Source organism: Crotalus tigris, unplaced genomic scaffold (genome assembly GCF_016545835.1).
Source record: "Crotalus tigris isolate CLP2741 ecotype Arizona unplaced genomic scaffold, ASM1654583v1 scf7180000024438.1716836, whole genome shotgun sequence".
In the NCBI taxonomy this organism is placed as follows: domain Eukaryota; kingdom Metazoa; phylum Chordata; class Lepidosauria; order Squamata; family Viperidae; genus Crotalus; species Crotalus tigris.
The window spans coordinates 998,192-1,070,280 of record NW_024100607.1 but is presented as its reverse complement, the minus strand read 5'-3'; the positions used below and the strand labels follow the sequence as shown (position 1 = coordinate 1,070,280).

Here is a 72,089-nt window from a genome sequence, read left to right as displayed (position 1 = left end):
AAAAGGTCAACCTGTATTATAATAGCAACTCTGATATTCTGATTTCCATACTTATGTAGACAAAATCTTACTATTCACATAAAAAAAAAAGAGGTCCAATACTCATTTCCTGGCAAAGCTCAGTGAGTGAACATAATCAGTTATTGCAATATGCCAACTTATAGTTGAAGCTGAATAAAAATCAAATACTAAGATTGGAAAAGGAAAACTGACTGCTTATACAAGTCATCCTCAATTTATGAAAGGCCACAATGGAATCCCCAAAATCTACTTGCAATCCACTTCTGAAGTTCCAATGGCTGACTCTGTCTCCCGCAGTCATGTGATTGCATTTTGGGCATTTGATAATCAGCCCACATTTATGGCCTTTTGCCACATCCCATGGTCAAATTACTATGTTTTTGCCAGTTTCTGGCAAAAAAAAAAATGGCCCATAGCAAACAAGGGGCTCGCTTAACAATTGTGGCATTTGCTCAGCAATCACTTCAAAAAAGGTAGTGAAATCTGATCAGTCACATGATGACCTGCATTACAACTGTCACAACGTACAATACTAATTGCCAGGTTCAATTATGGTCATAAGATCAAAGACTACCTGTAGTACTGAACCAGTACAAAACTCTACATTGTAACACTCTCTTGCATTTCCAGTTGCTCTGTGTCCATTCATATCTTCTCATATGAAAGCTGGGAACATTTTATGATCTTGATGTTTAGATCTTGAATCTGCATGTATCTGCAAGCAGTCATAAAAAAGATTCTGGATTTTTTCTGCAGAAAGAGCAATTTATTTTCACATCCAATTAGACAATTTGATAGACAATTCTCTGAAAATTTCTTAATAAACTCTTGCATGGGTGGAGAGTCAATGAATATTAGCCATTAGAGGAGCAAGACACAGAGATATGTTTTGACAAAACAAACAATGTGTGACACTCTCCATTCATTAGAGGATGGACAGGATTATAGCATTTTTCAAATCTGAAGTTGACAAGTCTAATATAAAGCATGTCATTCTCCCTTATCTCCTGTCCATAATCTTGAGTCTGCATGACCAGCATGTAAGAATGAAACAGAGGGCTCTTTCAGTTGTGTGCAAACAAGTGCAAAAGCTTCTCATGGGAGAATCAACCGAAGGCCTGCTTGCATTTTAACTAGGTGTATGATTTACGGTATATGTTTGCATGTCAGTTTCCCTGAGTATGCTTGTCATAGAAAGCTGGGACAGAAAAGCTAAATAAAATTAATGAAGCCTCCCTGCCATAGGAAAGTGATTCTTCATCATTTCTATCTTTCAGCTTTAACCTAAAACATAGAAACTCAACAGTTACGTCCAGCCACTAAATGTAATCCTGTAGTAAATGTATTCCCTTTTAAAGGGCCATCAATTTTCATGTAATTAATGCTGAACTAATACTGCTGCCTCTTTAGGAATTGTATATAAGACAACCCTACATTTATTCTTGGAGCTTGGAAATTGGGCTCACTGAAGAATTGGACAGAAAGAGAGAGGGAGAGAGAGAGTGGGGGCAGAGAGAGAGAGGGAGGGAGGGAGAGAGATTTGAGGAGAATGTTTGCACAAAGCAAAAATATTTGCTCTAACACAGTTGGTTTACTGACTGTGCATTAATGGGAATTGCATCAGAGTAAACAGCCGAGAATGTAGCATTTCTTACTCTGCTGTAAAAAGGAAGATAGACTGGCAGTTTTAATATCATGGTCAACATTACATTAGACAGCATCTACACACAGAGACACAAATATATTTTCCCTTTGTCAAAACAAACAAAGTATATGCAGATTGGATAGCAGTAGAATACTTGTGCAGGCGATAAACTCGCAGCACTTTAACAGGCAGTAAGGCATTCAGTTATATGACTCTACCAAAATTAGATATTACACAGTGTGATCTTGGGAGAACATCTGCTTTTGCAGGAGTCTGATGCACAATTGATCTGCATCCAGATTGCATCTACATGGACATTAATTGTGTGTGTTTACTGTGTCTTTGAGCAGATTTCTGTAAAAATTGAAAAGTCTGAGGATGATTTGAAATGATAATTTTACAAGCATGGCAGAAATTGTATTGTGCTTAATAGCACATACAAGTTTATAAATGTAATAATATGATAGAACAGCTGCCTTAATTGTTATCATCTAGATAAATTTTACATGGTTAACTCCAACCATGCTTCTTTTCATCCTACTTTGTTCTTCTTAATAGTTGGGTTTGTTCAGCTAGTTTCCAGGTTATTGCTCTTTTGTCTTGTAATCAACTGAAATCATCTTGTTCTTCTGTCCATGTTTCCTCAAATCATTTAACATACTTGACTATACAAAATTTTGTGTACATTTTGTGTGTGTTTGGGCATAGAGGAATTGGAGTATGAAAAAATGTAATGGCAAATTACTATCCAAGTTCACTTTGTTTTTTCCCCAAAGTTATTGGCATTATAAATATAATTATTTTAAATTGTAATTCCTTTTTTATTCTAAGATGTTATTTAGTTATAATGCATAAAAAAGACAAATTACTTAAGGTACTTTGCTGTACCTGTGAACGATTTAAAGCAAAAACACAAATGTTGCAAATATTCAAGGAATTGAAATCACAAACAATGACTTCTGTGGGAAAAGTAAAAAAAAAGTCATGACAGTCATTGTGGCAACATTACTGAAGCCTGCCCCTTTGTACATGTGCACAATATCAGTGCACATATAAAAGAGGCAGGCCTTTGATTGTCCTAACACAACTTCCATTTTGACACCCATGAGAACACTGGTGATCATAAGACTTTTTCACCTGTTGGGAGACAATGGTGTGGCAGTGATTAAATTGTCAGATTGGAACCAAGGAGACCAAGACACTACCTAATTCAGATATGAAACTTACTGGGCCAGTTGCTTTTTCTCAGGACTTTGATTGTGATGCTAAAATGAGGAATATACACTTCCTTGAGCTGCCTGGAAGATAGAATATGAATATAAACATAAATAAATAATACACTAAAACTCTCATGTCTACAACCTCTAACTGGGCAAAACTGTGCATCATAGGGAACAAAGGACCTTAAATAGGCTAATTACAGAATACTTTCAAAATCCAGGACCAATGATTTCAGTTTGGGATTGTAATTTGGGAAATTACACTGGTGAAGTGGGCACAGCAGCACCTGAATTTTCTGTGTCACATGAGAAAAGCACATCTTCCTTCTCCTATTCTTACCACATTCTACAGGGGGATGATCAAGAGCATCCTATCATACAGCATCACAGTATGGTTTGTAAGCATCACTGCTTCAGATAGGAAGGCGGTGCAGAGAGTGGTAAGGATCATTGGCAGTTCCCTCCCCACCCCCATCCAGGACATAGCACAGAAGCATTGCTTGAGCAGGGTCCGCAAGATTGTCTGGGACACTACACATCCTCTTCATATCCTCTTCACCACGAGGAGGCTTCGTGATATCCATAGCAGAATATCCAGATTCAGCCATAGTTTCATTCCATATAGCTTCCTTCTTCCATTATATTTTCAAGATGGACAGTATTTAATATTTATTTGTTATGTATATGTAGGGGTATGGGTCATACATATGTTGTATATAGTATGTTTAGGTGTGTGTCATGTATGTGTTTCACTCTGAGAACAGGCAACTAAATTTCATTTTTGATGTGTGCCGTTGTGCTCACAGTAAAAAAAAAATGACAATAAAGACTATCTTATCTTATCTTAACTTATCTTATCTTACCTTACCTCACCTTACCTTACCTTACCTTATCTTATGAAATTTATTATCATTTCTATGCTGCCAGGCTGCTGCTGAACTCCACAGATGTTCAAGTTGCCAATGTTGAGAAACACTGATATAGACAAACTAGTGGCTTTCCAATTTGACAACCTATAATGATGTGAGATTATAACTCCCAGGTAATTATTATTAAGAATAGTAATCAAATTACCCTGGAGGGCATCCAGTTAGGAAAACCAGAACAAACCAATTCTTTAAAGCATAATCATCAGCTAAGAAAAGCTTGCCAGACCCCAATATTATAAAATGCTGACTACAGAATAAGTAAGTGAGTACAGCATTTAATTTATTTATTTTAGATGTCACCAGATCCAGAACAACTCTAAGAGGCTTACAATATAAGAAATAAAATACAATGAAGGAAAGAAGATAAGGAACAAGATAAAAATAGAGAACAAAATGGCAAATTCGGTCAGCAGCCCAGAAAACGTATACAGACATACCCTACTACATGCTTCAGTTAAACTAGACCAGAACTTGGAAGAATTAAGGATTCAATAGCAGAAATAGATCTTATTTGAGTTTCCTAGGACTTGCTATCTTGTAACTCTATATAAAATTGCATAATCAATAATTGGCATTGGGCAATGAGGAGAAACTTAATTAGTGAAGCTAGATATGTGTTATGTTAGGTTAATTTGGATGCATAGGTGTCTGTCTGTTTCACTATAATATGGAATGAAAACAACTTGGATGCATAGGTGTCTGTGTCTGTTTCACTATAATATGGAATGAAAACAACATTGAATTAAAGAATGTTAGATAGGCCAGACATTCTTATTTAATGAAGGGAATTTCATATTTTTTATGTAAATTAAAAATCTGGAGCTGCTGCGAGAAGCCCCAAAGTAGGAAAAGAGCAAATAATTTCTATACATACAATAAGGTGAAAGGTTCAATTTCCTGATAACTTCAGTGAAGGAACCTTATTACGCATTTTGCAGCAGTGCCAATATGGCAATGTGGTCTAGAAACCGGGAGACTGAATTCCAGTCCTATCTTAGTCATGAAAGCCAGTTGGGTGACATTTGTCACTGTCCCTCAGCTCAGCCCATCTCACAGAGTTATTGTTGTGGGAAAACTAGGTAGAGGAAGGAGTATTAGGTATATGTGTTGTCTTAAGAGCTGTGGTGGTGCAGTGGTTAGAATGCAGTATTGCAGGCTAATTCTGCTGATTGCCAGGGGTTCAATCCTCATCGGCTCAAGATTGACTCTGCCTTCCATCCTTCCAAGGTTGGTAAAGTGGGGACCCAGATTGTTGGGGGCAATATGCTGACTCTGTAAACTTCTTAGAGATGGCTGTAAAACACTGTGAAATGATATATAAGTCTAAATGCTATTGCTAAATACAAATTTGCCAATAATATAAGCTTCATATTCTGTATATTTATTCATTCCTTAAATATATACTGTAATTCTATGCATGCCTATCCAATCAGCCTTATTTCCAGAATTGCCTATTTATGTTTGGAGCCAGAAAGGACTTCACCACAATTAAACAACTTTCAATTTCATTAACTCATGCAGACGAAACACTTTTTCCATGATTGTAGATGGAGTTTACAATCTTGATACTACATCCAAAGTGATGTATGGTTCCACATGTTTAAGTACAGTAAATTGGGCAGGAGAAGTTTTTGAGAGTTTCCAGACCGGCTGGATGTCGCCCGGGTTAACAAGGTCCGCATTAGATATTGGAGTTCCTGGATATCTGGTGAAAAATGGGTTACAGGACTCAGGACTGTTGGCTGAGCAACCAGGGCCAGCAGCTGCAGAACTACTGGAAGAAAAGGTGTCTACCCATCGCAGATACACAATGATTGAAAACAAAGAAATAATGATCTGTTACTACAGATCAAGTCCAACAAGAAGAGGATATCTAAAACGAATGCACCAGTTCTGGAAAGAACAACATCTAGAATCAGAAATAACAGAACAGAGATATAGCAGATCAACGCTGATTTTATAATACAAAATAAAGTATTCACAGAAACAGAATTGGATGAACTGCAAAGGTTTACCCAGGGCAAAGAAATCAAAGCCTTACCAGAAGTAATTCAGAATGTAGAGGCAAACCAGGGGGAGTTGGTAGTGAGGGAATCCAGCAGAGATATACAACTGTTCCCATTTGGAAACCAGGCACCTCTTCCTCAGGAAGAACAAAACCCTCTAAATAAAGAAATAAAAGAATTGAAGCAAAGAATAACTGAGCATCTAGAACAGCACAAAAACAACAGAATAAGGCTGCCTGCATTGAAGCTTGTTCCAAAGAAACAGCTAGCACAAGCATTAAAAGATGCAAATACTGCAATATCAAGTATAAGCACCAATTCACTGCAAGAAACAAACCAACTAATGTACAGCACAGCTGCATTTATAACTGAATACCTGGGATGCAAAATCAACAAAGAAGAAAAACAAACAAACAGTGCACCACAAAAATGGAAGGTTAGACTAGAAAATAAAATCAGCAAGTTAAGATCACATGCAAGCAAGCTAGAACAGATGAAAGAAAAGAAGCTGAAGAACAAGAAGACCAAAGAATACCTAATCAAGAAATACCACTTAGAAACAAGGAAGATCAAGGAAGCACTGGAAATAATAAAGCAACAAATAACAGCTATAGCCAGGAAAATCAGTAGATATGAAGCTCGAATTGCAAACTATAGGCAGAACCTCCAATTTCAATCCAATCAGAAACGTTTCTACCAATCCATCAATGGAGAAACTGCAATGAATCAGTCAGTACCTGACAAGGAAGAAACAGTGCAGTTCTGGAAGCAGATATGGGATAACTCAAAGAAATACAACAAGGATGCGGCTTGGTTAAAAGAGGTGGATGCAAATAAAACAGAAGTTGAAATGAAAGAACTAGTAATAACAACAAAAATGGTAGAAAAAAGAGCAAGGAAAATCAAAAATTGGTCAGCACCAGGTGAAGATGAACTGCATGGGTTTTGGTTGAAACATCTAACTATTATACACCCACTCATTGCCAAGCAGTTCAACAATATACTACAAGGAGGAGAAATTGAAAAGTGGCTAACAACTGGGAAAACCTACCTAATAATGAAAAATCCAGCAAAAGGGGCAACACCAGGCAACTACAGGCCAATTACCTGCTTACCAACAACTTTCAAATTACTAACTGGTGTGGTAGCTGATGCAGTACAACAGCATCTAGTTGAAAACAATCTCTTTCCACCTGAGCAGAAAGGAAACTGCCCCAATAACAGAGGAACAAAAGATCAACTCCTAATATACAAAATGATCTTGGAAAACTGCAAGAAAAGAACTCCAACCTGAATGTGGCATGGATTGACTACAAAAAGGCATTTGACTCTCTGCCACATGACTGGATAATCAAGTGCCTAGAAATAACAGGAGTCAGTAGAAACATCAGAAAATTTGTGCAAAAAATCAATGGCACAATGGAAGACACAGTTGCAGATCAATGGTGAGAGACTGGGAGAGGTTAATATCAAGAGAGGAATATTTCAAGGAGATTCATTGTCACCATTACTATTTGTTATTGCACTGTTTCCTCTGTCAACAATACTGAATAACTCAGGACATGGCTATCAAACATCAAAAACATCTACCAGACTATCCCATCTCCTTTACATGGATGATCTGAAGCTGTATGGAAAAACATCATCTGAAATAGAATCGCTGCTCAACACTGTCCGTATATATAGCCAAGATATTGTTATGGAGTTTGGCTTGGACAAATGTGCCACACTTACTATCAACAAGGAAAAGTAGTGAAAACTGAAGGATCAAGATGCCCCACGAAAATAACATTAAGAGTCTGGATGAGGAAGATTACTACAAATACTTGGGTATCCTTCAAGCTGACAACATCAAGCACACTAAAGTCGAGAAAAAGATTAGAGGTGAATACATTAAGAGAGTGAAGAAGATCTTAAAGTCCAAATGGAGGAAATACCATAAAGGCAATCAACACCTGGGCAATCCCAGTTATTAGGTACACAGCTGGAATAGTGGACTGGACTCAAGCAGAACTAAAAGCAATGGATAGGAAGACCAGAAAAATAATGACAATGAATCATGCCCTTCATCCATGCAGTGACATTGATAGACTTTATCTACCAAGGCAAATAGGTGGTCATGGAATGCTACAAGTACATCAGATGGTTGAAGAAGAAAAAATGGCTTTGGAAGAATATCTGAAGAACAATGATGAAGACGCCCTGAAATTAGTATATCAGGAAGGCTTACTGACTACTGGAGAGACCAAACTGGCCTACAAGAAAGACCAAATGAAGAACAGAATAGAGGCATGGCCAATACATTACACTACATGGCCAATACATTAAAAAAATAGCTGGGAAAGCAGATATTAACAAGACCTGACAATAGCTAAGAGCAGGAAAATTGAAGAAAGAGACCGAGGGACTAATTCTGGCTGCACAAGACCAAGCCTTAAGGACAAATGGATATAAAGTCAAAATTGAGAAGACAGCAACAGACAGTAAGTGCCGCCTATGCAAAGAAGCTGAAGAAACAGTGGACCACCTGGTAAGCTGTTGCAAGAAGATTGCACAGACTGATTACAAGCAGCGGCATGACAAAGTAGCAACAATGGTGCATTGGAAGATCTGCAAAAAAATATCATTTGCCTGTAAGCAAAAACTGGTGGGATCATAAAATAGAGAAAGTCATAGAAAATGATAAAATTAAACTGCTCTGGGACTTCAGAATTCAAACAGACAAGCACCTGCAACATAACACCCCAGACTTAACAATTGTCGATAAGAAAGACAAAAAAGTCTGGATAGTGGACGTGGCAGTGCCTGGAGATAGCAGAATAGAAGAGAAAGAACTGGAGAAGATAACAAAATACAAAGACCTACAAATAGAAATAGAAAGACTGTGGCAAAAGCAAGCAAGGGTAGTACCAATAGTGATAGGCTCCTTGGGTGCAATCCCAAAACAACTGGAGCACCACTTGAACACCATTGGCATTGACAAATTCGCTATTAGTCAATTGCAAAAGGCAGCCTTATTAGGAACTGCTTCCATCCTGCGACGATATCTGTAATACCATCAAACATCCACATCTGCATATCCCAGGTCATGGGTAAGGACTCGATAGGTAGACAAAATGCCAAATCCAGTCTGAACATCTGGCTGACTGTGCGATGATCGATAATAATAATAATAATAAAAAGTTGGAAGGGACCTTGGAGGTCATCAAGTCCAACCCACTGCTCAGGCAGGTTACCCTATACCATTTCGGACAAATGGCTGTCCAGTCTCTTCTTAAAACTTCCAGTGTTGGAGCATTCACCGCTTCTGGAGGCAGGTTGTTCTGCTGGTTTAATTGTTCTAACTGTCAGGAAGTTCCTCCTTAGTTCTAGATTGCTTCTCTCCTTGATTAGTTTCCATCTGTTGCTTCTTGTCCTGCCTTCAGGTGTTTTGGAAAATAGCTTGACTCCTTCTTCTCTGTGGCTGCCCCTGAGATATTGGAACACTGATATCATGTCCCCCGTCATCCTTCTCTTCATTAAACTAGACATACCCAATTCCATCAACCTTTCCTTATATGTTTTAACCTCCAGTCCCCTAATCATCTTTGTTGCTATTCTCTGTACTCTTTCTAGAGTCTCAACATCTTTTTTACATCGTGGTGACCAAAACTGGATGCAGTATTCCAAGTGTGGCCTTACCAAGGCATTGTAGAGTGGTATTAATACTTCACATGATCTTGAGTCTATCCCTCCATTAATGCAGCCTAGCACTGTGTTGTTGTTTTTTGGCAGCTGCAGCACACTGCTGGCTCATATTTAAATGATTGTCCACTAGGACTCAGAGATCCCTCTCACAGTTACTACTATTGAGCAAGGTACCCCCTATACTATACCTATACATTTGGTTTTTCTTGCCTAAATGTAGAACCTTACTTTTTTCACCACTGAATTTCATTTTGTTAGATAGTGCCCAGGGTTCAAGTCTGTCCAGATCCTCCTGTATCCTAAGCCTGTCTTCTGGAGTGTTGGCTATTCCTGCCAGCTTGATGTCGTCTGCAAATTTGATGAGTTCCCCATCTATCCCCTCTTCCAAATCATTGATGAAGATGTTGAAGAGCACTGGGCCCAGAACAGAGCCCAGGGCACCCCACTACACACTTCCCTCCATGTAGATGTGGTTCCATTGAGGACCACATGCTGAGTAGGGCCGGTCAGCCAGCTATGGATCCATCTGGTGGTGATGCTGTCTACCCCGCATTTTTCTATCTTATCAAGTAGTAGGTTGTGATCTACTTTGTCAAATGCCTTACTGAAGTCCAAGTAAATTATATCCACAGCATTCCTCTGGTCCACTAATTTTGTCACTTGGTCAAAGAATGCAATAAGTTTGTCTAGCATGATCTGTTTTTGACAAACGTGTGTTGGCTTTTAGTAATGACTTGGTTTGCCTGTAGGTATTCGCTGATTCGTTGTTTGATTATCTTTTCCAGAATCTTCCCAGGTATTTAGGTCAGGCTGATAGGTCTGTAATTTCCTGGATCCATTTTTTTCCCCTTTTTGAAGATAGGAACTACATCGGCTCTTTTCCAGTCCTCTGGTAGTTCCAGGATCTTTGAAAAATATAGTTCAGTGGTTCTGAGATCACATCTGCCAGTTCCTTGAGAACCTTGGTCCTGGTGATTTGAACTCATCTAGGTTGGACAGGTGCTCACTTACCATTTTCTTGCCTATCTTAACTTGTGTTTCTATTCTGTTTTTTATTGCACTATTTTTTCCCTTTGTGTAAAGACAGATGCGAAAAATGAGTTAAATAGTTCTGCTTTCTCCTTATTGCTAGTCACCTTCTTACCACTTTCACTCACTAATGGACCAATTGTTTCCTTCACTTTTTTCTTGTTTTTTACATGTTGAAAGAAGCTTTTTTGTTATTTTTGACTTTGGTCGCAAGCCTTAGTTCATTTTGAGCCTTAGCTTTCCTCACTTCATCTTTGCAGGCTCGGGCTATTTGCTGAGATTCTGACTTAGTTATGTGTCCCTCTTTCCCCTTTCTATACTTGTCCTTTTTATCTTTCAATTTATCAGAAAATTCTTTGTGCAGCCATGCTGGTTTCTTTTGAAAGCTGTTATTTTTCCTCTTTGTTGGTATTGTGCTAGACTGGGCTTTTATTATCTCACTTTTCAAAATTTCCCAAGCATCTTGAGTTGTTTTCCCCTGGAAGATTCTCATCCATGAAATCCTTCCCAAACCCTCTCTAAGTTTATTGAAATTAGCTCTCTTGAAGTCCAAGACTCTAGTTTGACTGTGTTCTAGTGCTTGTGCTTCCATAATGTTGAATTCCAATATTGCATGATCACTTCCTCCCAAGGTTCCTATGGCCTCTACACCTTCTATCATTTCATCTCTGTTAGTGAGAATTAGATCCAAAATGGCTAATCCCCTAGTTCACTTCTTTACTTTTTGGGAGACAAAGTTGTCTGCTAGATTTGTCAGGAATCTGTTTGATTTTCCACTTGGTGCAGAGTTTGTCTCCTAGTTGATGTCAGAATAGTTAAAGTACCCCATTACTATTGTGATGTGCTTCCTACATACCTTAGTTAGCTGACTAGCAAAAAGTTCATCTATTTCCTCTGTTTGGTTGGGTGGCTTATAGTATACACCTATGGCAATGTCATTTCCCCCCCCCCCCTTTTATATTGACCCAAATGCATTCAAGACAGTTTTCATCATTTCTGTAGAGATGTAGTTATTTCTTATATAGATAGCAACTCCACCTCCTCTTTTATTTGGTCTGTTTCTTTTAAATAATTTAAATCCCTCTAGCTGTGTGTTCCATTTGTGGGTTTCATCCCACCATGTTTCCGTAATGGCAACAATATCGTATCATTAACGTGAATTTCTAGTTCACCCTGTTTGCTGTTCATACTCTGTGCATTGGTGTAGACATTTGAGTCCTTTATGACCGGCCCTGTGTTTACTTTCTATATAACCTGTGTGGTGCCTGAGTTCCCCTATTGTCTTACCACCTGTTTGGTTAATGCACTTTGTGTGACACTCGCTATTAGAAGCTTGATTTTGCTTGACAGCAAGATTGATGTTCTTGTCCACACACACATCTATGTTACATTCACTGATAGCCCTATAATTTTTAGATTTCCAGGGACAGGGATGTTCTGTATCAATTAGCTCACTGTCCCCGCTGTTTAGTTTAAATATTCCTACAGAAAATCTGTGAATTTATAGCTGAGTAACTCAGTCCCTTTCTTTGATGGATGCAAACCATCTCTTTGTACATTTTTTTCATTGGACCAGCTGCTGACATTATGACTAATATATCCAAAGCCTTCCCCTTTACTCCACTCCTTTAGCCACATATTGAATTGTGCTATACGCTGGCCTTTTCCATTTTGCTCCTTATGCACTGGTAGAACCTCTGAAAAAGTAAGCCTTCAGCCTATTCTGCTAAGTTCCTGCCCAGGCTCTGGAAATCATTCTGCACAGAGAGTACATCTTTTTGCGACAGATCGTTAGTGCCAAGATGTACAATAGCCTCCACATCACAGTCCTTGCTAGCATTCTGGATTATTTTACAAATACGCTTCTTGTCCCTACTGGCAGTAGCACCTGGAAGACACCTAACCTCTTTCGAAACCTCTGTGTCCTTTCCTAAACTTACATCCCTTATAATTGAATCACCTACCAGAAGGTGGCTTCTCTTTTTGGGTGCCTTTCTGTTCTTGCATGACTGATGTGTAATACCTGATTCGCACTTCTCCCTGTCAAAAACAAGTTCTTCGTCTTAGACCAAGATCCCCTGCTTATTTGAGTTATTATCACAAATACTTTTACCTGTCTCCTTAATGTCCCTATTAAGGTCAGCAAGAGCACTGTATCTGTTGTGCAGGGACACACTGAAAGCTTTGTGTTTGTGGTTCACAGCTCTCACCCTGCCAGATCCCATGGTTGTCCACACTGCCCTTCTCCTGCAGGATCTTTGTGGTAGAGGGGGCTGATAGCGCCGAGGCTCAATGGAGTAGAAGGACTGAACTGGACATCTAGTTTCTGCCTGAAGAGCAGAGATTACAGACCCTAAATTAATATTCTCTCCTTGTAGAGTAGTGATTTGTTTACAGATAGGACTTAAAGAAGTCCACTGGCTAATTCACAATAATTAACAATTTTTCACATAAAGAATCCCAGCCTGACAACATTTCCTGTGATGGCCAGCAACGTACATGGTAGATTTTAGGAAATGTTACTGGGCTGTTTCTGAATGAAGAACCTCCTAAACTCCACTTTGTCCAAGGAGAAGACCGAACTTCTCTAGAGAAGCCAAAGCCTTGAGAAATGTTTTATAAAATCTTTGTTCACCCTTAAAATATATTCCCACATTACCCTCAGAACACTGAGCAGCCTACATGCAACTTTTTAAAGAGTTAAAGCAAGAAACTTGCTTTATCTGGACATAAATTTATGAATGGGAAAGCACAATATCCAAACTGTGAGCAAGCTTTCTGTTTTCATTCCCACTCAAAGATTTTATATATTTATTTTTTTTATTTGTCTGTTTTGGAGAAGTATCTGGAGACTTCAGAATCTAGGCATTCATTTCATGTTTTTTTTCTATTAGCTTAATAAAATTTCCCTTGGGTACCATAAGAAGATGACAACCAGGGAATATTTGATTGATTTTTAATTTTAAAAAAAGGGTTTATCCTCTGTTGATCTGGGAAATCACTGCTCAGTTTGAGATTCTAAAGAAAATTCTTATTACATCTATGAGCTAAGGAACATTATTGGCTGCATGTGATCAGTTACTCTTTATCACCCTTGGGTGAAATTATCTTGCTCTGTGCACTTGATGTCATCCTGCATGTAGTTCTGAATGGAAGAGAATTTATTATATTTATACATTGATGAAACAGAGCCTTTCTACTGTTTACTGAAGAATTTGATAATGAAATTTAAAGTTCTATGGTGCAGTTTTCAGACTGCAGTGCTTTCTCTTTCTTCTTTCTCTTGAGTTTGATATTTTAAGATTTAAAAGTTTTTAATTTTTTGCTCCTACATGTGCCTGTTTTTTTTTCTTTTTAGTATAAAATACCATTTAAAGGCTAAGTTCAAGGAGTCCAAGAAAAGTACGAACTTGGAAGTCCATAACTAAATGTGCTTAGCACATTGCTAGACATAAGGTGATAATCTAGCACAAGAATTTATTCCCAAGCTATTTAAGATTTTGAAGGTTGCTATTAGCATTTTAAATTGTAGACACAAAACTACAGCCACTGTTTCAGGTACATACAGGAACAATACTCTTCCCTTACCAATTATTTATCTGCATTCTGCTCCAGTTGAAATTTCCAAAGGATCTTTATTGGAAGCAACATATAGGCTATATTACATTTAGATATTAATAGAGCATCTGTAGCACTATAAAAATGCAAGGATAGTTAAGCTTTATTTTTAGAAGTCTTGTATCTTCTATATATTTAAGTTTTGGAATATCATAAAATAGCAATAGCACTTAGACTTACATATCGCTTCACAGTGCTTTACAGCCCTCTCTAAGCAGTTTACAGAGTCAGCATATTGCCCCCAACAATCTGGGTCCTCATTTTACCAACCTTGGAAGATGGAAAGCTGAGTCAACTTTAAGCCAGTGAGAATCAAACTGCCAAACTGCTGCCAGTCAACACTCAGCAGAATTAGCCTGGAATATTGCATTCTAACTACTGCACCACCACTGCTCTTAGATGGCACAAATATCTTGGGATGCAATCAGGATATCATCTAGATTAAATATTCAAACATTAACAAAATCTGCACCAACAAGTGCTTAAAACCCCACAAATAGAAACTTGCTGAACTCATTCTTACTGTCATATTAGTGTGTATGTATTTATGGAAGCTTGCAACTTCCCCTTGACATATACCATTTGTAACAATCACACTTGGAAAAATGGGATGCTAACCAAGAATTTTTATTCCTGAACTCACATTAAGAATAAAAAATACCAAGGAGTTGATGAAAAGATAATATGGTCAACCAATGACAGTCTATTTTAACTTTCCCTATCTCATAGCCTTGCAGCTTTTAGTACTACAATTCCCAGCCAGCATAGGCAGCTGTCATTAAAGTTAACAAAAGTAGAAAAATGGAATTGTTGGAAATGATTCCAGTCAGGAATACTATATAATACTATATAAGGAAAGCCACATCAAAATAAATTAGCCTCTTGTGGCTATCTCTTCAACTATTCTCAAGAGGCCACGTTAGATCCCATACTGTAGCATAACAATAATTTAGAAAGCATTTGGTCTTGTCCATGTTTTATAAATTATATTTGCTCTCTACTTGCACAAATTCTTCTGAAAAATGTGCCTTTAGCTGTATGTTTGACTAAAGGATGCATTCTTTTTTATAAAAAAAAAAAGTGGTCACAGTTGACTAGAATTTACTGTCTGTATATTTGTATTAGTCACATTTTTAATGCATCAAATAGGCTGATTCCAATTAAGTTAATTGCACTTTGGTCCCTCTGAAAGCAATATGCAAAGTTAGTAATGACTTGAGGTTTCTTTATTTCAGTAGGAATAAAGTGCAACTTAATGAGCAGAGTAATTATAATTGCCATCAGGGGGGTGATGAGGCAGTTCTTCCAGCCAGGGCAAAAGGTACAGGAAAATCCTTCCTTTTTTTTTCTTAATGGAATGAGGATATCACTGCAGATGATTTGGGACCTTGATCCACCTAATGCCAATAACCAGAACAGCGTCCCTACCTGTAAAATGTCCCTTTTGGAGTCCTCTTTTTGAAAGAAAAATATTATGTCAAACTAATCCATGCAGTAAAGATATTTATAACACACAACAATACCAATAATTTAACATACTATTAGCATTGATAATTGCAATAGTGAAGAGGAAAAGATGTGGAAAATTGTATTTTAAAGAGAACTATATTGTTCAAACCTTTTCCTTGCCCCTTAGTAAAAACCAAGAAAACCCTATCCAAACAATGACAAAAAGTCATTGATAATCTATTTCAGAAAATTAGGATCTATTTTTAGTGCTAAATATTTCTTTTCAATAGAAGAAAATATATGTATCTCAGAGTTGAACTATGGAGTCTTGGTGCTCCCTAAGGTTGGTTGTTTTCTTGCAGATGTTTCATTACCCAAGGTAACATCAGTGTGATGCAGCATGGGGTTTGTTCTCTGTTTTTGTATAGTAGCTTGCTCTCCCAGTTTTGGTGGGCTATGGTTTTCTCCTTGGAAGTTCCTGGATTAGGGTACTGTTTTCCTCTTCTTTGACTGGAGTTGATCCCTGCTTATCTGATGATGATTGCTGGAGAAGATATGTTCTGATTATTTTGTTTTCTTCTCACCTTTTCTCTTTTGAACAGTGTGTAAATATGATTTATTTTTATGTGTTTATTAATAGCTGAAACTATGGTTGAGTCTGTCCATATTTTGTAAAATTAATTTTTCTTGTGATAGCTTGTTAGTGTTCCTAGATGTGCTCTACTAGGCTTCTACCTGTCTATCCTACTTAGAGACTATTACACTGTTTGTTGTGGATGGCTCCTGATTTTTTTCTTCTTCTTGCCTCATTTATTTTACTAAAGATGTTTTGGAAGGCTTTAGTTGGTATGCATGCTAAACAATGTTGTATAATTGTAAGCATTGGCTGTTTCTGAGATGCTTTTGATGCACCTGTTATCCTTTTCATAGCTTTTCATATATTTGATGTAATAGGTTGAATAGTCAGGCACTTTTTGCATGGCTATCCACTTTTTGGGAGATGTGGTACAATATAGGAAGTCTGTTTCCTTGTGTCTTTGCAGTTTTCTTGGCAAAATTTCAGAATTAGTTTGCCATTGCCTAATTCTTCCTAGAGCTGAGAGAGAATGGCTCAAAGTCACCCAACTGGCTCTGTGCCTAAGACAAGATTAAAACAAGTTTCTACCTTGATACCTTAATCACAACACCAAACTGGCTCTCTGACTCTCTTCTTCTACCTAAAATAATGGCTAGTTTGGAGGTCACTGTTAATTCCTGCAAAACGTTTCACCACCATGGAATTGCAGAAACAGCAATCCCATCAGGAATAAAGAACAAATGTCTAAATTAAATACATTGTCAAGAAGTCATCTGGGATCAATAGAATATAATTTTTAATTTTGCAAGTTAAAAAATTTTGTCCCTCAGAACTGAATTGATCCAAACTATTGATAGTATGAGAGACCCTGCTTTTTTCAGAAATGGAGTCCTCATATTTTCAGCTGCTAGCAGAATTCTGCAGAGATATTTCCATTTGATTGCTGGAGATGTAATTTCAGAAGGAGCTCTTGTTAGACGATGTGCTCTAGAACACAAGTAAGGTGCTGCAAGAATACTGGGTACTTAAGTAGCAGAATGTCCCATTCAAAGCTAAATAGTAGTTTAATATAGTTGTTTTGGATTCTGAGTATGCATTTAGCCTGCTATTGATGAATACTAATAGAAATTTATTGTATTAAAAACAAAAACTTCAAATATATTGAGAATATTGTAGAGGGGAGCTATGTTCATTAGGAGTGTAGTAGCACATTTTCCAACAAATTTTATTAAAAGGCATAAGCTTTCATTTTGCCTTTTGCCAAAGCTGGTGTTCTATAAAATTTGTTACAGTGGTCCTCATTTAACAAACATTTATAATTAACAACCAATTGTTTCATATAGCTATAAAGAAAGACAACCTCTGATGTACTCTGCATGTCCCATCACTGCTGACTGAAACACCACTAGGAATGAGCAGAATTACTACAAAATAGAGTCTGCAATTCCCAGTCTCTGTAGGCAGTCCAGTAAGATACCATGAGCTAAGGCAGCGGTTCTCAACCTGTGGGTCATGACCCTTTTGGGGGTCGCACGAGCCTTTCACAGGGGTCACCTAAGACCATCGGAAAACACATATTTCCGATGGTCTTAGGCAGGGTTTGTCAACCGCCTTCTCTCCCTCCCTCCCCTCCGCTCCACCTCACTTGTTTGTGGAAAATATGGTGCTTGGCAGCAGTCTGCACGAACTCTACCAAATGTGCCCTGCAGGGGCACATGAAGAGCGCAAGCACAGAGCAAGGCCCTGCCCTCCCCAGAGACTCATTGTGCAGCAACCGGATTGAGTTCTTCTAGTGCACGCAGGTCAGCGAAGGGGAGGCCGTCGCAGCACCCAACTCCTGCGCCCGTCAGCTGGTGACCCCCAAACTTGCACTTGTCAGCCGGGAGGTCTGGCAACGGCCACCGGTCTCCTTTGCCTCTCCTCCTCCTCCTCTCCTAAGCTTCAAAGCACGATCGGCTTCCCAAGGGCGCCACAATCCTCACGAAAGCGAGGGGGAGAAGCAAAGGGGGCGAGAAAGCTCGCAGCAGGCTCAAAGGAGCACCTGTCAGCATTGGTGATGAGAAATTCCCCACAAACCCAGGGAAGGGGTGGAGAAAAGGAGCCCCCTTTGGGAGGAAACCGCCACCTTCTTCTCCTTGGCTTTGCGCTCTTCTGTTCCTCAGCAGCCGGGCTGCCAAGCCTCTGCTGGCTGGAACTTCCTGTCCTTCCCTCCCTCTTGGTCTCTTCCTCCTTCCCTCCCTCTCCCATTGGCCCTTCTTTCCTTCCTTCCTTTCCTTTGCCTCCCTCTTTGTCCCTCCTTGTCTCCCTCTTTCCCCTTGTCCCTTCCGTCCTTCTTTCCTTCCCTCTTGTCCAGACCCTACAGCTGATCCGCGCTTCTGCAGAGCAGCCAAAAAGCAGATCAGCTGTAGCAGCTCTCCTTGGCTCCTGCCCAGCAAATTTGCTCGAGCTTTGCTATAAAATATTCCACTTGCTAATTTAGCAGAAGCGCAAATCAGCTGTAGCCTGGCGCTGATCCTGGGGCTTCTGCTAACTTAGCAAGCAGCATGTTTTCTGGCGAAGCTGAGCAAGCTCTCCTCTGCCTCTGGCAGCCTGTCCCCCTCCCCTTGTCCCTTCCTGGGCACGGAGGGGGGGAGGAAGGAAAGGATGAAGAGGGAGGGAAGTAAGGGACAATGAGAGAGGGAAGGAAGGAAGGAACAATGGAAGGGAGGGAAGGAAGGAAGGGACAAAGAGGGAAGGAAGGAAGGAAGGAAGGAAGGAAGGAAGGAAGGAAGGAAGGAAGGAAGGAAGGAAGGAGACAATGTAACTCTGAACGTTCTGAGCCATTGTGACATTTTGAATCCGCGAGCATGAAAGTACCAACCCACAAAGCTGCAAGCGCCACAGCAGGGATGGAAAGGGGAAACCCTCGCTCTTCCAACTCTCATGCTGCTTAAGGCTTCGCGTACAGTGAGCCACTGTCAATTTCCTCCGTGAGAAGAGAACACTTTCCCTCTGTTCCCCCCCACCTGAACTCTCCTCCTCAAAAGTGGCGGGGCTGAGAGACAGGAGCTCCTTGAGCGCCATGGTGGGTGGTTCTTAGGGAAATTACCCTCCTCTCTGACTGTTTTGAAATAAAATAATAAAATATACTAAGGGCAATTTGGGATTCATTTCACTCCAAATGCAAAGCAGGGAGATATAGAGAATTATTGGAAAGTTGTCATTTCTATAACTGAATCTTTTTCGAATAACCAGGAAGAAGACGATCCTAAATTGTCGAATAGAATAGAATAGAATAGAATAGAATAGAAACCAGACCAGTTCAGACCAGACCAGAGTAGAGTAGAGTAGAGTAGAGTAGAGTAGAGTATAGAGTAGAGTAGAAGAGAATAGACAATATGGAAGAGAGAATAGAATAGACAATATGGAGTAGAGTAGAGTAGAGTAGAGTAGAGTAGAGTAGAGTAGAGTAGAGTAGAGTAGAATAGAATAGGAATAGAATAGAATAGAATAGAATAGAATAGAATAGAATAGAATAGAATAGAATAGAATAGAATAGAATAGAATAGAATAGAATAGAATAGAATAGAATAGGATAGAATAGAATAATGTTCTATTTGTAACAATGAAAATACATCCTGCATATCAGATATTTACATTACGATTCATAACAGTAGCAAAATTACAGTTATGAAGTAGCAACAAAAATAATTTTATGGTTGGGGGTCACCACAACATGAGGAACTGTATTAAAGGGTCGCGGCATTAGGAAGGTTGAGAACCACTGAGCTAAGGCCACCAAAGGTTTAAATCAGGTAAGGGAGAGTAAGTGACTCCTAGCCAAGTCCCATCAAGCAAATAAATCAACCCTGTTTCCGACATCAAAACTAATCCACTATTACTGTCTCAATAATTTTTCCTAGAAAGGGAAGGTTGGAGTCAAGAAGGTACTTGTCCAAAACCCTATATTCAAATGGAATTGCACCACAGCTTTTGTCAAGGCTGCCAGAAATTCCTCCTCCTACAAAGAGACGTTGACGATCTGCCAGATGCAGATGGTTATGCCCACAGCTATCAACAACCATAGATCGAAAGAATCTGTGTAATATTATAAGATATGTAAGACCTTAATCACCATTAAGGATTCTTCCCATGTGGTGCCAAGGCTCAAGGAATCTGAGCAACTTTATCAGTGAAATGCTATGCAAATTAGTCACAGATGCCAGATAGGTTTTCATGTTGCTCTTCCAAGAAGGTAGTTGGCTATTTAAATAAATTCAATGAAAAATAATTCACCAACACAGTAAGTTTTAAATAAGCACATTTTGCCTACTATCTCACCATGTCCAGGCCTAAATGTGGATATGTACCTGTGCTCAGTCTAATTCACTGCTTATTTTCCTTCAGGCATTGTTTATGGCACTTCACTTCTTGAAAGTGAAACATTAGAAAATGAAGGTTCCAACAAGAATCAGTTGCCCAGCACACTTCCTTGCTGTCAGGTGCATATCAAACAGGTATCTTGGCCACATGCATTGAGGGTTTTCATGAAGTAGGAAAACAAATAATTTTTTTTTAAAGTTTATGGAAAACTAAAAACAAATACCAGAAAAGATATACAAAGTTGTTAACATTGACCATTAGCACTATAATTTTGTTTTTAAATAAAAGTGTAACAGTAGTAGTGAGACCAAGTTGAAGCAACTTCTCCTGGAAGCTCAACATTTTGCAAATGGGTGTGAAACCTTTTTTTCAGCAGTTCCAAGATCCTTCCTAAATCCTTCCATTCTCCACCATTCAGTCAGAACTGCAGAAGCTTCTTGGATGAAAAGTGAAACATCTTCAAGGAAAAACAAATTCCAGTTGCCTTTTGAAAAAGCACCTTTGGTACATACAAGTTTGTATTCATACAGATTTATAAGCATGTGATGCAGTCATATAGATGTCTTAAAACTTTAACTGGGCAAGGAATGAGATAGTAATTAGGTAAATGGGATCCTGTATGAAGATTTTTGAATCATCCAACTATTGTTGTTTGCATCAAGAATTCAGTTTCAATTGTCTTCTTCCCTTAAACGTAGAGGTTTCATTGGGGTATTGTAGTTAATAACTGTTATCAGCAAAACCCAGTAGCTATTTCAACAAGTTGTAGTCACAAATTTATGCTATGCATATGATAGGATCCAAATGTAGTCACGTTTTAAAAAGACCCTTAGATATCAGAGGCACTTGAATTATGCAAGTTTAAAATTGATTCACTTATATCAGTGCGGGATGCAGTGTTGTTTGTTGAATCTTAACTTTTCCACACATATTTCCTGTAGAGTAAATAAATATAAAAGTAGCCAATGATTTTAATTTATCTAATCAAGTCTTAAAAAAAGACTTTTCCTTATTTTCTCATCAAATCAAATTTAAATTCTACTACAAATATTTTCTTCTTTGGGTATTTTTTTAATGTTATAATTACATTCTCAAGATAAAAAGAAAATTGTTACTTCAAACTAGAATTGCAATTCCTAGGATATTTATTGTAAGTAGAATCACCACAGATATTATTCAGTCACTGCTTACAAAATCCCTGCTATCTAGAATTGGGAGTAGGGGAATGCAGATATGCAAATATAGCATAAGCAAATCAGCAATTGCCAATTACTCTGGAAAAAAATGTCACTACAGTTGCACTCCTCCAGTGCTGAGGTCCCAGAACATCTATATATCACACTGATGACGTTTTTGGTCATAAACTCAAAAAGAGCAGGTGAGAGCTGCTTTGTTTATATCATTTAGATAATGACTTTATACTACATATGAAATCATACTGTAGCACTTTGTTTAAACAGAAATTTAAATAAGCAATTAAAAACACCTGGACAAATTTTTTGCCATCTGCCATTTTATAACATACGCCATATGTCACATTGCATCACTGTTTAAAAAATAGCAATATGGATATAATAATGTTGACCTACATCTCCTGAATACAGTACAGACAGACAGCAACCTGAGATATGAAGAATTAGGACTTTTATTTTAGGTAGGTAGGTAGGTAGGTAGGTAGGTAGGTAGGTAGGTAGGTAGATAGATAGATAGATAGATAGACAGACAGACAGACAGACAGACAGACAGACCTATCAATCTGGTCAAAAAGTTATATTATGCTGCACATGCCGAATATTTAACCATCAAGAGTCCATTTAAAATCCAAGGATGTTAAGGATAAGGAACAAATGACATTTATTCAAGCATTGTAAGATTTATTTATGAAGCCATTCAAGTTTTCTAAAATATAATATAATAAATGTTTCTGTTTTGGATAAAATGCAAAAGTAAAGGAGCCCCAGAATGCAAATAGCAACTGTAATTATCATGTGAGTATCTTTGCGATAGCCTTGAACATGCTTATCACTTCAGATTTGTAAAGCTAGTTGTGTGCCTATTTAAATGAACATGTGCAAAAGCTCTAAGGTGTGCCACTGGGCTGCAGTGGCTAAAAGTTTAATGCAATTGTTATAATTAAGATTATTCAATCAGTTATGATTAAATTCTCTGGATAAAACATAATTGTCATTGCAGATTAGAATTGGGATCTTAATAATAAATAGAACTGCCACAGAAATTATTTAGTTATTATTTATTAAAGAAAAGTGTTATCTATATGTTATACAGCAAGTAAAATCACACACCTCTGTTCTGTTTGGAGAATCTCATCCCAGGCTCTAAAGATTTGGGAAAACATTGAGAAAAAGTCACAAAGATTATGAGAAAAATAGCAATAAAGATTGAAAAATTTGAATATATTATATTACATGTTCAAGCTAATTTTTAGAGCAAATAAGCCTTTTCACTGCCTCTTTTATCATAAGACATTCAGATCTAATTTATTCAGAGCAATGTGGCTGACTTCCTTTTTAGAAGACCCAGAGCAAATTTCATTCAACTGTCTCCATACTGTATCCCTATTTACAAACCACCATCCAATAGATACTACTGTGCAAGGAAATCTTATCCATCTTTTCCCCAAAACAAGTCCTGCTGTCCTCAGTGGATCATATATATATATATATATATATATATATATATATATATATATATATATATATATATATATATATATATACACATACACATACACATATATGTGTGTGTGTGTGTGTGTGTTTCTGTGTGGGTGTGTGTTACTCTATACACCTGTTTATCAGTATATCTCAGTTAATAGAAAACAAATAGCTCGAATAAGTTATCTTACTAGAAGAATTTGACATAAGGAGAATGGCAGAAAAGCAGTTGGCATGAATTTGTTGAGAAATCAAGAGGACTCAGTTATCTATTTTAGAATATTCTATATTCTATAAGCAAATTCCACAAAATTATGAATTTCAGTTAATTAATCTTGAATGTTTAAGGACAATATTCTAAATGGAACTAATGCTGCATTTCTCTTAGAATCTTGATCTCCATTACTAACTGACAAGCAGCTGATCAGCATTTTGTCTCTACATTTAATTCTCCCTGTTACTTCTTTGCTTCTCCCCCACCCCCAATCTCTCCCCTATAATCAATCACCGAGAGTCATCTTTACCCCCAGAGACCTTTCTTTCCCCTGTGACGTATTTTTCCCACTTCTGACAGACATACTCATCTCATCCAATACCTTTATAATGGATTCTCCTTTTTGAAACTAGTAACCACCAAAGGCCCCAATATGAGAATCAGCACAATAACAGCAGAAAGGAAGAAAGAGGAGGAGAAAGTTTTCTCCACAGTGGACTAGAGGAAAATAGGACATTCAGATCAAAGTACTTCTGTTTTACAGATTACCTCCTCAAGGCAATTCTTCTTCCTGAAAAAAGGAGCCCAAGATCACTTTCCCAGTGGTGATGCCTGGATGGCTAGTTAGCTGGCTGGCTGCCTCCCTGGATAGTGATAGTCTCAAAGAGCTGCTGAGAATCTGATAAAATGGCAAGAAAGGCAACAGTTCTCAAGACCCCAGAAAAAATCAAATATTTAGCTTCCTTTCAATGCTGTACCAGACCCTGCATGAGCCTAAGCTAACCTGCACAGGGGTCTTTTAAGTCAAAAGTGCTTTGTAAATGCGCCTGTCCCTTTAAATAAAGGGAACGCTGTTTCTCACACTCTGTCTCTGTGGGTGAACACAAGGTGCTGAGATTGAGCCGCTTGAGAGAGAGTAAAGACAATCCAGTGGAAGGAGGAAGAAGGGAAAACCTGCTGGAAAAAAGAAAGAGGTGAATTGGGGGCAGAAATGAAGATAAGTGAAATAAAGGCAACAGGGCCTGGGGGGAGGTGAGAGTTTTTGTTTAATAGTCATAGGAAGAATAATTGTGTTTTCATGGAGGGTGGGGGATAATAAAATTAATCTAATGTTATTGAAGCTACTCTGGGAGTTAAGAATTGTCTGTGTAAACTCAAATAGCATTCTCAACAACCTTTTATGCCTGAACTTCAAAAAACTGAATTTCTAAAAGAATTGTCAGTTAAGATTCACTGGGAAGAGTAATTCCTGTTCTACAGCTGAATCCCAGTGCTGTATTAGTTGCTTGGCTTTTCTTTTCATTATTATGGAAATATAAATATTTATGATACATAGAAGCCTCATAAACACTGTTATTTTGATTGAATAACATAATTTTCCTGTTCTGATACAAAACTTAAACTAAATGTAAATTCTGAATGTATAGCAAAAAATGAATTAAAAAGTATATCATATATTCACAATAGTTCTACATTTTCATTGTTTATTTCTTGGGGTTCTTGATTGTGATGGATTGTATTTATTTTTTAAGTGTTGTGCTGAAGCTGACTTTATCACAATAATAGCAAACTTAAAACAGTTCTTGTGTAGGGATAGAAATATCTTTTTGTCAATAAAGATTACTGGTTTTAAAGTAGAAAATATTATTTTACACATTTTGTTCTTTATTTTTTATAGTTTTTCAATTGGTATAATATCTTTAATAAAAAAATAATTTTACCAAAAGGACAGTAAAGAAATGTTTCTCATTGTAAAAGTTGGTTTTACACACTTTTTAAAGATTTCTAATCAGTTTCTTTTGCTTAAAACAGAACAAAATCAGCATTTTAATCCTGAAGCTAAAACTTGGAAATAATATTTTAATATGACAGTGATTGTCTGGAACATTGACCAGATTATGTTTAAAATAAAAAAAAATAATATCATAAAGAATTGTAGATTGAATTCTGATATTATAATGTGTAATTTACTTACTACATATGTGCAACTGAGATTTAGCAAGTATATAATATGTAATTTTTTTATAGCTCCCATATTATGAAATAGCAATCCAGAAACCTGTTGTGACTTCAAAATGGTTTTTCATGTGGAAGGGTTGATAGCTATCATTTTGTTCTACTTGGCCATCCTGTTTGTTGGAATATGGGCTGCTTGGAAGACAAAAAACAGTGGGAGTGATGGAGATCGTCGTGAAACTATTATAGTTGGTGGAAGAGATATTGGCTTGCTAGTTGGTGGATTTACCATGACTGGTATGTTTCACTCTTTTTACTATTATTCGTGTTATTTATAAGGTGACAGAAATGTATCCTTTCCAAATACAACTTTGTAATCAGAGAAAATGCTTATTAGTTTTCACTAAAACTAGAAGGTCTGAGCAGTTCTGCTAGAAAGGCTTCAACAAGTTGCTTCTAAATATTTATACTGAAAATGGTGATTTGTATATTCGTCTTTGAAAATTACAACCCACTAAGTTTTGCTTAATAATACAACATGAACAGTATTAACATATAGTCATTTCTTCTGTACGTCCTCTTATTATTTGCTACAAAAGCTATTTAGTGAATGAATTACATTTCCAATTTGTGTATCACTTTTGGTAAAATCAAAAGAAAGCAATGTAAACAAAAAAAGTCATAGCTATTTGCATAACATGCACAACAGGAAAAAAATTAAAATAAAATGCATCAATACCACTTTCGTCCCAGCCAGACACCTCTATTAATTTCAACACAATTACACAAAAAATGTACTAAAGCTTCTTCATCATTGATTTAGCCAGATCATTTTGGAAAAGGGTGATTCCCAAACTAAATATTTGTAGCTAACCATCATAAGTAGAAATGCAAGAGGATCCTGAAAACATTTCATCAGAAATTATTATTCTATGTAATGGATTGCTCATGAGTAGAATTGGCCTGATTCTCTACAAAGGATTCACCCTTAATATTATTTTCACAGATATCAGAAACAATGGACCCTGAAGTCTCTATTTTTTCCAAAATATTTGGACTCCATAATGCGAAATGATGAGACACAGTGGACTAAATGCACTAAAATATATAAAAAGACTATGACAGTGTTACAAACTGTCACGTAAGAATTGTATAAAATTAAATGAGCTATGAAATGACTCCGATCAAACAAAAGGATTTGTCTTTTAAGTGGCTTAATGTTTTCTGAAAAAAAGTCACTTGCGTCCCCAATTTTATATTCTTTTTTATTTATCTTTCAGTTTTTAATGCTTTGCCCAGTTTTCAAAATCACATTATTTGGGTTTTATTTTTAATTGAAGGATTAATTTCAATATTTTATCAGTTCTTGTAATTTTGGTGACAGGCAAGAGTACAAATCTATAATAAGGAAAATATTTAATTCAATCATTAAATAAAATTCTGTGCTTTTCACATCACATTTTGTTATAAGAATCTATAGTTCTGTTAAGATAAATAAATAAATAAATATGCACTACAAGTGGTTGGTTTCATCTATTGGATTGCTATTTTCCAGTCATTCAGATTCACAGTTGCCATCATTTTTCAGTGCTGGGTTCTGAAGCCATGTGGACTCAGGAGAATTATTTGGTAGATTATCAGTCCTATAAGTATTTGTTGCCGTTAACTGTAATTCCACAATGATTTTTACTTGCAAATATTAAAATATTAAAGATAGCCATTTAAATGGTAAAATTGCATTTAATTTTGTCTATAAACTGAATACCAGTCCTGAGAACAATCCGAATTTTTCAGTCTGTTTTGCTAAGAAGAGAGCCAACTGTCTAAGATTATCTACATTAATATTTATAATGGGAAAATTCTTCAAACAATTAATAGCAAAAATAATATTTTTTAAAAAATGAATTAATTCACAGAGAGTTAACAAGAGCAATTGAGCAATGAAATGAAAATAAAATAAGTGACACCATATTTCTATTTTCCTATTTTTATAACTCTGTATGTGTCTGTGTATATATAGTATATATGTGTGTGTGTGTTTGTGTGTGTGTATAGATACACATACACATACACACAGTTAATATTTGATTTCATTCTAATACTATGGAATTATATTGATATGAAAATTATACATCCAGTTTTACTCTGTGCCTTAAGCTTTTCTTTAAATAGTTCTGAAATTAGGACAATAAAATCTGTAATATATATTAATCAATAAACCTAATAAAACTGATAAGTTTATCACTTAATTTTTCTTTGTTTTCCCTTTAGGGTTTTACTATTATGTATGTTATTCATGTTTTGCCTGTATTTTAAATTTCATTTCAAAATAACTTTCAATTTTTTTATCAGAAGAACTGGTAATAACAATCTTACTGAAACTAAAATCAAAACTCTCTGCTCATCACAACTGAAAATAGTTCCAAAAGGGTGGGAAAAAACTTTCTGCTATCTTTTCAATCATAAGCTTATGAAAACTATTCCATCCATCAAGGTCTGAAGAATGGGAGTTAATATGAGATATACCGTTCATTAATGTATGTCTCAAAGATGCTTTTTCATGAGGCAACTGGACTTTTTTTTTTCTTTGAAGATGTTTAGTTTCTCATCCAAGAAGCTTCTTCAGCTCTGAGCTCAGCTCAGATGAGAAGCAAAACGCCTTCAAAGAAAAACAAGAAAGTCCAGTTGCCTCATGAAAAAGCATCTTTGGGGCAACTATGAACTGGATAACTGAGAATATCCATAGGCAGTTCATTAATATATGACTGAAATAATTATCTGAGATATAACATTAATGTATGAATGAAATGTATTATAACAGGACTGAATAGAAAACAGGCTCTCCCTAATATAAATGTCCTATAATGTATTGAGTTGTAAAGGCACGGAGTATAAATTTGGGGTGACACATGTAAAACAAGGACATGAATGAATAAAATAACTTTCTATTGCTACATGATGTACTATTTAATTGTTATTTCTTTTTATTTTAAATGAGGACTTGTTTTGATGGTGTTGATATCTTGGACTTCACTATTTAGTCTTTGCCAAGAAAATGTTGGCAACAAAGAATTTGAAAACATAACAAATGTTATCTGCAATTTATTGGAAAAGAATGGATTCCACAAAAAATATTTGAATAATAATATTTAGAAAAAGAAACAATTCTATTAGTTCAGGTGAACAGTGATATGAAAATGCTCTGTTTGATGTTATTTTTTTAAAGGAATCTATACCAATAGGAGCTAAACTTACCGTAGGTTGAAGTATAGAATTATTTTGTTCAGCGATGTCAATTATGTTCTTCTGCAGGATTTTTCTATTTCATTTCCCTACGTAATATTTTCCTATCCTACCCATGAAGTTTCAACTGAGTGTGCTAAATTATAATTGCACTATAGGTAGTCTTCAGATTAGAATGCTAATTGAGACTATCAGTAGGCAATGTGATCGTAAACCCACATGTTACCACATCACTTAGGAATGGAAATCCAGCAGTCCCCATTGCTATTATTAACTAAATATGATCAATTATTAGACAAGGACTTTCCCCAATCCAAATCACTTCTGGATTGGTCCCTCCCAGCCTTGAGCCTTAGGAAAGCAAGGGACTGCCTCTTCTTCAATTGTCCTCATCCACCTATCTGGAGCGTGGTGGTTCACAAAGTTAGAATGCTGGGCTGATGATCAGCAGCTTGCAGTCAAGACCCACTGCTGCCACAGGGCAGGGTAAGTTCCTGTCACATGCTCCAACTCCGGCTGACCCAGCAGTTCAAAAGCAGTGACCACAAGTAAATTAATGGGTACCACTTTGGTTGACAACTTTACCAGGACACTAAAGGAGCCACCAACTGGGCATCCTTCAGGCAACAGTGATGTCACTGGCAAATACTTTCATCACAGAAGAAAAAAAATCCACCTATCTTCCCCACCCCGATATCTCTGTCCTTTTGGTTACCTCGCATTCTGTCATCTTTGCTGCTCTTGCTGCCCTGTAGATACTGGCCTAAACATCCCTGCAGGGCTTCAAGCAGCATTCTATAGTAACAGCATTGAGACTACTGATGGCCCCAGGGCTCTACTTCACTCCTAGTGCCACTACAGTCACTAAGGAGTTCTGTTGTGTAGAGCAGCAAAGGATCAGAGATGGGGGAATAGATAGGTAGGAAGAGCTGAAGTGACCCTTTGTGAATGGGCTTCCAAATACCTGTATTTTGATCACAAGATTTCATGGGCACTGCAATGGCCATAACTTGTGTAAATATCATTCGTATAGCACTGCCATGACTTTAAATGGTTGCTGAATAAATGGTCATAATTTGAGGACAATCTCTATAGTTTTTTTTCTATATTGTTCTTGGTTTGTGTGTGGAAAGTGGTACTTTGGCTAGGACAGGACCGCAGTATGGATAACTGATCTACGTAAGGTTTGCTACAAAAGCCAGTAATGCCATCTCAGTGTGCCAGACCATTTTTCTTATTATATCAATTGTCTTCATAGCCATCATGCAGTTAAAAATTCTGTTAGCCACATTGGCTTTCAGAACCATTCTGTTACATGTTCTGTCCACTGTATTATGTAGCATCAACACAAGCAGAATAAACAACAGGACTTTATCTTCATTCAATAGTTATAGCTTTCTAATATGCTTTGCACCTATTTCTATTTCTAGGAAAGATTTTTTTCTTTAACCAAGCCTTTCCTTTTGAATCGGTTAACAGTGAGTTTCAACTATTTGTTATGTGAATTGTTGGTTAAATTGGTGTTTTTTTTAAAAAAAAAAATCTGGCTTGAAAGGCTCCAGAAAAAAAAGGAGGGATATAAATTAATATTATTGTTAGTATTTATATCCTCATCTTTCACTAGAAGTACAGTATTAGCAACTTGCAGACTGATTACATGCCACTGATTTTACAATATCCTATTCCTTTGGTAGGAAATAACATCAGAATAATATCTATATAACTTTTTTTCATTTCTGTTAGTTATATATAGGTCAGAGTGCTTCATAATATCCCTTTTGTCTGTATAGGAGATATCAGTAGGAATAGGAATTAGACAACATTTCACATTTGGGACAATAGATTAACCTCCATTATGATCCTAGGAAGCCATTCCAATAAATAGTACATTTTATACTATTTTCACTTATTTTATTGAGATATATATTGCTTACTACCCCAATGGGAGAGTTTTTCTTCTTCTTCTTAATTTTATATTAAACTATTAAAAAAACCAACTTAGTACCATTCAGATTCAGAATTATGGAGCTTACAGTATTTGGGGACATTTATCTTAAATATTAAAGCAGCCTTTTATGAAAAATATGTCACTTGTATCAGCTAGCAATCTTGGACATAGGAAGTGTGACCTGAACCAGATTAAGGGAACTTTATCAGACTTTAATTTGAGTTTCTGTGTGGAATAACCTTTGGTACAATTGGGGGTCAGTTCTTCCAGTGATCATCAAGACAAGGCTAAGGCTAAGCAGCCTTATGAATTATGCTGAGTCAGTTTGCTCAAAACCGTACTTCCAACTGAAGGAAGCTATTAAGTGGAATACCATACATGCAGACAGAAATGAAGAAGGAAGAGAGTCAGAGGATACCAGTTGCCCATAGAAATACAGAGGTTTCACCTGGAACATCTGTACAGGTAGTCCTTGACTTACAACAGTTCATGTAGTGGCTTTCAAAGTTACAGTGGCATTGAAAAACAGTGACTTATGACTGTTTTTCATACTTACAAATGTTGCAGCATCCCATGGTCATGTGATCAGAATTCAGATGCTTGGCAACTGATTCACATTTATGATGGTTGCCATGTCCTGGAGTCATGTGATCACCTTTTGGGACCTTCTCACAAGCAAAGTCAATGGGGAAGCCAGATTCACTTAACAACCATGTTACTAACTTAACAATTGAAGTGATTCCCTTAACAACTATAGCAAGAAAAATCATAAAGTGGGGCAAAACTCACTTAACAAATTTTTCACTTAGCAGGAGAAAATTTGGGCTCAATTGTGGTCCTAAGTCGAGGATTACCTGTACTCTTTTTGGCAACCAGAGATTACTCATTACTACAAGATGATACCAGTCTGCATTCTCCTTGTGTCCAACTAACAATTTCACTAGAAGAATGGGAGACCCTATTATTCAGCAACTTTATTCTATTGATAATCTTGAATGTCTCTTCAGAAGATCACAGGGCCAATGATGGCCATTACTTATGAATTAGTGTGGATCCATGATGTATTTCTTAGTTCTTAAAATATTTTTACAAGGCAACCTGTAGGAGACATAATCACTGCCATTATAAAGCAAAATTTTACTAAATATCTGAACATTCTCCCAGCTTGACTAATAATATGTATCTTTGTGAGCGGCTGCTGAAGTGCTCAGTATGATGGTGATACTACTGAAAATCAGTTAACTAGGTACTCAGAAAAGCTACTTAACAGTACTTCACTAAGCAAAGACAAAGCAACAAGAATATTTAGGCTGGCACTTAGAGGTATTATATGCCAGTTAAATTTTACTTTTATTTCTTTCTCTCTTTCCCATTACTTATTAAAATACACTAATTTTTAGTGTATAATGTAAATTTCCAAATTACATGCATGCAGATAGGTCTTTAGATGAAGTGACTGTGTGCAATATCATTCTTCATTATATTATTTTTGCTGCACAAATCAATTACTTAATTTTGCTTTCTCCATCCACTGTATAATGGATGTCGTCCACTTCTTCCACAGCAACCTGGGTAGGAGGCGGTTATATCAATGGAACAGCCGAGGCAGTGTATAATCCAGATTTTGGACTAGCCTGGGCTCAGGCACCCATTGGGTATTCGCTTAGCCTCATTGTAGGTAAGCTAAAGATGGAAACATAGCAGAAGAAAAATATATTGTTAAAATGAAAAGGATGTTGAAGTCAATATTCTATGAATGCCTGTTCCTGTATTTCTCTTTCATTGTAAATGAATTTGGGGATGATGGGTGGAGCCAGCACTAGAGATGGTATCTACAGAACTATGTTCATCTATCTTGTAACAAGATATTAAGGACAAAATTTTTGTCAAAGCCTGGTGTTATTTAGTGGTTTTGTTTTAAAAAATGTATGGAAATTTAGAAGAGGTCGCTTCTCTTGTTTTCCTCTCAATATTGGGTGGCATTAAGAATTAGTCATTGTTAGGTTAAATTATTTACTAAGCAAGTTAAAACTAATGGAAATTAAGTCCTATTGATTTTTATGAATCATAGTATCAAAAGCTTGGGACAATTTAGGCCATTGTCCAACTTCCTGTTCAGGGCAGGAGTACAAATTAAAGCATCTAAGCATGTGGGAATATAATCTTTGCTTTAATATACCCAACCCAGTTTTGTAACAAATTACTTTTCACTGTTGATTTTTTGCTTGGTTGGGATAATTGCTCTACATAAGACTAACTAAAGGAGTTGCACACATTAAGTCTGTGTCCAAGTAATACAGACCTAATGCTGACTATAATATTCCACTAGTCATTGCACTATCAATCAGTAATATTAACAAGTATAAGAACCCCAATTCCATTACTATATAGCCACTTTGACAATCATTGAGAAGAAAGACTTATTGGATTATTATATTATGGAAAATGATTTAAATATCAGTTATGTCTCTCATAAGCAGTCTAATATTACATATATAAAACCAAACATGCTTCATTTTTACAGATGGCTACTTAATCTAGAAAAATAATTAGAATCCAAACTTTTTTTAATGCATCTTTTAGGTGGCTTGTTTTTTGCAAAGCCCATGCGTTCCAAAGGGTATGTGACAATGTTGGATCCATTTCAGCAAATCTATGGAAAACGGATGGGAGGGCTTATCTTCATACCTGCCCTGATGGGAGAAATGTTCTGGGCAGCAGCCATCTTTTCTGCACTAGGTAAGGAGTTCTGTAAACAAATTAATTGTATAAAATCAGTCCGAATGAGCATAAAATATGCAAATTGATAAAAAATGCTCTTTTAAACAAATGCTTAAAAATTGAACAAGCCTTCTCAAATTTACAAGATAACTACTGTGTGGTAGTGCTAATCAGAATACTGATAGTAAAATATTGTGTAGAAAAGCCAGGTGTTCTCTTTTTTTATAGTAAGTTGAAGAGAGTAATCATGAAAGGATTTAGCTATATAATTGGATTTACAGAGATTTTGAGTGGGGATGGCACAATTCAAAATGTATTTTTAAACATTTTAAAACATTTGACCTATGTAGTGAATACCTTAATATCCGAAAGTCTAAATATTGTACTTGTTCATATATCATGCATATATATGTCATTTAGTTGTAACATAAAGAATTGTATAAATCTGTGCATGCTGAGTTTTGTGTCACTGCAAACTTGTATATCAATTTAAATGTGTATCCAATGAATAACTAGCCTGATCCCCACTGAAGGCATAAAATTGAATAATTTTATTTATCTATTTAGATTGTATAAGATCATTTCGCTCACAATTTATGACACTGGGTCAACTACACCAGTAAAAGTAAAACACAGTAAAAGTCAAAAAATAAATACAATACAAAACACAATCAATTTAGAGAAAACTGGGCTTTATAAAACACTTTCAGAGCAGAATGGTTCTTCTACTATCTCAATATAATAATAGTTATAATATCCCCTTATTTATGCACTCAAGTTGGCAACTAATAATATATGCCTTTGAATATTAAAACCAATATGAATGTTAATGTATGACCTATAGCCTGATAAGGCAGATATCATTTCCTTAAACAGTTCTTTTAAAAGCAAAGGGAGCTGGAATGAATAAAACTTCAGGAAAGACGTTTCACCATCCAAAAGTCATATAGAAAAGGCCTTGACTCATATGCTAGATAAATAAGCTCCTGACTGTAAGATCATTTTCAGAAAAACTATCTAAAAATGTTGATGAAGATTTTCAGTTATCCAGGTAGAGTTGTCTGCTGAGTTAACTTTCAGATCTATCAACTCAACTTCCAGACCTATCTAAAGATCTTAATGCCCATCAATTAAGTTCTTCATAAGACAGAAAGTGCCTTGGATGGCTATGTATGGCTTTAAAGGCAAACCTCAACATGAAGCTCTAAAGCATGGGTGTCAAACTCGTGATGTCATGTGATGTGTTGCAATGTATTGCAACTTTTTCCCATTGCCGGCAATGGGGTGGGCGCAGTTTTGGTGTGACACATCCAGCCCATGGGCTGGCAGTTTGACATCCCTGGTCTAAAGAAAGCCACTTCTGGGCTTCCAGTTTTGCACAGTTAGTGTGACAGCTGAGGGATCGCAGGGCTCTGTACCCTACGGCCAATTCCTACATGTTAGGAGATGCTAAATGGACCTGAAGTCACCCTGGAGAGCCGACAAAGAAAGAGGGAAGTCCCGCCAACTGTGGAGAGACAGCATTCAATCCGGTCATTCAGAGAAAGCCTTCCAGAAACCAGAAGGAGAAAGGCTAGCTTAATTCCAGAGTCTAGCCCAAGCTACAAGCAGCCAAAGCCCAAAAGCACTATTTTAAACTGACTGTACACAACGTGCTTGATACTGAGTAAGAACACTGATTTTATCTCTTCTACTTGATAATTGATTTCCTGGGGGAAAAGAAACCCAAGAAGCAAAAAGCCTCCAAAAGTGAGAAGGAGGGGGATCTTTGCCCTACCCTTCTACAGATGGAAGCGGCAAATTAAACTTTTTATGGAAGACAGAAATATATTGAAATGAAATGAATATAAGACCTAAATCTGGATAAGTTTGAAGTTGGTGCAATTTGTTAAGATTTTCTTTTTAAATCATGAAAACAGAAGACAGCAATTATTTATTTTGAAAACTGAAAAACGAATTGGTGCTGACATCTAGTGGTGGATGAAAATATACAATAGTAGTTGCTCCAATACAGGAACTGGCAAAGCCCAGGAAAAGATAACTTGCCTTTGTGACCTTCAATGCTTTAATAACAGAGAACAGCTGTGAGAAAAAAAAGGAAAACATTTTGGGCCACCTACAAAGCAAGAATTATAAACTTTAGAAAAAATATTGACCTTTCCGGATTATAAATACCTACTCAACTGTGACTCTAAAGCTGTTTGCACAGAAAGGAAAACCCTGATTTTTTGGCAATCATGGAAAACCAGAGATCTACAGAAAAAATATAACAAGAAAAAACAAACACTTTCCAGGAGGAGATGTATGCTATGTTGCAACTAATTCAAACAACAATGATCTCAAACCATGAGGAAATTAAAAATAACTTTGAAAATATAAATGAATACATCTCCACTTTAACTTTACAACAACAAAAAAACTCTCAGAATATAAAAATAGAGAGTGAGCAGATAAAATAGACAACTGAACATAAACAAGAGGAAAAAGATTTAAAGATGGAACCTAACAAGAGAAAGAAGTATGACTTAACCCAGGTGGAAAAAACTTGCAAGAAATATTGGATATGGAAAAGATAACTTAAACTCTAAGATCATAAAATAAGTCTGAGGACAAGAAAAAAAATTCGACAAAATGGATTACAGAGATGTCAGGAGAACTACGAGAACTTGAAAGACAAAAAATGGTAAGAGAAATTAAGAGAGAGAAAAAGGAAAAGATTTTCAATGAATATGAAGGGGCGAAACCTTCCCATAAAAACATCTTACTTGATTTGCCTTTTGTACCTACAACATCTACAACATCTATGGGAAGACTCTTTGATTCAGCAGAGCATATTGATCAGGAAAGATGTTTGGCAAAAAAAAAAAGGCTAAAGGGAGAATTAAGAAAATAGATGATGGCATTTATCAGAAAGAATATTTAAAAATTAAACATCTGTTTGAATATGGTTAAAGAAATAGAAAGATTTTGGATATAAATGAATTTTAGTTTAAGAGGGATGAACCACTCAAGTAATATAGTATTTTTTCTTTCTTCTCTCTTTTTTGTTATGTTTTTTGACATGAGAAATATAAAAATGTTGGGATGGTTTATATAAAGGAAATGTTTTAGATACTTAAGTGTAATTGATCTTGAGAAAACTTCAGTAGATAAAAATGTTTTGAATAGATCTAAAAGATTGGATAATTGGATTTATTAAATGGAATATTTAAAGATTAAACATATGTTTGAATATGGTTAAAAAGAAAAGAAAAATTATGGATATAAATGTATATTAGCCAAAGAGAGACATGTATTTTAGGTAGTATTTGTTCTCATTAGTTGCGAAGTCGTGTCCGACCCATCACAACCCCATGGACAACATTCCTCCATGTCTTCCTGTCCTCTACCATCTTCTGCTTCAGTGACTCCATCCAGCCACCTTATTCTCTGTCATCCCATTCTTCTATTGTCCTCAATCTTTCCCAGCATCAGGCTCTTCTCCAGTGAGTCCTTCCTTCTCATTAGGTGGCCAAAGTATTTGAGTTTCAACTTCAGGATCTGGCCTTCTAAAGAGCAGTCAGGGTTGATCTCTTCTAGGACTGACCTGGTTTGAACGCCTTGCAGTCCAAGGGACTCGCAGGAGTCTTCTCCAGCACCATAGTTCAAAGGCCTCAATTCTTTGGTGCTCAGCCTTTCTTATGGTCCAACTTTCACAGCCATACATTGCAGTGGGAAAACCATGGCCTGGACTATACGCACTTTTGTTGGCAGGGTGATGTCTCTGCTTTTTAGTATGCTGTCTAGATTTACCATACCTTTCCTCCCCAGGAGCAAGTGTCTTTTAATTTCTTGGCTGCAGTCCCGATCTGTGGTGATCTTGGAGCCCAGGAAAATAAAATCTGTTACTACCTCCATTTCTTCCCCATCTATTTGCCAGGAATTGAGAGGGCTGGATGCCATGACCTTAGTTTTCTTAATGTTGAGTTTCAAGCCAACTTTTGCACTTTCCTTCTTCACCCGCATCAAGAGGCTCTTTAGTTCCTCTTCACTTTCTGCCATTAGAGTGGTATCATCTGCATATCTTAGGTTGTTGATATTTCTCCCGGCAATCTTAATTCCAACTTTCGATTCATCTAGCCCTGTCTTTCTCATGATGTGCTCTGCATATAAGTTAAATAGGCAGGGCGACAGTATACAGCCTTGCCGGACTCCTTTTCCAATTTTGAACCAATCAGTGGTTCCATGTTCGGTTCTCACTGTTGCTTCTTGACCCACATATAGGTTTCTCAAGAGACAAATAAGATGGTCTGGTATTCCCATCTCTTTAAGAACTTGCCACAATTTGTTGTGATCCACACAATCAAAGGCTTTAGCATACTTAATGAAGCAGAAGTAGATGTTTTTCTGGAACTCCCTAGTTTTCTCCATAATCCAGCATATGTTGCCAATTTGATCTCTAGTTCCTCTACCTCTTTGAAATCCTGCCTGTACTTCTGGAAGTTCTCGATCCAAATACTGCTGGAGTCTAGCTTGTAGGATTTTAAGCATAACTTTACTAGCATGTGAAATGAGTGCAATGGTGCGATAGTTTGAACATTCTTTGGCATTGTGTTTCTTTGGAATTGGAATGTAAACTGACCTTTTCCAATCCTGTGGCCACTGTTGATTTTTCCAAATTTGCTGGCAAATTGAGTATAGCAATTTTACCGCATCATCTTTTAAGATTTTGAATAGCTCAGCTGGAATACTGTCACCTCCACTAGCTCAGCTTTCCTAGGGCCCATTTCACTTCACATTCTAGGATATCTGGTTCGACCACCTTCTAGGACAGTGATGGCGAACCTATGACACGCGTGTCAGTGCTGACACGTGTAGTCATTTGGGGTGACACGTGCAGGATTTCATGCGATTTTATGCAATTCATCCTTGGCTCCTGCACGCCGAGGATGAAAGAATTTTTTTTTTGTTTTTGCCACGGAAGAGAAATCCCCACGGATACCTGGCGAGTCACCAGGTTATGTGGGACTCGAACCCACTAAAACTCTCCCATTATGACTACCGCCCTCCTAGAGCAACCGTACCACTACGGCCTTGGATCAAGGAAGGATGAAAGAAATACGCTCTGTGCTGGAGGAACGGGGGGCGGGACGTGTGATCTCCCCCACCCACACTCACTCATTCACTGTGTCCCCGCCGCCGACTGACAGGCAAGCACAGGCACAGCCCCTTTATCAGCGCAGGGGCTGCTAGTAAGGCGTGCGTGCCGTGCGCACACACTTCATCAGCACGGCTGAGAGTACGTTAGGGAGGACCCTCAGGAGAGGAGCGCAGGAACAGTGCGTGCCTTTCTCCAGTCAGGCCGCAATTAGTGAGTGCCACACAGTAAGGGGGACCTGTGAGCATCATTAGCAGCAACTATTGGGGTGCCATGGACTTGTAATTGCCCACAATAACTGAGATAAGTGAGGGGGAGGCTGTGTTAGGCTAGTTAACCCCTAATTGGCTAACAAGCTATCTATAATTCTATCTGCTGTCACTGGCCCACTGATGGAGCACCCAAAAAATAAAAAACAAAGGTTAAGTAAAGGGAGTGGTAGTAGCAGTGGCCGACCCTTTCAAGAGACATGGAGCGAGATGTATGGTATTATAGAAAAAAATGGCAGATCATTTTGCGTTCTATGTACTGAAATGGTAGTAAGCAGAACGTGGAATATAAATAGACATTTTGAAACTAATCATTCCCAGCTCTTGGAAAAAAGTGAGGATGAAAGGAAGGAATACATTTCCAGGAAGCTACACCTTTATAAGAGCCAATCTAACTCCATCCTTAAATTTATAAAAGGCTGTACAAATTTAACATCTGCAAGTTTGAGCATTGCTCACTCCATAGCTCAGCATGCAAAAGCACTTAATGAGGGAGAATTTATTAAAGAAACTCTCCTAAGATGTGCGCCACTTCTATTTCACGATATGCAGAATAAAGATGCAATTATTAAGAGAATATCTGAGTTACCACTCAGTAGAAATATCATAAAAGACCGAATAATGAGACTGAACACAAATGTACAACATCAATTAAAGAGAGACATAAGGAATTGTAAATATTTTTCCATCTGTCTTGATGAAACTACTGATGTCATGTCACATACTCAGTTAGCCATTATTGGTCGATATTCTGATAGTCACACAATGAGAGAAGAGTTGATAAAGTTAGTATCAGTTCCAACAAGTACATCAGGAAGCGAAATATGTAAGGTTGTTATGCAAACATTCTGTGACCTAAGCATTGATATCTCTAAAGTTGTGTCAGTGATGACAGATGGTGCCCCAAACATGGTGGGGAAAAAAGTTGGATTTGTGAAATTGTTTACAGAAGCTATTGGACATCTGATTGTGCCTTTTCATTGTATTATCCATCAGGAGGCTTTATGTGCCAAGGCAGGATTCACTGACTTAAATGACTTAATGTCAGTTGTTACAAAAATAGTTAATTTAATAGCTGCTCACCCCCTTCACAAGCGAGAATTTTCAGCACTTTTACTGGAGGTTGATTCCACCTACAGTGGACTGCTGATGTACAATAATGTAAGATGGCTGAGCCGAGGCAAGGTTCTTGAGCGCTTTGTGGAGTGCTTTGAAGAAATTAAGGTATTTCTTGAAGATAAGGATCTGGGAAACTTTCCTCAGCTCAATGATGATAAGTGGGTCAACACCCTGATGTTTTTTACAGATCTCTCTGTTCATGTTAATGAACTGAACTTAAAGTTACAAGGTTTTGGCAAAAGTATTGATGTTATGTTTGGATACATAAAAGCTTTTGAAAGTAAAGTAAAAATTTTCAAGCGAGATGTAGAAACTAAAACGTATAAGTATTTTCCTCGAGTACAAAAGCATTTTGAGAAGGCCAGTGCAGCTGTACGAAATGAAGTGGAACTCTTGCATATGAAGTGCCAGCATGTTTTAGACTCGTTACTTGACCAGTTTACTGATAGATTTAGTCAATTTAGAAGCCTAGAACAGACCATGAGAATAATTAAGTATCCTGATGTAGTAGTCTACAATAGTTTGGAATTAAATGGTTTCCAATGGACGCAAATAGATGATTTGGAGATGCAGCTTGCAGAATTTCAAGACAGCATCTGGGCTCAGGTGTTTGTCGACTTGAGGTCAAAGCTTGAGAATCTGGAAAGGGGCCGCTTGGAGAATCAAGATGAGTGCCACTACGAACAGGAAATTTGGAGTGCCTGGAACAGACTACCAGACACTTTTAGCACCCTGAAAAATATAGCAACAGCTTTACTCACAATTTTTCCTTCTACGTACTTTTGTGAGACCTTATTCTCAGCATTAAATAATATCAAAACCAACAAAAGAAACAGATTGACAGATGAGGTTAGTAGCGCTTGCTTGGGCCTGAAGTGTACAAAATACCAACCTTCAATTGAAGATTTAGCCAATGAAATTCAGCAACAAAAAAGTCACTAATATGCAGGTTAGTTAAAGAATTCGCCCTCCCCCTCACTTATCTCAGTTCACGGCACCCCAAACAAGTTCAATAATATCAAGGGCAACATACGAAATCGACAGATTGATGAACAAAGAAGTTACTAAGCAGGTATGTTAAATAATTTGTTTTTGGTTTATTAAATACAATTATATATTGCAATTATACATTTTTGTAGTTTAAACTATAAATTGCGCAAAATTATGTTTTTTTGTCGAAGTGACACACCACGTGAGTTATGCTCGATTTTTTTGCCGAATTTTGACACACCACGCCGAAAAGGTTGCCCATCACTGTTCTAGGATATCTGGTCAGTGACCACCTCATCGTGTTTATTTGGGACATTAAGCTCATTCTTGTATAGTTCTTCTGTGTAGTTTTCCCACTTCTTCTTAATCTCTTCTGCCTGTTAGGACCCTGCCATTATGGTCCTTTATATGCCCATCTTTGTATGAAATGTTCCCTTCATATCTCCAATTTTCTTGAAGAGATCTCTGGTCCTCCCTATTCTATTGTTTTCTTCTATTTCTTTGCACTGTTCTCTCTTTGCACTGTTATCTCTTCTATCAATTCTATGGATTCTGCATTCAATTGGGTGTATCTTTCTCTTTCTCCCTTGCCTTTCACTTCCCTTCTTTCCTCAGCTATTTGCAAAGCTTCCTCAGACAGCCAGTTTGCTTTCTTGCATTTCTTTTTCTTTGGGATGGTTTTAGTTGCTACCTCTTCTACAATGTTGCGAACCTCCGTCCATAGTTCTTCAGGCACTCTGTCTATCAGATCTAATTCCTTAAATCTATTTGTCACCTCTACTGCATATTCATCAGGGATATGATTTAGTTCATACCTGAGTGGCTTAGTGCTTTCCCCTACTTTCTTCAATTTAAGCCTAAATTTTGCAACGAGAAGCTCATGATCTGAGCCACAGTCAGCTCCTAGTTTTAACTCATGAAAAATGTAAAAGTGTTGGGATGGCCTGTATGAGGAAAAAGACTTAAATACTTAAGTGTAATGAAGTTTGAGAAAATTTTAAGTAGTAAGAATGTTCTGAACATTGTGGGGAAAATAAATTTAAATAAGAATTTTGTAAACAGGATCTATGACGAGGCAATCAAGATGATCAGTTAGAAAAGAAGCTTTATATTGGTGTGGTTATTATTTTCAGAAATATTAGAAAAATGTCTATATTTAATTGTTATTTCTCAAAATAATAAGAATTGTATTAATTCAAGGTTGGCAAAAGAGAATATTATTGGAAGAAGAGAAAATCAAGCAAAGCTACTATGTGGAATATAGAACTATAGAAACTAATTGTTATTGTTTTTTAAATATAAGCCCAGACAACATGCTGTTTATCAAATATTAAGACGATTATATTAAAAAATAAGCAAAATATATTTTAAAAGAAAAAGAAAGCTACTTCCTACCTAGAGGGAGCAATTTGAAAACCTCAGCTGACAGGTTCTTTCCCCTGATATTTATTTACTTGCTTATTTAACATGGTATACTGCTGACCACCAATGCCAATTTTTCAATTAAAATTACATTTAAAATTTAGAAGCTAAAACTGGTTAAAATGCCACTTCAACAAGCAAGTGACATTAATGACTGATATTACTGAGTATTTATATTATTAAAAGCTTACAAGAAAAATATGTTTTAAAGCATTTTTAAATAGCGAATAAAGATATTAGGCCCTTCCATTCTTCAGGAAATACAGTCCAAAAATGTACAAAGGCTCGATCCTGAGTTGTTTCCTAAAGAATTTTAAAAAGAACTATATAAATCTCCCTCTGAAAGACTGCTCCATACAGTATAATAAAAAGACCACATTTTTAAGGCCATTATCTTTCAGAACTGGACTCAGCAACAATATCAACAAAAGCTGATAAAAGGCACTCCAGGCTATTACCTCAATCTGCTGAAGATCAAGAAAGGTTTGCTCTAGAAGCTTGCCTTTAAACTATGATGTGCTCTTTTTAGGAGAGTATAATCCCTTTCTGAATATGTACATTTACCATGTCTTTGGAAGTCTGACTCTCACAACGAGCACCTCCATCCTGTTTTCCAGTTCATTAATGACTTCAGGCAGACACTGAAGAAAAGTATACAATTTCCTCAAATGTCAAAGAGAAATTCATTTGGGTTTTCAATACATTAGCATACTGATACTGCCCAACAAAAAAAATCAGATAATTTTCCCCAACATTTTCAAATAGGAATTGAAAAATACAGGAGACAGAGTGGAGTCCTGAGCAAACTGATATAATTGTTCTTATTTCAAGGAACAAATATCTACGAATGATACCATCTGAAATATAACTGAAAAATAGAAATGGAAAACCTATACAACCATACCTTCTGTTTCCAAATCTCTTTAGTGATCTAGAAGAATTCCTCCAAATTCCTCTCCTAATAATCTAGGCTGAAATCAGTCTAGGCATAAGAATCTAAGAACTCTGATTAACTGTATTTATTACAAAGTGGATTAAGGTCATTCTAGTGATGACTTTCAAACAGAATAGATCTATATCAACAACCTATGGTAATGAAAATCTTTCCCTTTTCTTCAATCTTTTTTTATATAGCTTTTATAAAACAGATAAGACTTGCCTTTTCTATAAAAAGTGAGGCAATCTGTACCTGTTCTTTATTTTAGTAACCATTATTCCTTTTTACAACCTGCCTCCAGAAGCAGTGAATCCTCCAACACTGGAAGTTTTTAAGAAGAAACTGGACAGGCATTTGTCTGAAATGGTATAGGGTTTCCTGCCTGAGAAGGGGGTTGGACTAGATGACCTCCAAGATTCCTTCCAATTTTTATTATTATTATTATTATTATTATTGTTATAAATCACTCCCACAATTACCATATATTGAAAGCCACTAAGCAGTCCAGGAAAATCAAGAGTGTCACACACCATATTGAAGATCATTCTTCAAGCCAACTAAGATCATCTGAACCCCATAGCATAACCTGAAATGGGTCAAATCTTTCCTGCAATATTGCCTGCAGGTGAGAAGCTGCCACCATTATCTCAATCATCTTAAATAATCATCTTAAATAAGAAGGGCTAAGTTTGGCATATAATTCCTTATCTCCAAGTTATCTGGAACAGGCTTCTCCAAAGAGGTTTAAGAATTGCATCCTTTAAACAAAAAGCTTCCCTCCTGCAGAGGACCATTTATCATAACTAAGTCATCTTCCAGTTACAATTGACAATGCAAAATATCACAATTTTAAGCTGATATATTCTAACAATACAAGAGTTGTTATTAAGATTGACTGTTTACAAGGTGGAATTCAGATTGGCCAAAAGTACACACATTTAATATTTATCCGTTTGCTCAAACATCTGGAGATGGAAGATAAGTTTTTATGATGACAACTGCTTCATATCGCTTCCCACTTGCCCTTTATTACAAGGAATGCAGCAGGGAGAAACTAAGCCACATCATCCATGATGGATGATTTGTTGTATTTTGAACTGTATTACGTAGGAGGAAGACCAGGTTTTTTGAAGAGCTAGAAACTTTCTAAAAGGTGACAGAGCTATCAGAAGGTAAAATATCCCTTAAAGTTCTAATATCTCTTTCTTAATAATGACTTGACAATTTTCAGTACCAATCTGCTATTTCCCATTACTACTGTGATTGCTGCCATTGCAAACTCACTTTATCAACTCAGTTAAATATAATCATTGGTCTTTATTTTCCCTGTTGTACATTTTACACTTGGGGCAATATACAAAATTATAAAATAAATAAAACATGTAAATAGGGTAGAGCAAGCCTTTTCAACCAGTGGTACAGGTACCACCTGTGGTACATTGGCACCTGGCAGGTGGTATGCGACCATTCTAGAAAAGTGGTAGCGAGGGAGGGGAATGAGATGGCTGGAGCTGCAGGGCTGTCAGGGCTCAGCAGCAGTGCCAGGCTCCAGCTGAAGCTCAGTGCTGATCGTGACACTTCTGCTGAGCCCAGAAGAAATGCCGATCAGCTGGAATGTTGCAGCATCTCCAGGGTCTTGTGATTTACATTCAGATGCTTGGCAACCGATTCATATTTACGACGGTCACAGTGTCCCAGGATCATGTGAAGTGACCAAAATCTGCTGCAACCACCCAGCAGACAGGGGGACTAAAAACCAAACACCCTCCCACCCCACCCCCGCTGCCAATCCTCAACAGAAATGCTCACAACAATGAAAACCTCGGACAGGAGGAAGAGCGCAGCTGGGTGGGCAAGCAGGTGTCTTGCTTGGCTGTGCTTTGGGGGACACTTTTTTCAGTGCCATTGTAACTTTAAACAGTCACTAAGCGAGCTCTTGTAAGTCAAGGACTACCTGTACTTTATCACTTTTTTCCTTTTTTTTTGGTCATAAAGTTTTTGACACCTTGCTAAGTGACTGGTGCTACTCGGATGTTGCCATATCCAGAAAGTGGTACAATGGGTGAAAAGGTTGAAAAGCCCTGGGGTAGAGAATCCTTCTGATAAATTTCTGAACTGTCCTTTGCAACTTTTGTCACCTAACAACCAATAACTATGTATACAGAGTAAGTTGCCAATGACATGTTTTAAAATAAATAAAATAATCAGCCTTGCTTCCAGCTGTGTTTTGATTCTCTGGAAAGCAACAGGGAGGTTTTTAACTATAGCCAAGAATAAGCTGCATGCTGAGGTGATGGAAACTGAGTGGCTTAAGCAATTTTCAGGGAAATTAAAATGCATGTTCTCTTTTAATACAGCTTACTGTACTTGAAATATTTCTGTTGTGTGTCACATTGTGGAAGCAAATATTGTAAAAGCCTGTTATGCTCACAAAAAGACAACTTGCAATTAAGAACTAAGATTTTACTCTTTTAGATGCTGAGGAATGGTTGCGGCTTATATGCACATTGAGTCAGGACCAAGGACAGCAACATATTCAAGCATAAGCACTATGCTTTGTCCATGAACCTTTGAACATTAACAAGATCATTTGTATGGTTAAGTAACATTATCATGGCTGGAGAAGGGAGTGTATCCTGGATACCACAAGTTCACTTCAAATGTGCTGAGCAAACCCTACAATTCTCACCTTTAACTTTTGGCTTAGAAAAAATGGCTAGAGTAATATATTTTAGTATAAGCAGAATCTACCAGCATAACAAGTATCTACTTCCAGTTTGTTGCTACAAAATTTTATTCAGCATGCTGAGCACTGCATCCCCCCCCTCTCTCTCTCCCCCTCCCTCCCTCCCTCCCTCCCTCCCTCCCTCTCTTTCTCTCTTTCTCTCTCTCTCTCTCTCTCCCTCCTCTCTCTCTCTCTCTCTCTCTCTCTCTCTCTCTATCTATCTATCTCTCGTGGTGATGCTTAGTTGCTTTTCTGCCTGACAGATATAATTCTCACATTACCATTTCATACCTAAAGTTATGTGCAAAATAACATGGGTTCTTATACTTCTCATCTAATAGTAGTTTAGAAAGATGCCATTTAGAGATCTTTTCACTGACATCTAATTTAGAAAGCAATGAGCTTGATTTGATCTTTGAAAAGATACTATACTGATCTGATTAGATCTTCTGCAAATATTTTCAATCCTTTTTTTCCTTCATGAAAATATAATCTTATTTTAGAAACAGAGACAAAAAGACAAAAATGAACTCCTTAGTCACATTGAAACACTTTGGAAAGTACATAAATAGTTAGCAGACATTTAACTTATTTCTCTGACTTGTTCCAGGTGCCACCATAAGTGTGATAATTGACATCAGCATCAATTTTTCAGTTATTATTTCTGCCTCCATTGCAACTCTGTACACCTTAATTGGAGGACTTTATTCAGTAGCTTACACTGATGTGGTCCAGCTGTTCTGCATTTTCTTAGGACTGGTGAGTTTGTATTTACCTTTCCATACGTAATATCAGGGTAATTGTATTCCATACCAAACAGAAGAAGATGCTTCATGTCCGTACAGATTGCAAGAACATGCTGATTAATGTGTGGAAGAAAGGGAATATTAAGATTTTATATTATCCTTGTCTTAACTATTGTTATAACATAAATAAATACTAACCATAATTGTGATTTATATTAACTAGAGATCAAATTTGAACATAGATGAGAAATCTTGGATTTGTATCCAAGAAAGGAAGATATAAGAAATGGCCAGGAAGGATGATGGCATAATGATGGTTCTTAATTTGCCAGTATCTCTGAATACATATCTAGGATTCAAGAACAGAATATGATTGGACTGTCAGTTGGGTTGAATTCTTCACTTCTGGCCACAGAATGTTTTCTGAGGGTAGCATCTTTACTTAAAGGGTGAAAAAAGGCATGTGATATCTGCAGTTCTGTTCTCCAAACCTGCTACTGCTTCTCTCTCTGTTCTTCTCTCTATTGTGCACACAGTTAATATAGGAAGAGAATGTTTTCATTTAGCTCAAGAGCAGAATTTCCTCCCTTCCACTCCACTGTATCCAGATTATGTCAGTAGAAAAAATTGAAAGCAAAATCCCAGCTGGCAGAGTTCCCTATCAGAGAATATACCTCTACCCGAAAATAAACTTTTATATAATGTTTTTATGTATTTATTATGAAGATTTGTATGGCCACCAAACTCACTTACAGTGACTCCAGTGACTTAACAGAAGTAGAACCCCCAAATGCAAACCCCAATAAATTCCCCCCTCCCAGGCAACAATAATCATTTCCCCAATGTTGGGGGATTGACACATTTTATTTTTTATACCTTCCATTTTCTTTTGTTAATCCTTTCCCTCCCTTAATTTCTCTTCCTTATGCTAGGAAAAAACTTGCTGTTGACTTTAACTACACTATCTTAACTTTATGGTTACCTGTTGCCTTTAGATTTAAGCATGATTGATCAAATGTTTAAGGAGGCCTTTCAATAATAATCTCAAATAGTCAACCTCCATTTAGCATCTATGTACAGCAGCATTAATGCTGCATGCTGACATTACATCCTGACAAGGATTCTTGAATCCAGTAGAATATATTTAGCTCAGGAATTAACTGTGGAGACCTTGATGTTCTTTGAGCTTGGTTGCTTTCTTGCAGTTGCTTCATTACTATAAAACATTTTCCAACAAAATAGATACCCATGCAACTTTATTAAAAAGTGCCTGACCACTCCAACACTATAGCACACAACACAAGCTATGAAAAGGATAACACTATCATACATCAAAAACATCTCAGAAACAACAGAATATTACAACCAGGTGGCATTGTGGTAGCACACAAACTAAAACTCTCCAAAATATCTTGAGTAAACCATAAGTCCAGTAATCAAAGAACAAAAGAAACAGGATTCACTTACAACATGAAGTGTAAAGACTATAACAGCCATTATGTAGGATAGACAGAAGACTAGTGGAGCACATCCATGAACACTAACTAGCAAGCAGAAGACACAATGAAAATTCCTTAATTTCACAACACATGGGTAGGCTCAAGCATAGTTTCAACTGGGAAACTGTGAGCATCCTAGGCAAAGCTAACTTCAAAAACACTAGGGAATTCCTGGGAGTTTGTCATTCAGACAAATCAGCCTTCAATAGACCCATAGAGGTAAATCAATAAACACACAGAGATAAATCACATTTACACACCATTCAAAAAAAGACAATAAAAAGAAGCTAAGAAGGATCCTCTCTACAGTCTACACCAGGCATGTCAAACTTGCAACATCATGTGACGTTGTATGATGTCTCACGACTTTTTCCCCATTGCCAGCAATGGGGTGGGTGCGGTTTCGGTGTGATGCATCCGTCCCATGGGCCGGCAGTTTGATATGCCTGGTCTACACCCAATAAACAGGGATTAACACTAGGCAAACAATCAAGCAAAAAAAAAATACTTTATTTAAGAAACTGCCAAAAAGAAAATCACACTCCACCAACAATGGCAGAGAAAGTTACTGTACTATATAAACAGGGAACAAACGCCACTAGTACTGATGATGTTACCTAGTTGGGTGATGAATCATCTGCAAGCTCAGAGAACACCAAAGACTTGGCAAAGATTTGTAGTTGCAAACATTTACTTATTATGCATTTTAAAATGTCTTTTAAAATGCCACATTAATAAGTGCAATGCAATGGTGACTTTGTATGAGAAGTGTGTGCAAAAGAGTATACTATTCTCCTCACATACTGTTTCCTTTTCATTCTACAGTTCCAATATGCCTGTACACACATACATATACAAAACTGAATATTGTTATAAAACTGGAGTTCAGTCCTCTGCTTAAGTAGGTTGAGTTTGGTTTACTGATGCTTATTACCAATAAACACAGCTAAGAGCTCCCAGTCCCAAGAACAAGAATCGGTCTATTGAATTCGTTCTGCGCTTCCTAGTACTATGTATTTCTTTTTTAAGTAAGAGGATATAGTTTCACACCTTTTGTTTCTAAAAAAGCAGTTTTCATTCTCTGATTCAATTCATTCTAGAAGTAGAATGTGAATTCAAAATAGAACATAGAATTCTCCTTTCCTTCACAAGAAGATAACGTGAGCAATATGTTTTCATGTAAATAATTTCAGTTGCCTAAAATTTCTGCCAAAAGATTAAAGGAAAGCCAGTTAAATAAAAAAAAGGATTGTTTATATTTTAGGTTCCCTAGCCCTTTTCTATTCTCTTACCATCAGAGGCACACAAAGTAGAATCAGAGAGTGAACTTCTGCTACTAGTTCTAAAAATTCCTGCCAAAGAAGATCAAATTAGTTCCATGCCTGTTTTCTTTCAATCTCAGAGAACTTTTTTTTAAGAAAAATTAAGATATGATTCTGATGTGTAGTCTCATTTGTGTGAAGGATAAAGTTACAGCTAGTGGGTATAAAGTGTTTATTTTCTCTGGATTAATTTCTTTCCATGCATTTAATTTTGAATATATATTGGTATATTTTCATTTTACAGTATTGTTACCAATATTCTGTGAGAAGTTTGTAGAAAGATGAGAAGAAATGTAGATAAAACCATTTTGGTATTTTCTTGCCTGCAAAAATGTTTTGCAATTAAAAAATGGCAAAAGAAAAAGATAAAAACAAAGAAATACTTATGCCATTCTTTTACTATCCGCTTCATTTTTTTAATATAGTGGATCAGCATCCCATTTGCCTTGTCCCATCCTGCAGTAACAAACATTGGGTACACAGCTGTGCATGAAGTATATCAAAAACCCTGGCTTGGATCCATTAAATCAGCTGACATATACATATGGCTTGACAATTTCTTCTTACTGGTGAGATTTTTGTGAAAGACCACAAACCACTTAAGGTTTATTTTCCAAATTGCAAATTATCTAATGCAGAGAGAAACAACCTAGATCCCTCCAGATGTTTTGGACAATCAGCTCCTATCAGCTCCAACCAGCAAGGAATTATGTTGGTTGTAGCTCAGAATGATTGAACTATACAATTACATGCCCTAAGCTAAGCAAAATAAGTTTGAACAACTGCACAAATAACCTTTTAAATGTAACTGTATGCTAAAGATATGTAATTACAGTTATATGACATTGTGAAAAAGCAGAAGAGCTTATATTGCAAGTATCTTAGGAACTTTTCTAATAGCGAGTATGACAGGATTCAGTAGATCTGCAATAGAAGAGTGACTGGACAGATACAGTAGATTTATCCAATCTTTCAAATATGTATTTAGAAAAAAAAGCATTTAAAATCTTGAAGTAGGAAGATATATTTCTGGGTTACAGAGCAGGACAGAAATGTGTGAGGAAGCAGTATGAAACTGATTTAATATATAAAATTCCCAATACAGTTTCTGAATTCCTTGTACAAAATTAACCAAAAAATGATGCATCAGCAATTGGTTTTTAACGCCAGTGAATATTTAAAGCCAAATCAGCTTCTCTGTGGATAAACAACTTAACACAACAGCTTCTACACATAGTTATTTCTTGAGATTTGCCAAATCTATCATTGGACATTCCTTTCTGGAATTATTTTCTGCCCAGAAGAAAAGGAACTAAAGAGTGTTTCTCAACCTTGACACCTTTAAGATGTCTCAACTTCAATTCCCAGAATTCTGGGAGTAGAAGCCCAACATCTTAAAGTTGCTGATGTTTAGAAGAACTGAATTAGAGGCAAGCCAAGGGTGATAGAATCATGAAAAAAATATGCAGCAACTTTTTTTATTTCCTGCTGCTTTCTTGAAATGTAATCCAAAGAATAAGGGGTTTGGGGGAAAATCTAGCTTAAGGGGATAACCTTCTTTCTAAATATCATATTCCATACTTTGGTCAGGAAAAAAATGCTTGCAAGGTTTAAAGCACTCTTTTACTGCTGAAGGTATAGGGTCCTTTAGATGACTGCAAGGCAAATAGGTTTGATAAAGGAGCATGTTGACTAAATGTGTTTTTGCTTGGATTCATGTGAGCATCTGTTTGCCAGGAATGAATGACTGCAATGTTTATGATTATTTGTAGATGTTAGGAGGAATCCCGTGGCAAGCCTATTTCCAGCGAGTCCTTTCTTCTTCATCAGCTATGTATGCACAAATACTCTCTTTTCTGGCAGCTTTTGGGTGTCTTATAATGGCAATACCTCCAGTGCTCATTGGTGCCATTGGTGCATCAACAGGTACATCAACCTAATATTTATCCTAATAACAAATTAAACATTCTGAAGGCTCAAGAAATGAGCCTCTACACCAGGGTGTCAAACTGCCAGCCCGCAGGCCAGATGCATCATGGCAAAACCATGCCCACCCCATTGCTGGCAATGGAAAAAAAGTCTTGACACATCATGTGACGTTGCAAGTTTGACAACCCTGCTGCACGGCATGAGGAACGCGGAAGCGGAGTCCCGTTGGTGAAACGGAGGGCACAGGGAGAGGACAGGACCTTTATCCGGTTTGGGCGGATATTAGTTTGGGGCTGGGGGCGGGGACACAGGGTGTGGCAAACCTTTATGAAGCACTGGGAGAAAGCCACTCCCAGTGCTGACTTTGTTTCATCAGAAGAATAAAACAAGTTGATCGGTTCAGTGTATACCGGCGTTCCTGCCTCTTCATTTCGGACGACAGTGGATACCACTGACACATATTTTGAAAGTTAATGTCTAACAATAGATGAATATCCAAAGTAGTGTTATCTCAGAGCTGTAATAACTTACAATGTTTGTAATATATCAATGCTATTTTTTTCATTATGGTATAGTTCCCAATAGTATTAAAACAAACATACAAACAAACAAGAATGGAATTCAGTTTGGAAAGGCCATTTGGGCAACCGATTATAACCATGGGTTCAGTGTGTGAATACAAATGGAAGTATTCTTCACAGGTTTGTAGTTCTGCTAAGGCAGGTGCAGGAAAGGGGAGGTCTATGTAGTTCCATCATTGAACTGCCCTTAATGTTACTCCTATCCTTCAATCAAAATCTGATCAGGGAATTCTGGAAGTTAAAGTTCACATACCTTGAAGTTGCTACAAAGGAGTAATATTGCTCTAAATAATTACCTGTGAAAGGAGTGAGATAGGTACTGAACAAGTGAATGGGAGGAGCTGTGGATGGTAGCAAACATGGCACTGTCAAGCATGGATGCCTTTGATTAGCTTGTAAACAAGCTCTTCCTTGGGAGAAGCTAAATGCCTGGTTAATTTAGCCCTCCTCTCTTTTCTATATAATTAGCTAGTTTCTGATCTTTCAGTATCCAATTTTGTTTACTGTTACTCTTTCCATTTCTTCTATCTCAATATACTATCTCCCCTCACCTATCACCAGCCTTTTCTCCCCTTTGTTCCTATTTCTGGCGGAAGTGGAAAAGGAGATAGAGAGATAGCAAGAAAGAGATCGAGATTTTGATCTTTGCAGATGAGGAACAATAGTTTTATTACTAATATAGTTGAGATACCTTGTTTTATAGGCAATTCTGAGTCGTTGAATTTTAGACATTTTCAAACTGAAGTACATAAGGACCATGAGACAATTTCTGCAGATACCCCATATCATTCTTTCTTTAATCCAGTCTCAAGGAATCCCTGCTCACAACTATCTTTTGGTCTGTGAGGAAAACTATGATAGAATCTAATGTAGCTTTTATTAGGAGCAAGATGGAAGCCAAGAGTTTGACCTCCCTCTTGCATAATTCAGTCTGAATCCTGATATCGCTTGAGTTTCTTCTATTTAAATTTTAATTGTATAATGTATAGTTTGACTTTTATGAAACATGAATTAAATGCTCAGCCTGAAGCCTTTTAAAGTCTACTAAGATTTCACAACTGCAAATTTGGCATAATACTAGCCAAATTCGGCATCTAAATCATAAATTTAAATCTAATGAAGACATACTTTGTAACACATGACTGAATATTTGGATAGACCAGCAAACAGACCAGACCATAGAATCCAGCAATTAAATCCATTTTTTTAAGTTTTAAAAAGTCTGTTTTTAGTTGTTGAAGCTTGGTTTCTTTTTTCAAGTACAGGTCTATCCACTAGTAATTAATGTATGTTTATGTTACAGCTTGGAACCAGACCGAATTTTTTGGTCCAGACCCCAAAAATCAAAATAAAAGTGACATGATATTACCAATTGTCCTTCAATATCATTGTCCAGTGTACATTTCATTCTTTGGCCTTGGGGCAGTGTCTGCTGCTGTAATGTCCTCTGCTGACTCTTCCATTTTATCAGCAAGTTCTATGTTTGCACGGAATATATACCAGCTTTCATTTCGGCAAACTGTAAGTCTATATTATAAACAGTATCATTTTGTAATGTCATAAGAACTGTAGTTGATAGACGATACTTTACTGTATTAGGAATGAGAGAGTACCTTGAACCATTTTGTGTTCAATCTAAGATAATCATTGAGCAGTGGAGGGATTATGTTCTGATGTTCTCAAACCTTTGGATGTTCTAGAAGGAAAAGTCTTCCATCGTTTTTAATCTGCAAACCTTAAATGGAATTGTAACCATATACCTTATGCTATATTCAAATGCTTGAATATTGTGAATAAAGATTTTCTGGTTCATATTAAGTTAGGATTGCAGCTCATCTTCAGTAGCTATCTCTTAAAATTGAGTTAATGATTTGTACAGGCAGAGCTTTTCAATTAACTCTCATTGTATATTGTGAGATAGGAAAATATGCTCCAAAGAAGTGGCCTTTGCCTGAAAACCTATTTTATTAAATTATGAATAACTGAGTAGGCAACTATGAATTAAGTGAAACATAGCCAGGTGAAGAATTCCTTAAGTAGAAGGTATAATATTAAGATTTAAATTTACAGTATTTTGGCTTTATGACCAAGGAAAGAATTGCAAAGTGGAAACTTTTCCATAGCTGGATAACTTGCAGAGTCCAGATAACTCTGCAACCAGCCATAATACTGTAATAATATTTTCCTGTCTTTCAAGGAAAATTCCCTTTATACTAGAATTGGATGCCAGAACAAATGCCAAAATTGTAAAAGGAAAGGCATTATCATGATCCACTACGTTAAATATTAGTTCCTGTTAGATACATCATATATGTCTAAAATTCTTTAATTGCTGATCATGTTATAGATTGTTTGAGCCATAAGTATTCTATTAACATTCTTTTTATCACCTTAAATTCATATAATTCTATTGATACCTATGTAGTATATAAATATCTGTAGTAGAAAGCAAAATCAAACTGTTCTTATATTTTACAGGCTTCAGACAAGGAAATAGTTTGGGTCATGCGAATTACCATTTTTGTGTTTGGAGCTGCAGCAACAGTGATGGCTCTGCTCGCTCAATCCATATATGGTCTCTGGTACCTCAGCTCTGACTTGGTCTACATCATCATCTTCCCCCAACTTTTATGTGTGCTTTTTATCAAAGGAACAAATACTTATGGTGCCATTGTAGGATATTTATTTGGGCTCCTACTTCGAATTACTGGAGGAGAACCTTATCTATCCTTAAAGCCTTTGATTTTGTATCCTGGTTGGTATCATGATGATGACGAATACATTCAGAGATTTCCTTTTAAGACATTAGCAATGCTGACTTCCTTCTTTACAAACATTGCAGTGTCCTATCTAGCAAAATACTTATTTGAAAGTGGCACTTTACCACCCAAACTAGACTTCCTTGATGCTGTTGTTGCCAAGTACAGTAAAGAGAACATGGACAAGGCTACTCTTGTGAAAAGTGACAATATTGTTTTAAATGAACTGGCACCAGTGAACGCTCGACACAGTTTGACTCTGAGCTCTACTTTTACAAATAAAGAGGCCTTCAGCGATATGGATTCAAGTCCAGAGGCATCCTCTGCAGAGGAGAAATGACAACAACCCAGATGAAGAGAAACACTGCTTTTGCCTCACCCATAGCGCAACAGGGTACGCTGCCATGGGAAATTAAATGTAGCTTGGGAGGAAATGGATGGAGGAAAAAAAAAAACCACTACCATGCAGCTCTTTTAGTTTGTTTCTTGAAAGAGGAACAGTTTGGATTAAACTCTCATACAGTATTATCAAAACATGTTGGGTAAAATTATAGTATATCTCATTCCACCATAGTATTTGAATGTCAAAAAGAGAAAATGCAGCATCCAGAAAAAGAGACATTGGTTTCTTTAAAATTTATATCACTAATTTGCATAGCTAGAACTAATTTGCAAATTCAGAATCCCCATTTTCCCAGTTCTCCTCCACCTGCTAACTGCCAGCTTTTATTTTGCACATCCTAGAGCAAGATTGAGCTGCTAAATGCGGCAGCATTCCCAAAACTGCACCACTGAACATTCACTTCAAGCATAAACATGTACTGGTAGTAGTGAAGCTTTCTTGAGTTTTTTATAAATAAGAAACCAAATGTTCTGTTAAGCTCCTAATATTTTGACATGCACATTTTAAACAAAATATAATAAAGGCCAGTATTCAGCACTGCTATTTTAATGATGTCACTGGAAAAATTGAGATCAACTACTGTCCTACTTTATAGTTGGATGGAATCTATTCAAATGCAGACATGTCAAACTCATGACATCATGTGACATCGCGCAACATATCAGGCCGGTTTTGCCATTGCCGGCAATGGGGTGGGCGCGGCTTGCGGATGACGCATCTGGCCCGCAGGCCGGCAGTTTGACACCCCTGAAATAGAGGAACTCTTGAAATATATAATTAATCTGTGAGACAAGTTTAATAGGAAAAATGTTTTTCAACATAAAAAAAATGTCAAGATTGACAAAAACAGGGATTGTTTCCTTGCCTTCAGAAGTAGAAGGGGAAACAAGTTTGACATCAGCTAAGTGTGTCCTGTGTGGTAACAAGGTAGTCAGTAAGAAAGCAAAGGAACTTATAGAATCTATTATCTCCAGCAATAAATCATGGTCCTGAAATTAATAGATTTAACAAACATGTATCTTTTATCTCTCTTAAACTATAGATTCAGCACCTTGCAACTAGTAAATTGAACTATTCTACTAACAGGTTGTTTTTTTTCCTTTCCTTTCCTTTTCCTATTAAGGCCTTTTTCTCAGTAGTTACCCCTTTATAAAACTTGTAAAAAATAACAGCCGTAATGCAACCATCCAGGTTTTCAAATAGTTATATCAAGAGCACCTTTGAGGGTTTTTTAAAATATGCAAAATTCCTAAATGGTGCTCAAAATGATCTGGGAAGAGGGCAAAAGGGAGTTTTAGCATCTCTCTTTCTTCAGCATTTTCTATCATTAAAACAGTTTTTTTAAAAAAACTAGCTGGTTAATGCCTTCCAAGCGTGCTAATTTTAAATGTGCAGTGAGTTTATTTTATGTATAACACTAGTCAAACTTTTGATATTCCTTTGTCATCTGAAATGATATTCCTTGGCAGCAGTTTAATCATCTGGATTTTCTGCTTCCTTTTTTCATTGTGGAACACTGCTAGGTAGCTAACTGCTTGATTAGACTACAAGCTTGATCTTGTGTCCAAATCATAGCTTTGTATAACATTTAACAATGTTGATTCACTGTGTGTGTATGCCCCTCATATAATCTTATATAGTCAGTGCCAATATAAGCCTTGGTAAATTACTATCATATGTGCATTCACCTAATTATGTGTATTCTCTCCAAAGCAGTTTTAATTTGGATAAATGTGGTATACTGTCCTCAGAGCAAGGTTATTTTTAAGCTATTGTATGTATGCAAGACAATTTAGCAGGAAACTATGTTTCATCATTTGTTGCATTCCCTTAAATAAGTGGTAGAAGTATTAGCCTTTGGGAAGTTATAACACATCCATCCATCAGTATATAGAACACGGGTGGGGAATTATGGCCCTTTTTTGACTTGTGGACTCCCAGAATTCCTGAGCCAGTAGGAATTGTGGGAGTCCACAAGTCCACAAGTCATAAAAGGGCCATAGTTCCCCACCTCTGATCTAGAATGATCAATCAGTGCAAAAAATAAAAACCTGCATGGTTGCTGATACTGTCTTTTTTATTCTCAGATACAATTAAAAAAGAGTGAATTGTAACTTTTAGATTGTGTTCCATACTAAACTCTCATCCATAAAGCTATAGTTTTGTATATTGCATGTACCACAAATGTGCTCAGTCATTAGGAAATATTTTTTTGAATACCATTTCCTTTCTTCTCAAGACCAAGGGGAAACAGAGAAATGCTGTCATTACTGAGATACAGTACTGCCCCAAAGATTTTCTTTATTGGCTGATTATAGTAGCCTCTGAAATATTTATTCCCTCTGGTGCTTTCCCACAACTAATGACTTCTTTCCATTCACTAGATGTCTCAAGTCATTCTCTCTGCATTATTTTTGCCTCTCTTGTAGACTAATACCAGTGTGGCAACAATTCTTTGATTTGTAGTAAAAACAAATAGTTTTGGTCAGAATATAATTTTTATTGAAGTATGAATTATACATTAAGTACTCTATCAAAAGTTAATTAAATATCTTAATGTATAATATTCTTCTCTCAGCAGTAGCAACTATTAGAGAAAAAAATTAATACTTTTTACAGCAATAATCTGAATTGAGAATTCAATCTGAGAGGAAAAGCTGGAAAGATGTCTTCTATTCTTGAAGGGTGAGAACTACTAAGAATAATTGGATAATTCCCCCTCCCCGTTATATGCTATTCACAAATGATTAAATCATCAAAAGAATGATAATTTTCAGTGAGTCATAAAATTGGAGGAGGATTAAAATTCATGAACTCCATTATTTCCCCAAGCTACTGCCATTTTCCCATTACTTTCCTGCTCTTCATTACTTCAGTGAAGTATTTTCCAGGTGGAGTATGCATAGAAAATAGCTGCAACCATTACATGAGCTGAACAATAGAATTAGAGAAAGAGACAGCCTATCAGCTCCAGTAGAATTAACCTCATAGCAAAATAGGCAGTGCATATGTTTAAAAAAAAGTAAAAGAAAACCAAATCAATTTCCCCCCATCAGAAACCTCAAATTTAAATGTTGTAAGAATACAATTTAATCCTAAAATTGTATATGTATAAATACCCTGTTGTTGACAGCTAGTTTATTAAAAGACATTTTAAATTTGAGGGAGGAAAGGGACAGGATACTAACCAATTACATATTTTGATTAAAATCTATAAAATTATAGATTACATTAAAAGTTTAAATTGCTGCTAAAAGAAAAAAACATCAGGATTTTCAATATTTACATTTTCAGTTTTTAAAAGGTTAATTTACAGTCTATATAAAAATTTTCTTTAATACTAAATCTAAAACTTATATAAGATAAAAAATTAAATTGGCTCTATTTATATTTAATTTTAAAAAACTGTAATTTCATTTCTGTCTATGAACTGAATCCAACAAACATCTTCACCATATGTTCTGTTGGTTTATAAAAAATATAGCCTTATTTCCAAGACTACCAAATTAAACAAATTATAAACCAGAGATTGCTACAAGCCATGGATTGTTACAATCCATAGATTGGCCTTTCAACATGTTGGTTATGTACTTATCCAGTGAAGTTAGGTAACTGTATTACTTCCACCGCTGTATTGCTAGTCATGGGAAAATGGTAGGACAAGAAATGAAATTTACCAAATACTATAGGAGCATGACCTGATTTTACAAAGCAGAAGATACATAAATCTCTTATTGTATTTCTCTCCCACTTAAATCAGCTCCAGAGATCTGCCATTGGTTACAGAGGGAGAAATGTAAAAGTCCTCTATTCTTTCTATTTTCCTTTGCCAAACCTAATTACATGGTTGGTATACAGCATATTGTCATGCCTTTTTAAAATAAAATTTATTTTTGATTAAAAAATCAATAATAGGCTTTCAGTGTAACATGTGGGTTATTCCTGACTATATTCAGTTAAGTAAATATGTTTCTATTGTTTAGGTCTAAAGGTCAATATCCCAAAGTATTCCTTTCTTTACCTTTATATATATCTAGAGATTTCCTTAAGGATATTCTGAAAGTTATATTGTTACAATGTCTAATATTAATTTCTGCAAATATGTATTTCTAGGAGTTAGTGATACTGTGTATACATGTTGCTTTTAAATATTTATATTTTGCATCTTTGCAGAACCCAGGTAGCACTTCATAGTCAACAGCAGATCCATATTTCATATTTAAGTTTTATGACAGCTGACATTGATTATCTTCCTAAATATCATTTTCAGATTTCAAGATTAGAAAGATGAATATATTGTGAATTCATCACACAATACTGCACTGTAGAATAGGATAAACCAAATTTGTGTATAGGAAGGATCAATGTTTGAAATGCTCTTATTGATCTCCTAAAGCAGGCATGTCAAACTGCCGGCCCACGAGCCAGATGCGTCACAACGAAACCGCACCCACCCCATTGCTGGCCATGGGAAAAAAGTGATACATCATGTGACATCATGTGACGTCACGAGTTTGACATGCCTGTCCTAAAGAGATAGTTCAGCACATTATTCATACTTCTCACTTAATATGTTTTATCAGCACCTATTATTTCACTAGATATTTTTAGGAGAAATAGGTCATCAAAATATCCAAGCAGAATTTTCCATAGAAAGAGAAATCTACGATCTTTATGATCCTTATACCATATCTATGATCATTAAAACAATACAAAGAGTCAGAGTCACAGAAACAAAGTAATGTTAAACACTGGGTTATTTTTTTTTCATAAGATGGATAACTTGTATTGGTAACTGATTATCATTCTGTATCAAGGATGTACATGCTCCCAGTTCACCCAGGCATGAAAACTCATAGGTTTAATAGAAAAATCTGGTTTTCTCCTCTTCTCCTCGGATTTGTATAAGTAAATGGAGGGAGCAAACAAAATTCTGTTAAGCCTATGAACTTTTTCTATGTTGTCCTTGTACCCATAATAAGATTGGATCATGTCCTTAACCTTATTCATTAGCATTATTTCTATATTTATCGATGGAAATTTGTCATGATTCTGATGTGGCTATTAAAATATAATTCTAGCAAAAGTGAAAAGCTATTTTTGATTCAGGATTGCAATACCTCTTGGTACTGCTGATTCAAGCACGAAGCAGGTAAAATACTCCATTAAAATACTAACTGATCTAAAATACTTCAGATCAAAATAGCACCAGAGATGACAATAAGCTGCCATTTGCTCGTTTTACTTACCATGAAACTCCAGAATGAGTTCATTGTACCTGCTCGCAGTAGTGCAAAGTTCCAAGGCTTTACTTGCTTAACAATAGTAACAGAAGTAGATAAAAATCATCCTGTTGTAACTCCTGTTACATAACTCCCCTGCTTAGGAAAGTAATTCTAAGTAAGCTTTAAAAAAATTACTTTGTTTCATTATCAAGAAGACTGGTCATTTCTATGTTATGAATGTTACGGGAGACTGAAGTGAATGTAAACTTGAAAGATATTAATCAAATACTTCTAACAGTTGGACTTTACTTATTTATTTTCATACAGTGATCATTAACATATAAAATAATTTAAGTCGTAGCCAGAAACATGATCAATTACCTGTTTAGACTTTGTGCTGATTTGATCCAGTAAAATGTGTCATTATATAAGTGTAAGTCTGCTATTTAAACAGGGTAATAGTTATAATTATTATTTATTAATGTATATTATATATAAATATATATTGTCTGTCATAAATATATTTTAAAAATGTTTGATTCAAATAAGAATTCCTCTGTCAATATCTCGGTTTCTCTCTGCATGTACAGCAGTATATTAGTATCCACAAATTCAGGAAAAAATATCAAATGTTGTCTACTTTGGCTTCATTTTTGTCCAACTATTTAAAAATATATATATTTATTTTAACATTAAGCAATGTGTACTGTGTGTGATTTCTACAATCCAAGGTCCCTTCCAACTTTATTATTATTATATATTGAACTGAATTGGTCTGTAAAAATATGCAAACTTATTAGAATATGATCATTAGTTGATTAGATGGGCAAAAAATTTCGGATATAATATAAAATTGGAGAAATGGGAAAAATATGGGAAATAAATATAAAATTGACTATGTCGGCGGCATTCAAGGAAAACCAGTTGAAGATGTATTACAGATGGCATCTTCCACCAGCAAAGCTTGCCAAGATGTTCCAGAACAATTCGCCAACATGCTGGAAATGTAAAAAAGTACATGGAACATATTATCATTTATGGTGGACATGCCCAGTTGCAAAAAAATACTGATCTACAATAAGAAAATGGAATAATAAGAAATAATAGGCCAACCCGTAGACTGGAAATCAGAGTTCTTTTTGTTGGGTATTTTAAACAGAAAATATAGTAAAGAAATATGGTACTTAATTTTACATATAATAACAGTGGCAAGAATAGCATATGCACAGTGCTGGAAAAATGAGAATACACCATCAGAGGAAGAAGTAATAAGAAAAATCCTGGACTGTGCTGAGATGGACAAATTAACAAAAGAGATAAAAGAAAAGGAAGACACAGAGTATTATATAACATGGAACAAGTGGTATGTCTGGTTGGAGACTAGAAATAATAGAGGAGAATAAATATGGAAAGGTCAAAAGTGAAAATATGTGTATAATAATGTATAATAATAATATGAATTATTCTTCGTAAGAAGTAGAACATGAAGGAAGAAAAATATAAATAAGAAATAACAGGGCAATAAGGACAAATATTCTAAAGAAGAATAAGGGGGGAAATGTAAATAATAGATTACCGTTATGCAATCGCTGTAAAAAAAGGGAGAGGAGTATATATTGTGTGTATATGTATGTTATGTTTTGCTTTGTTTTGTTTTGTTGGTTAAAAAAAAAAGAATATGATCATTAGTAATTTTCCAGGATGTGTCCGAAATAGGTCTCACAACTCACAACTCATATTTCATTTCAAAAAGAGAACCCCCTAAAATTAGCATCATCATCAAGACTATTCTGTAGTCTTATAAAATCCAGTAAAACAGGTTAGGTTGCAAAAATAAGAGAAGTTGTTGCTGTTGTTGTTGATGATGTTATTTGCACAAGGATATTTAATACAATGTTCATGACTAAGGCAGGAACTTGAACAAACCAGATTCAATGTTCTAACTGTATTTCTCTTTAGACATACAACGAATAAAGTGTGGTAAGTGGTAAGGCCACACTTGGAATACTGCATCCAGTTTTGGTCACCACGATATAAAAATGATGTTGAGACTCTAGAAGGAGAACAGAGAAGAGCAACAAAGATGATTAGGGATTGGAAGCTAAAACGTGTAAAGAATCGTTGCTGGAATTGGGTATGTCTAGTTTAATAAAGAGAAGGTCTGGGGATGACATGATAGCAGTGTTCCAATATCTCCGGGGCTGCCACAAAGAAGAGGGAGTCAAGCTATTCTCCAAAGCGCCTGAAGGCAGGACAAGAAGCAACAGATGGAAACTAACCAAAGAGAGAAGCAACTTAGAACTAAGGAGAAATTTCCTGTCAGAACAACTAACCAGTAGAACAACCTTCTTCCAGAAGCTGTGAATGCTCCAACACTGGAAGTTTTTAAGAAGAGACTGGACAACCATTTGTCTGAAATAGTATAGGGTTTCCTGCCTGAGTAGGGGGTTGGACTAGATGACCTCCAAGGACTTCCAACTTTTTTATTATTATGGATCATCGCATAGTCAGCCAGATGTTCAGACTGGATTTGGCATTTTTTCTACCTATCGAGTCCTTACCCAGGACCTGGGATAGGCAGATGTGGATGTTTGATGGTATTACAGATCTCGTCGCAGGATGGAAGCAGTTCCTAATAAGGCCGCCTTTTGCAATTGACTAATAGCAAATTTGTCAATGCCAATGGTGTTCAAGTGGTGCTCTAGTTGTTTTGGGATTGCATCCAAGGAGCCTATTACTATTGGTACTACCCTTGCTTGCTTTTGCCACAGTCTTTCTATTTCTATTTGTAGGTCTTTGTATTTTGTTATCTTCTCCAGTTCTTTCTCGTCTATTCTGCGGTCTCCAGGCACTGCCACGTCCACTATCCAGACTTTTTTGTCTTTCTTATCGACAGTTGTTAAGTCTGGGGTGTTATGTTGCAGGTGCTTGTCTGTTTGAATTCTGAAGTCCCAGAGCAGTTTAATTTTATCATTTTCTATGACTTTCTCTATTTTATGATCCCACCAGTTTTTGCTTACAGGCAAATGATATTTTTTGCAGATCTTCCAATGCACCATAGTTGCTACTTTGTCATGCCGCTGCTTGTAATCAGTCTGTGCAATCTTCTTGCAACAGCTTACCAAGTGGTCCACTGTTTCTTCAGCTTCTTTGCATAGGCGGCACTTACTGTCTGTTGCTGTCTTCTCAATTTTGACTTTATATGCATTTGTCCTTAAGGCTTGTCTTGTGCAGCCAGAATTAGTCCCTCGGTCTCTTTCTTCAATTTTCCTGCTCTTAGCCATTGCCAGGTCTTGTTATTATCTGCTTTCCCAGTTATTTTTTTAATGTATTGGCCATGTAGTGCTTTGTCTTCCCATGCCTCTATTCTGTTCTTCATTTGGTCTTTCTTGTAGGCCACTTTGGTCTCTCCAGTAGTCAGTAAGCCTTCCTGATATACTAATTTCAGTGCATCTTCATCATTGTTCTTCAGATATTCTTCCAAAGCCATTTTTTCTTCTTCAACCATCTGATGTACTTGTAGCATTCCACACCCACCTATTTGTCTTGGTAGATAAAGTCTGTCAATGTCATTGCGTGGATGAAGGGCGTGATTCATTGTCATTATTTTCTGGTCTTCCTATCCATTGCTTTTAGTTCTGCTTGAGTCCAGTCCACTATTCCAGCTGTGTACCTAATGACTGGAATTGCTCAGGTGTTGATTGCCTTTATGGTATTTCCTCCATTGAGTTTGGACTTTAAGATCTTCTTCACTCTCTTGATGTATTCACCTCTATTCTTTTTCTTGACTTCAGTGTGCTTGATGTTGTCAGCTTGAAGGGTACCCAAGTATTTGTAGTAATCTTCCTCATCCAGACTCTTAATGTTATTTTCGTGGGGCATCTTGATTCCTTCAGTTTTCATTATTTTTCCTTGTTTGATAATAAGTGTGGCACATTTGTCCAAGCCAAACTCCATTACAATATCTTGGCTATATATACGGACAGTGTTGAGCAGCGATTCTATTTCAGATGAGGTTTTTCCATACAGCTTCAGATCATCCATATAAAGGAGGTGGGATAGTCTGGCAGATGTTTTTGATGTTTGATAGCCATGTCCTGAGTTATTCAGTATTGTTGACAGAGGAAACAGTGCAATAACAAATAGTAATGGTGATAATGAATCTCCTTGAAAAATTCCTCTCTTGATATTAACCTCTCCCAGCCTCTCACCATTGATCTGCAATTGTGTCTTCCATTGTGCCATCGATCTTTGCACAAATTTTCTGATGTTTCTACTGACTCGTTATTTCTAGGCACTTGATTATCCAGTCATGTGGCAGAGAGTCAAATGCCTTTTTGTAGTCAATCCATGCCACATTCAGGTTGGTCTTCCTTTTCTTGCAGTTTTCCAAGATCATTTTGTCTATTAGGAATTATTATTATTATTATTATTACTATTATTATCCAGAGTTCCTTGCCAACTAAATGGAAGCAGCAGCCTAACTTTTTTCCTGAAGATATTTTGGAGAAGTTCAACTATTAACAGCATCAACAAATTGATATATTACTGAGAGAATTTTGCATACGTGCATTTGTATCTGCATATAAATAAACTGTGTTTCTAATCAGGCATGAGGAAACAACTCAGGTTGAGGAATATCTTAGCAAATATTTAAGGCTGATAGCAGAACTTTGAACAAATACCTAATAATGTTATTCAGAAGGACAAGATATTGAACATGGCTCTGGACCTTCAGGATGAGATTAGAAGAAAGGGATTTAATATTTAAGAAATTTTTGAGCAACATTGTAGTGACCACCATTGTTGTGAAGCAGCTTCTTGATACAGGAAAGCATAAATAGATATATAATATATAAAGTGTCCAAACTTGTTTAAGCTAAAGAATTGTTTGGTGATGTAATCAATGAGACAAAAATAAGATACTTCCTTTAGGATTGATGAAGTTAATGTTGGATAACATTAAATTTACCCCATCCAATTTTGCCTTAGCTGATTAGGAGATTATTCTTCCTTTACTTATTAATACAATATTCACTTCCCTAACACCCAGAAATTATGTTAGTAACAAAGCCTAAAAGCCTACCTGTAAAACCATTTACATATTACATATTACCAAATAGGACAGTTACGTATCTTACATTTACATATTACATCTTACTGAATAGGATGTCATAAAATTGAAATGGTAGAGAAAGAAGCAAAGCCTGTGCTAATGTGTTACAGGTCTTATTTGTCATGCACAGTGAACACAAAAATCTACTCAGTAAGACTGATATGTGATGACCTGCAATAAATAAGTAAGAAAATTGTTTATCCAACCAATTATTCTTTCATTGGTCTTGAATAAAAATGTATACTTTCAGCTAATACTTATAGGATAAGTACATATCTCCATTATATAACAAGAAAGAGAACTGAATCCTGGCTAGATTTTATGGTGGTTCTATGACAAAGCTTGGGGTGAAGCTTCACATGCTTATGGCCCAAAGTTCAGGCATTTTAAGCAAAAACTAAACATTGCCCAACACCTCAATGTACACTTACATCACCCAAACAAAACAAAACAAAAATTTCAGTCATCTTGCAAGCCCAAATATAAACCCTGACTAAGTTGCCTTTGAAAACCATCTTGGCAGTTCTTAGGACAGTGATGAACATGCCCAAACAATATTAGATAATTTAGTCTAATCATTCTGTTCATTTAATGTCCCAAATAGAAAGCTGGGGACATTGTGGGAAATAAAAAGCTCAGCTAGATTCATTTGCCTGGAGACCCAGACCAAAATTCAGAGAAGGTCAAAATTACAATATCAAAAGAGCAATAATGAAGTCAAAATATATCTTCTTCTTTCATACCTTTTTCTTACTACATGTTCTATACTAATGCAAACTAAATTTAAATACCGTATGTCTGTCCTGTCCCATTCACACACGCACACACAAGAGTTTGAAATCTTTATGAGGCTTCATCAGCCCTGAATAGTATTCCCCAAGATTCCCACACAGGAACCAGAGCATGACCCGATGAGTCCAGTTTCACAAGTCAGAAAAGCAAAGACAAATCCACAATCCAAAACATAAATCCCATAAACCAAAATCCAATTCCAAGGTCCACAAGGTAAAGTCCAAAGTCCAGAAACAGAGGTGAAGTTTCAAGGCAAGGTACATGGTGGCTGAACAAACGCACAATTCAAAATGGAATAGTTGTTCTCAGCATTGCTGTGCTCAATTTGCAGGGATAAATAGCCACCAGCCAGGGGTAACTCATTAGGAGGGGCAAGGCTGCTCCTCACAAGTACCTTCACCAACCTCCTGTCATGGTTCCAACAGACAGAGACAAATAAAGCAGGCTTGCAAATTCCTCAAATAACATGTTTGTTACAAAGTATCAGCACTGTCTAGAGTGAAACCAAGTCTGAATATACAAGTATCAATTTCCCAATACAAAGTTAAATGTCCCACCCACAAAAGCTATGCAAGAAACTACATTCCCCAATATGATTATTTGGTGCGCTTTTTATGCAACGCCCAGTCCCTAATCTCGGGAGCAGCTGATAACTTTGGTTCCCATAGGACAAAAGATTATTTTGACTAGCAAAGCATCTGGGCAACCCTCCTCCCTCCATTCTATGTGGCAACCTAGAATGAGAAGCAAAATGGCTGCAGCCATCCTCATTTATCAAGTTGACACCCCCATTGCGCCTTTTGGGCTGTGTGCCTAGGACCTGGCAGAGGAGGTAGTTCTTCTTCATCCCTGCTCATTGGTTATAGCTATGCCCCTTCTCTACCTTATGCTTCTGGCTGGCCTCTGAAGCTTCTTGGCTGCAGCTCCTGTTGTCAGCCAGGCTCTCATCAGATCATTCCTCTGGCCCTTCTGAGATTCCTGGTCTCTCCTCCTCTTCTTGCCCATCCACTCCATTTCACTATCTCCCCTCGCATGGCCCAAACCTTCGGGTCCCCACAGATTGGGTTTCTGTGGATACCAGAGGTGGATGGGGGGAAAGATGGCATCTGCATCTTTCCAAGACAAGTCCTCAGGGTCATACCCCTACCAATTGATCAGGTATTGCAACTGGTTCTGACACTTTCTAAAATCCAAGATAGTACTCTGGCTGTCTCTGCATCAAGACCATTGCAGGTGGCAGGGGATGCAGGAACCAGGAGGGATCTATGAAGTAGTAGGTGAACATGAAAACAGGCAGGCAAAATCAAGCAGTATGCCACCACTATCACTGAAAATGGTCCTACAAATTCTGTGGTCCAGTTTCTTGAATGGGTGGAGAGAGGGCAGGTTCCAGGTGGATAGCCAGACAAAGTCCTCCACAGCCAGATGGAGCACAGAGTGACAGTGCTGGTCTGGGAACTTTTTGTAATCTTTTTTTGCCTTCTCTACCTGATACTTAAGGACCTGATGTAAGGTTTGCTGCTCCTGAAGGAAGTCCTCAGTGGCTGCACAGACAAGTCAGACATGGTATGGGGAAACAGGCATAGGTAAAAACCATAGTTGGCCAAAAATGGAGTTATCTGTATGGATGCATGCTGCAAGTTGTTGTATGCAAATTCAGCCAGCATCAACAGATCCACTCAATCATCTTACTGGAAGTTGGTGAAGCACTGTAAGTACTGCTCCAAGACTGCATTTATTCATTCTATGCCTTGATTAGTCTCCGAATGATGAGTCAAGGATAGACATGCCTACACCTCCACGCTGGCTATGGGCATCTGCCAAAATTGGCCAATAAAATGGACCCCTACTCTGTCACATTCTCCAGAAGCCATAGTTTCATTCCGTGCAGCATTAACCTTGTGAACTCTCAAGCTTCCTCCTTCCGTTATATATTCAAGATGGACAGTATTTAATATTTATTTGTTATGTATATGTAAGGATGTGGGTCTATACATATGTTGTTCATAGTATGTTTAGGTGTGTGTCATGTATGTGTTTCACTTTGAGAGTGGGCAACTAAATTTCATTTTTGATGTGTGCCGTTGTGCCCACAGAAAAAAAATGACAATAAAGGTTATCTTATCTTATCTTAAAGTTCAGCAGGTCTAACACTTCTCTTTTAAAAAAGTTTTATATAAAGGATTACAGTATTATCTCTTTTATGAATCTTTTATGGGTGTTGGGCTACTTCAGGAAGATCAAATCCATGATGAAGTTCACATTCAGCCTAGAAAGCTCACTTAATTTCATTCCATTCACAATATCACTGCTTAACCAATTTCATAGGGTTATGGTGGAATAAAACTAGGTGGGAAATGCTTTCAATTCAGAAAGGAAAGAAGAAATATAACTCTAAAATAAATGTAATAATCAGCAATGTTGATTGGCTTTCACATAATGGACAAAACCTTATTCCTCAGCATTTCATTAAGTCTACTTTCAAATAATACTTTATGATATGCAAGATGCTGATGGCCAGGATTTTTTTACAGTTGCAAACTGTAAGCGCCCTTAGTCCTTATTTCTTCATGGGGCTGTTGAGAAGCAGAAGCTTTAATAAACTCATAACTTATAAAAGCAGAAAACCTGTCTGGAATCAGACAACTGAATAGAAACACATCCAACAATTGCATTTGTTTTCAAGTGTACCTTCCAAACTTCAGCTATGTTTGTTTTTTATTGTAGCCACACAATGAAATATGCACCAAAGACTGGATGAAAGAAAAGTTCCATCAGCCAAGAGTAAAAATTGATTCTGCAGGATTTCAGCAGGGATGTTGACTTGTAAGGATGAGTGTCTTGTTGCTGCTAAGATGCTCTTTAGTTACTTACTCAATAGCAATAAAAGCCAAAATATGATTACATGTATTCTATTGGCTATTTATTACACATTTGTTTTCCCTGAAGTGAAGTGACATTCAACTTCAATTAGACTGTCAAAATATTGACATTCTTTCATGATCTTCTCACACTGAATAAACAGAATTGCTATTCTTTCAGGGTTTTGTTAAATTAATCTTGATATGTTTGCTGAAAGACATACATCTCATGGGGACGTTTTGATATTATTTCTTGGAATATTTAATTTGATGCATGAAATGAAAAGAAGATTACATATAGAAATAAGGCTGGATCTAATAAAAGGCACACCCCTGCCCTTCTCTATTCTTTTTGTTTTCGTGGTGGGATTCTTTCTGAGCAAAACTACATTCTCAAACTATTTATGCCAACTTTTCCTTAGTAAATTATATTAATCTATACCAGTGGTGGCAAACCTATGGCACAGGTGCCAGAGGTGGCACTCAGAGCCCTCTCTGTGGACACATGTGCCATCGCCCCAGTTCTAGGCCTTCAGCTGGGTTTTATAAAACCTTTTCGCTTTAGGTGTCCACCGCCATGTTCAAAAAAAAAAAGGTTCAATCAGTCAATTTCAACTTCTTACAGGAAAAAAAATCTTGCAAAGTTGGAATTGATTGATTGAACTTTTTAGTCCCACCCAGTCTGCCGTTACCACCGCAGCCATGCCCAGCCAATGGGCCACACCCATCCGGCACATGACGATGCATAAGTGGGTTTTGGGTTGCAGTTTGGGCACTCGGTCTCTAAAAGGTTCGCCATCACTGATCTATACTAATTGAACACTGAAGGCCATCTGCCCAACCTAACCCAGCCCAAGGTGTCAGAAATGATGAATGTAAAGAAGAGGGTTAAAACTGGCTACAAAATCCAGATACTAGAAGGCAGAAAATAGGTACATAATACTTTATTGTCATTTGATTGGTAGCACAGTCAGTCATGTATTTAGACTGACTGTGGCAATTTTATCCATCTACTGAATCCTTCCCAAGGACCTGGGAAGATGTTGTTTGATGGTGTCATCACAGGATGTAAACTAAAGCTGCCTTTGGAATTGATTTATGATAATTTTGTTAATGTCAATAGTATTCAAGTGATACTGCAGTTGTTTTAGAATTGTACCCAAGGGGCCTAGTACCATTGGTATTATCTTTGCATTCTTTTGGCACAGTCACTTTATTTCTATTTGCAGGTCTTTTTATTTTGTGATTTTCTCCAATTCTATTCTGCTGTCTCCAGGTACTGCAACATCCACTATCCAGACATTTTATCTTCCTTATGAACCATTGTTAAGCCTGAAGTGTTATGTTTTTTATCATTATTATTATATACCTAATAATGTGAAATCACACTGTCAATTTTTTAGATGGTGCCTTCATACACATTAAAGTCCTCCCAAGAATTTAAGTATTGGTGCAGGATATGTGCATTGCCTTTTGTAATTGACAGATGAAAATTTTGTCAATACATACATTTTGTAAGTGCTGTCCAATATCTTTTTGTATGGCAGTTAGTGTGCCAATACCTACTGGGACCACCAGGATTGATTTATGCCATAAAACTTTGATTTTCAAATCTTGATACTTTATAATCTTCTCCAATTCTTTGTCTTCTACTCTACTATCTCCTGGTATTGCCACATCAATTAAACCACAGTTAAATCTGGTGTGTTATGTGCCAAGGCTTTATCAGTTTGTATTAGGAAATCCCATAATATTTTAATATACTCATTTTTACTACTTTTTCAACTCTTATATTCCTACCAATTTTTCCTTATTGGCACATTATTTTTACAGATGTTCCAATGAATCATTTTGGCAACCGTGTTATATTGTTGTGTATGATTAGTTTGTGCAATCTTCTTACATGAGCTGAGTATATGATATAGTATTTCTTTTGATTCTATGTACAATCTGCATTTTGAATCATTTGAGGATTTTTCAATTCTGGCCATGCCTACATTAATTCCAATAGCTTGTTCTTGAGCAGCAAAAATCAAGCCTTGAATTTCTTTTTCAATATTCTAGTTGTATGTCATTGCTAGTTTTTATCTTTATCCACTTTCCCCTCTACCTTTTGTAAAAAAATGACCACGTAGTGCTTTACTTTCCCAGCTTTCCCTTCAAGTTTTTATTTCAATATTTTACATTATTCAATATTTGTTTTCTGATCATTCAATAATCTTTTAAGTTGCAATAATCCTTGTTCATGGCTGTCTTTTACATAATAATCCAATGCATTTTTTCTTCAACAGTTTTCTTTGATCTGCTTCCATTTTCACAGGACAGCTAGAATCTATCAATATGACCATCAGGATATAATTCATAGTGAACAGGCATCCGTTTTCTTGTTGAAATAACATTTTTAGATATATGTTTTCAATGTTCTTTATTTTGACAGCTTGGAATTTTTTTCCCAAAAAGATCCATTTTCAGACATAGGATATTTAAATTTGTGTTCTTTTGAAAATAAGAAGAAACTGCAATCAGGTATCAAATATGGAAGAAAAGTAAATAATTTCAAGATGTTAAGTTAGACTGCAATCTAATGGAAACTTCACCCACTAGTGTATACAGTGGCACTTAAGAAATATAACTAAACATTCATAGGTTTGTAGTATATATTCCGTTATATTCCCACATTAAAACAAGATTTTATGTAGTAAGGACCACTCTGATTTCATGACCAAAATTCTGATAATTACCTTCAGAGTATATGATGGTATTATGTAGCAATATGTAAATAGCGAAATACATGCAATATAATGGAGTACAGTTTTGTTTGATATTATGCTTTTGAAATCTAATAAAACAGTTTCTACAAAACTATAAACTAGACTCTACAAGGATGATTACAACTTAAAATATTTTAAAACATTATAATGCTGTAATTATTAAATGAACACATGCTTTGCAGTATC

At 36.6% G+C, this 72,089-nt stretch overlaps 1 protein-coding gene across 4 annotated transcripts; it reads left to right on the top strand.

Moving 5' to 3' along the window:
- The first annotated feature begins 23,941 nt into the window (after nt 1-23,941).
- On the top strand, nt 23,942-58,394 carry SLC5A7 (solute carrier family 5 member 7). 4 transcript variants are annotated; one of them, XM_039331819.1, is made up of 9 exons: nt 23,946-24,464; nt 25,461-25,685; nt 32,144-32,257; nt 33,163-33,318; nt 46,510-46,658; nt 49,892-50,035; nt 51,239-51,392; nt 53,280-53,497; nt 54,455-58,394. In XM_039331819.1, exons 2-9 carry the CDS (start codon nt 25,508-25,510, stop codon nt 55,073-55,075), a joined length of 1,734 nt encoding a protein of 577 aa, XP_039187753.1. In that variant the 5' UTR covers nt 23,946-24,464; nt 25,461-25,507; the 3' UTR covers nt 55,076-58,394. The 4 variants fall into 4 exon arrangements, with proteins under 4 accessions (XP_039187754.1, XP_039187753.1, XP_039187752.1 ...); XM_039331818.1 differs by having other exon boundaries at nt 23,947-24,406; XM_039331821.1 differs by having other exon boundaries at nt 23,947-24,464; nt 25,592-25,685.
- Nucleotides 58,395-72,089: the final 13,695 nt, after the last annotated feature.

What these genes read in the sequence shown, in the direction of transcription:
- SLC5A7 (XM_039331819.1), top strand. Translation starts at nt 25,508, where the DNA reads ATGGTTTTTCATGTGGAAGGGTTGATAGCTATCATTTTGTTCTACTTG. An exon ending in TTGACAATTTCTTCTTACTG is followed by an intron (nt 50,036 to 51,238) that starts GTGAGATTTTTG and finishes GATTATTTGTAG; the next exon opens with ATGTTAGGAGGAATCCCGTG. An exon ending in AGCTTTCATTTCGGCAAACT is followed by an intron (nt 53,498 to 54,454) that starts GTAAGTCTATAT and finishes TATATTTTACAG; the next exon opens with GCTTCAGACAAGGAAATAGT.